Source organism: Sarcophilus harrisii, chromosome 1 (genome assembly GCF_902635505.1).
Source record: "Sarcophilus harrisii chromosome 1, mSarHar1.11, whole genome shotgun sequence".
In the NCBI taxonomy this organism is placed as follows: domain Eukaryota; kingdom Metazoa; phylum Chordata; class Mammalia; order Dasyuromorphia; family Dasyuridae; genus Sarcophilus; species Sarcophilus harrisii.
The window spans coordinates 86,694,828-86,766,916 of record NC_045426.1 but is presented as its reverse complement, the minus strand read 5'-3'; the positions used below and the strand labels follow the sequence as shown (position 1 = coordinate 86,766,916).

The 72,089-nt window shown below is 37.3% G+C and overlaps 2 protein-coding genes across 3 annotated transcripts; one reads left to right on the top strand and one right to left on the bottom strand.

Annotated features, from left to right (window-relative positions):
- Positions 1 to 23,379: 23,379 nt before the first annotated feature.
- Positions 23,380 to 26,444, bottom strand: SS18L2 (SS18 like 2). Its single transcript, XM_003762235.4, has 3 exons — positions 26,211 to 26,444; positions 24,488 to 24,564; positions 23,380 to 23,887 (listed from the first exon to the last, which is right to left on the bottom strand). Exons 1-3 carry the CDS (start codon positions 26,277 to 26,279, stop codon positions 23,800 to 23,802), a joined length of 234 nt encoding a protein of 77 aa, XP_003762283.1. The 5' UTR covers positions 26,280 to 26,444; the 3' UTR covers positions 23,380 to 23,799.
- Positions 26,445 to 39,576: 13,132 nt separating this feature from the next.
- SEC22C (SEC22 homolog C, vesicle trafficking protein) lies at positions 39,577 to 68,756 on the top strand. 2 transcript variants are annotated; one of them, XM_012543495.3, is made up of 7 exons: positions 39,577 to 39,792; positions 44,855 to 45,064; positions 51,403 to 51,566; positions 52,239 to 52,418; positions 54,342 to 54,460; positions 61,449 to 61,523; positions 66,865 to 68,756. In XM_012543495.3, exons 2-7 carry the CDS (start codon positions 44,883 to 44,885, stop codon positions 67,063 to 67,065), a joined length of 921 nt encoding a protein of 306 aa, XP_012398949.1. In that variant the 5' UTR covers positions 39,577 to 39,792; positions 44,855 to 44,882; the 3' UTR covers positions 67,066 to 68,756. The 2 variants fall into 2 exon arrangements, with proteins under 2 accessions (XP_012398949.1, XP_012398948.1); XM_012543494.3 differs by lacking the exon at positions 39,577 to 39,792 and adding an exon at positions 44,338 to 44,376.
- Positions 68,757 to 72,089: the final 3,333 nt, after the last annotated feature.

Sequence of the window (72,089 nt, the reverse complement as noted above, 5' to 3'; positions counted from 1 at the left end):
AGGGTTAAGAGTGCCAGAAGGTGGGAGAAGGTTGCAGGAAGTAAAGTGAGAGAGGGTCAGTGACAAACCTTGTCTACCCTTCAGTTTTGCAGAAGATTGGCCATGTTTCAAACATAGAATCAGATGTCAGGCTTTTACAGCTCGTTAGGACTTTATAGATCCTTAAGTAAGAATTTAGAAGGTTTGGTCACTTTACAAATAGATTTGTTCCTTGACCTCTTTAAATTCATTTTAGATCATGGTGCTTCTGACCTAGAGAATGACAAGACTAACATCACACACACAGAACCGATTGTTCTTGGTAGATCATACTCTCCTCCTATCTTAGCCATGGTGAAGATCCAGTTTGGATAACTGGTAATACAAGTCAACGAGTCAACAGTCACTAATGAAGCATTTACTGTGGGTCAGTGAATGGCCTTGGATGAAGAATAAACCACTGAGCCAATATAATCTCCCTAACATTTCTCTGCGGCCCCTAATTAAATGGAATGAGAAGCTAGCACACCTAACACATTTATTTCTTGACATCTTTATTCAGATTATTCTTTAGACTATGAGTTCCTTCAAGACACAGAGCTTGGCACGTAATTGTATACTGATTATATAATACAGTTAGGTTGCAAAGTAGCTAGTGTTCTGGGATTGGAACCAGGAAGACCTAAATTCAAATCTTGCCTCAGACATTTACTAGCTCTGTGATCATCCTGATAAATCCTCTGCTCAAGTTTTTTTAAATCTGTAAAATTGAATAATAATAGCACCTATCCAACAGTTTTATTGGGAGGATTGAATTAGATAATATAGATAAAGTACTATATAAATGTTAGTTTTATAATTATCATTAACTCTTATATCAAAATGTTCCTCCTGGTAAAGGGCCCAGATACACTTTTGGGAGTCCTCTCACTAATCTGAATTCCCCAAGATAGAAAAAAAAAATTCTGGGGATTGTAGTACCTACCATTTTCCCAAGGGTTGCTCCAGCTTCTCTGTTAAGAATTTAGATTTACAAGATTAAAAAAAAAGAAGAAGAAGAATGGGATTTATTTGCACAGTGAAAGGACAAAGGACTTGCAGGCTAATTTATAAAGTTAGGAAAGCCATTTTCCCCTTTCAGTAGGCCTCCTGTCCTTTTATTCCTATGATTCACTATTCTACTTCCCTATTTGGGCTTCTAGTGAAAGATAGGGAGAACTTGGGATTTGACCTCCACACTGGTGCTCCATTATTATATGGATTCTCATCCTTAAGCCTTTGTACAAACTGGACCCAATGTTTAGAATGAAGTACTTCTGCCTCTTAGAATCTCTAGTTGCCTTCTAAGATCATTTCAAATACCTCCTCCCATGAAATCTTTTCCTAAACCCACCAGCCATAAATGCCTCCTCTAACCCAGATTAAATTGCATTTACTTTGTATTTAGGGCAGGTAGGTGGTGTAGTAGAAAGAGCTCTGGGCCTGGTGAATCAGGAGAATCTGGGTTCAAACCTGGCTTCAGACAGTAATTAGCTATGGAACCCCAGGCAGTCATTTAATTCTGTTTACCTCAGTTTCCTCATCTATAAAATAATCTGGAAAAGGAAATGGCCAAACCATTCCAGTATCTTTGCCAACAAAACCCCAAATAGGGTCATGAAAAATAAGAAACAAGTGACTATTACAAAACACTTTCCACACATATAAAGTAAGATCTAATCAAGTGGAAAATATCAAGTGCTCATGGGTAGGCTGAGCTAATATAATAAAAATGACAGCACTACCTAAATTAATCTATTTACTCAGTGCCATACCAAACTTCTAAGAAATTATTTTACTGACCTAGAAAAAAATAACAACAAAATTCATCTGGAAGAACAAAGGATCAAGAATTTCAAGGGAATGAATAAAAAAAAAAAAAAAGAAAAAGAAAAAGCAAATGAAGGTGTCCTAGCTATGTGAGACCTAAAACTATATTATAAAGCAGCCATTTATCAAAACCATCAAAACCATTTGGTACTGGCTAAGAAATAGAGTAGCTGATTAGTGGAATAGGTTAGCTTCACAAGATACAATAGTCAATGACTATAATAATCTAGTGTTTGATAAACCCAAAGACCCCAGTTTGGGGGATAAGAACTCACTTTATGACAAAAACTACTGGGAAAATTGGAAATTAGTATGGAAGAAACTAAGCATTGACCCATACTTAACACTCTATATCAAGATAAGGTTGAAATGGGTTCATCATTTTTAGACATAAAGACTGATACTATAAGCAAATTAGAAGAACAAAGGATAGTCTGTCTCAGATCTGTGGAGAAGAAAGAAATTTGTGGCCAAAGAAGAACTTTGAGTATATTATGGAATGTAAAATGGATAATTTTGATTATATTAAGTTAAAAAGTTTTTGTACAAACAAAACCAATGCAGACAAGATTAGAAGGGAAGCAAGAAACTCGGGAAAAAATTTACATTCAAAAATTCTGATAAAAGGCCTCATTTCTAAAATATATAGAGAATTGACTCAAATTTACAAGAATTCAAGCCATTCTCGGTTGGAATCTTTACAAATTGTTGAGTCATTAGAGTTGATAGAGACAATAATTATTTAATTTAGCATGGCTCAGTATAAGTGATCTGATCTTAGAAGGAGATGTTATGGGCCAGAAGAAACAAGGTACTAAGTACAACTGATAGAAACAATGCTTGTGTTCACACCTTTAGAGAGCTCATATAAGCAAGAAATATTTAAGTATTATTCATTGGAGTTCACAAGTATGCGAGATTCACAAAAGTTAACTTTGTAACTTTGTGAATTCACACCTCCCTTGATGCTCTTAGGGCCAGAGAGCACTCTGGGAAATATCCCACAATCCCACTCCCAGAGAAGGAGCATAAATAGACCTTTAGGGAGCCAGTCAAAGGAGTTACTTCAAAACATTCCCAGAGGTCGGAGAGGAACACTCTGGGACAGACACAGAGCACTCTGGGAGATTGAAAGCCAGAAGCCCTCTCTCTAAGGCAAGACAGATTCACCTTGGGGCTGGCTGGAGGCTGAAGAAAGTAGAGGCAGAAGCAAGGGACAAAGCTGCAAGAACTCTTAGAATCAAGGAGAGAGAGAGGCCTCTAAGAAAACTAACCGGGCTATATTGGAAACAATAAAAGATCTGAACTTTTAGCACCTGGCTGCATTTGGATGATTATTTACTTGTAACTGAAACTAAGGCTGCCTCCAGAAAACCTCCCCGAGAAACCTGCCCCTAGCGAGAACTATTATTATTTTAAAGAAGAAAAACACCACAATTCTCCAGTTGATAAATGGCCAAAGGATATAAACAGACAATTTTCAGATGAAGAAATTGACATCATTTCTAATCATATGAAAAGGTGCTCTAAATCACTATTGATCAGAGAAATGCAAACGAAAAATTAAGACAACTCTGAGGTACCATTACACACCCCTCAGATTGGCTAAAATGACAGAAAAAGATAATGATGAATGTTGGAGGGGATGTGGGAAAACTGGGACACTAATATATTGTTGGTGGAGTTTTGAACTGATTCAACCATTCTGAAGAGCAATTTAGAACCAAAGGGCTATCAAACTGTGCATACCCTATGATCCAGCAGTGTCTCTGTTGGGTCTGTATTCCAAAGAGATCATATAAAAGGGAAAAGGACCCACATTTGTAAAAAGGTTTGTAGCTGCCCTTTTTTAGTGGTAAGGAATTGGAAATTGCCCATTAGACACTAATACATTGTTGGTGGAATTGTGAACAGATCCAGTCATTCTGGAGAGCACATCAGAACTATGCTCAAAAAGTTATCAAATTAGGGGCAGCTAGGTGGTGTAGTGGATAGAGTACCAGCCCTGCAGTCAGGAGGACCTGAGTTCAAATGTGGTCTCAGACACTTAAGACTTCCTAGCTGTGTGACCCTGGGCAAGTCACTTAACCCCAATTGCCTCAATTAAAAAAAAAAGTTATCAAACTGTCCATACCCTTTGATCCAGTAGTGTTTATACTGGGCTTATATCCCAAAGAGATTTTAAAGGCAGGACAGAGACCCACATGTGCAAAAATGTTTGTGGCAGCCCTTTTTGTAGTGGCAAGAAACTGGATACTGAGTGGATGCCCATCAGTCAGAGAATTGCTGAATAAGTTATGGTATATGAATGTTATGGAATATTATTGTTCTATAAGAAATGATCAGCAGGATGATTTTAGAGAGCTTGAAGAGACTTACATGAACTGAAGTTAAGGGAAATGAGCAGAACCAGGAGATCTTTATATATGGTGACAACAGATTATATGATCCAAGATAATATGATGATCAATTCTGATGGATATGGCTCTTTCCAACAATGAGATGATTGAGGTCAGTTCCAATGATCTTGTGATGAAGAGAGGCATCTATATCCAGAGGGAGAACTGTGGGAACTAAGTAGGGATCAAAACATAGCATTTTCATTCTTTTTGTTGTTGCATTTTATTTTCTTTGTCATTTTTTCCCTTTTTGATCTGATTTTTCTTGTGTAGCAAGATAATTGCATAAATATGCATATATGTTGGATTTAACATGTTAAACATATATTGGATTATTTGCTTTCTAGGGGAGGGAATTGGGGAAGGAGGTGAAAATTTGGAACACAAGATTTTATAGGGTCAGTGTTGAAAAATTATCCATGCATATGTTTTGAAAATAAAAAAGCTTTAGCTCTTTTTGTAGTGGCTAGAAACAGGAAATTGAATGGATGCCCACCAATTGGAGAATGGCTGAGTAAGTTATGGTATATGAATGTTATGGAACATTATTGTTCTGTAAGAAATGACTAGCAGGATGATTTCAGAAAGGTCTGGAGAGACTTAAATGAACTGATGCTGAGTGAAATGAGCAGGACCAGGAGATCATTATATACTTCAACAACAATACTACATGATGATCAATTCTGATGGACGTGGCTCTCTTCAACAATGAGATGAACCAAATCAGTTCCATTTGTTCAATAATGAAGAGAAACAGATATACCCAGCAAAAGAACTATGGAAATGAGTATGAACCACAACATAGCATTTCTACTCCCTCTGCTTTTGAACACTTTTGATTCCCTTCTCAGGTTATTTTTACCTTATTTCTAAGTCTGATTTTTCTTGTGCAGCAAAATAACTATGGATATGTATACATATATTGTATTTAACATATACTTTAACATATTTAACATGTATTGGTCAGCCTGCCATCTGGGGGAGGGGGTAGGGAGAAGAAGGAGAAAAGTTGGAACTGATTTTGCAAGAGTCAATGCTGAAAAATTACCCATGCATATATCTTGTAAATAAAAAGCTGTGATGACCACGTTAGGATCCTGGATACTTTAGAATCAACTGGAGTCAGGATCAGCAAAAGTCCTTGATCTTTATTCTTTGTGGACATGAACAGAATGGTGATAAGAAGTGAGAGCAATGGTGACAGGAATTCAGTCAGGAGTCACTCTCGCTTTTTTACTCCACCCCTCTTTTCCCACCTCCTCATCTCCCTATACACCAACAGATTGAGCCTGCACAAATGATGGGGTGGGCCATTTTCCAAGCAAATGCTAATAGAGTATTGTCCAATTGGTAATTAGCCTTAAGTGCTTGGACCTCAGTGCATCTGCTCAGTTTCAGCCCATTACAAAAAGCTATAATATAAAAAATAAAATAAAAAGCTTTAATAAATAAATAAAAATATAAAATAAAAAAAGGAAATTGCCCATCAATTGGGGAATGGTTGAATAAATTTTGGTATATGAATGTAAAGGATTATTATTGTTCTATAAGAAGTGATGAGAAATCTAGTTTCCGAAAAGTCTGGAAAGACTTAGTTGAACTCATGCTAAGTAAAGTGAATAGAACCAGGAGATCATGGCCACAGCAAGATTATAAGATGATCAATTCTGATGGATGTGGCTCTTTTCAACAGTGAGATGATTCAGGCCAGTTCGAAAATGGTCTTGTGATGGAGAGAGTCATTTGCACCCAAAGAGAGACTGTGGGGACTGAATATAGATCACAACATAGTATTTTCACTCTTTTTATTGTGGTTTGCTTGCATTTTGTTTTCTTTCTCCTTTTTTCCTTTTTGATCTGATCTTTCTTGTGCAGCATGATAATTGTGGAAATATATACAGAAGAATTATACATGTTTAACGTCTATTGGATTACTTGCCATATGGGGGAGAGAATGTTGAGAAGGGACAAAACACAAGGTTTTGCAATGGTAAATGTTAAAAATTATTTATGCATCTATTTTGAAAATAAAAAGCTTTAATAATAAAAAAAAGAAAAGAAAAAGTGACCGAGTGATGAAATATAGGCACTTTTCTTCCCAGGTAGAATATAAACTCCCTAAGAACAAGGACTGTTTCACTTATGTGTTTGTCTTAACAATGCCTGTTATATTATAGGAACTTGATATAGGCTGGTTGCTTAATTGATCTATTCCTACAATATGTCAGTCAAGAGTTTTCAGTGGAGGGATAAGCAAACAGATTCAAAGTTTTTGGAAGAAGTGGCTCTTGTTTCTCCTTATTTTATTTCATCTTTCCTTCTGGTTGCTTGGCACTTCTCCATCCTCGCCTTATGGTGTTTACCGGTTTTAGCATCACAACTGAGAGGATTATCAGCCCAGTTTCCATTCCAATCCAGTATTGCTCGCTGTGTTATTTCTGTAGATGTCTCAGAGAGCTCAGGGGTTGGGTTTTCTGGTGGCTCTTCACTGCTGTTTTAAATTCAACAACCCTATATTAAATGCCTTCTTTGTACAGAGCATGATGCTGGATACTGGAAGAGAAAAAAAGGATGAGATCACTCATCCAAAGAAGATCACAGGGGAGCAGGATAATACTGGAATCCAAAAATTCTCAGGTTTTGCGGGGCAGATTTTGACATACATAAAATTCAAGGGTGATAGGCTGCCTTTGCTGTAGATATGCCCTTCCTTGTGATACCTAGCACTCACTATCTTACCCTACTCTTCACCTCCTTTCTGGAATCTTCTATTTTTGGAATAATCCATCCTAGAAGTTTCTGTGTCCTATGATTAACATGGTGGGGATGTTTGGTTTCCCATATCAGATGAAAAAGGTGGGGAGGTAGCAATCAGTAAAGTGGTACAGGAGATGAATCTCAGTTTCTTCATCTGTAAAATGAGAACAGTACCTGTATAATTTACTCACAGTGTTGATAGGTGGTTCAAATAAAATAATGCATGTGAAGTGCTCAGCAAATTCTGAGGTAAACATCAATCAAAGTGACCCCTCCCCTATCAGTGTTAAAGGAATCCTAGTGACTAAGGAATCTTAGTAAGTCTTGGCCCATTTATTTTGTGCAACTTTTTGCTGAGAACATGAGTATGTGCTTGCAGTTATCTGATGGAATGCCAGGAAATATTGGAATAGAAGCCTCCCTCCCAGTGCATTGATTAGTAACTTTCCTTTATTGCTGACCTGTGTTTGCTTTGGAAATCTGGCCAGGTCCCAGATTAAACACAATCATCCTAAAGGAATGAACAGATATTTTTCTTAGTGGGCCTCTCAAGTTGGAGCATACTGCACTTGGGAGGCTCTTTGTCTCGAGTCACATATGAAATGAGAATACTTAGTGTAATGTCTTCTTTGTTCTCAACCTATAAAAGATTCTTAGTGGGAAAGGGACCTCAGAATCTTTCTCAGGAAAGGATACTTTGCCTGAGGCTCTTCCACTTGTGCACCTTGAAAACTGTGACCAAGATTCCCCAGCTAGGACATTCAGGTGTGGGTGCTTCCTCAGAGTGGTGATGATATATGTTATATGTTGTTTGTTATATTGTCTGTGTTGTTATGGTGATCACTGTATTTGTTAATTGTGTATTACTTTTATGTTATGTTTCCTCTTCCCTTATGTCTTGTTTGAATCAAAATTCTGAGCAGTAATAAGCTTATATCCACCCCCTTTAATTCTGTGCCTGTTGAATATAAATTCCAAACCTAGATTAATCTTTCACAGTGTCAGAATCACTTTCTTATTTTTCTGGGTTGTATAACTGCATTGACACTCTCAAACAGAACTATTATGTATTTTTATTATTCATTATTATGTATTATGTTTTATGGATTATAGAAATGTGAATTATTTTTTATTATTTATGGCTATATTTTTCATAGGTTTATTTTTAAAAAGGTTCTGCAGCATACTGTGTGCACCCCAACATAAGGAAGAATTTATAGAAAGATACAACAAAAATCAGATAGGAAGAAAAATCATGAATAGATTGTAATCTGCTCTAATGGCAAGAGCACCCCCATCAATGAAATGAGAGAACTGTGGAAAAACTAAACTGCTTAAATGACCACTAGTGTGATTAATTTATGGACAAGTGATTTTCAATCAGATTAGAAAATATACATATGAGCATATGTCAAAGTGTATTTCTGTGGGTGTTGCATATGTTTAGGAGGATTTCCATGCCAGTATATCTGGGGAAGTTAAAAGATAGTGTAGTCAGTGTGACAATAGACAGCAATTAAAAGCAGTTAATTCCAGAGCTAGAGGATTTAATGTGGGTCAGATTTGTATTCACATGATGATCAGTTTAAAAATTCAACATTTCATTCCACAAGATAGACTGTATAGACTTTTAGTGTTATAAAAGGTTTTTCTTACAAAAGCTAGGAGGGATGGACAAAGGAAGTATCACTTTCCCTTTTAGATAAGGTAGTTGAGGCTCCAAAAATGTTAGTGTTTATGTCTAGAGTCACTTCCTTAATTAATGACTGACAATGGGATTCTTGGAGAAATTTGGGTACTAACAACAAAAACAAAACAAAATGTAATTTTATAAAATGGTGAGTCACTTTTACATGGTGCTTTAAAGTTTGCACAGTACTTTTTTGCAGGTAGAGGAGTCAATAGGAGTTAAAGGACTCATCTAGGGTCATACAGCTAATAAGTACCTGAGTCACATTTGAATTCAGGTCATCCTGACTCCAGGGCTAGTACTCTACCTATTGCACCACCTAGCTGCCTTCCTGGGTTCTGGACAATGGACAATGTTTATATATATAAATCCTAATCATCAATGGAATGAAACAAGACTGTTGCTTGCTTTTTAGCATGATGTTTTAAGCAATGTTGTCAAATGCTTTCAGTGAGTATGTGTATATAGCATCAAGGTCAGCTACCATACTGATGGTAAATTCTTCAACTTGAAAAAACAAGCCAAAACTAAAGTGGAGGGAGTATTGATGCATGATTTTTTTTTGTCTGCAGATGGTTGTACACTCAATACAGCCTCTAAAGCTGAGATGCAACAAAGAATGGATTGATTCTCTGCTGCTTGTGCTAATTTTGACTTAACAATCAACACCAAGAAAACAGAGGTACTCCATCAGCCAGCATACTATCATCCATATGTGGAACCTCGGTTACAGGAGAAGTTTTGAATGTTGTGGATAAGTTCACTTACCTTGGCAGTAAACTTTCCAGGAATGTTCACACTGATAATGAGGTTGACACACATATTGCCAGGACTAGCTCAGTATTTGGGAGGCTTGGGAACAAAGTGTGAGAGAGAAGACTACCAAACTGAAGATCTATGGGGTTATTGTAGGTCTCTGAAAGCTGGACAGTGTACCAGCACCATGCCAGTAAACTTATTTACTTTCATTTGGATTGTCTTAGGAAGATTCTGAAGATCATATGGCAGGATCAGATACTAGACACTGAGGTCCTTTCTTTATCTAAACTGCCAAGCACTCCAACTCTACTGCAGAGAACATAATTCTGTTGGTTTGGCCACATTATTCAAATGCCAAATATACACTTGCCAAAAAGACTATTTTATGGAGAACTCACACAGGGCAAGCACTCACAAGATGCTCAGAAAAGAGCAATACAAGGGCATTCTCAGGATCTCTCTTGCAGACTTAGAATTGATTGTATGGCATGGGAGACACTGGCACAGGACCACCCAGCATGACGTGCCCTCATCAGAGAAAGTGCTGTGCAATTTGAGCAAAGCAGAATGGAATTAGTTCAGAAGAAACTTGAGATACACTAAGTTAGAGAGTCCACCCTAAATGTTCATGGGGACTATTTGTGCCCAATCTATGGCAAAGCATCCTGAGCTCGTACTGATTTGATCAGCCACAGTTGGACCCACTGTAACTTGATTCCAACATGATGATTTCACTTTGATCCCCTTCAAGAATGAAACCAGATCAGACTAGCTACTCTGCAAAGTGTTTTTCCATACATGCCATCATGTGGTAAGTGGCAGAGTCTGGACCTGATCTTGGCTCTTCCAAAGCATCATTCATGCCATATAATTCTACTTCCAAGGGCTTGATAACTGACTACATGGTAGGCAGATTCTAGGTGCTAGAGTGTCCCCTGCTTTATGGCTGGTGCTGAGAGGAAGCACTAATGGTAGGAGTGTTAGCCTGGAAGCCAGGAAGTCTGTGTTCTACTATTGGAAGCTCTCTAGACTCCCTAGTAAAGGTGAGAGTGGCTGGGGTGTGGAAATGAGGGGAAAAGAAGTGGACTAGATACCTAAAGGCCAGTGGTTCTCAAACTTTTGTTTTCAGTATCTTTATCCTATTAAAAATTATTGAGGATCTCTCCAAAGCGGTTTTGTTTATCTGGGTTATATTTATAGACATTTACCATATTGAAAATAAAAACTATTTTTGAATTTGTAGACCCTCTAAAAGGGTTTTAGAGATCCCCAGGATTTGAGGTCCTCAAACTTTTTAAATAGGGGGCCAGTTCACTGTCCCTCAGACTGTTGGAGGGCCAGACTATAGTAAAAACAAAAACTTTATTTTGTGGGCCTTTAAATAAAGAAAATTCATAGCCCTGGGTGAAGGGGATAATTGTCCTCAGCTGTCACATCTGGCCCGTGGGCCGTAGTTTGAGGACCCCTGCATCTAGACCCATACTTTGAGAACCACTGCCTAAAGGAGTTCTCATCTTTATCATTATATATCCTGTGTTCCAGGTTTCCTTCTAAGTTCTAAATCTCTGCTCTTGCTTCTAAGGTCCCTGCCTTCACTTAACATTCTATGTTATATTGGAAACAAAGCTGATGTCCATTGACTGGGGAAGATTATGCAAGTTGTGTTACATGAACATAAGGGACTATTGTAAGAAACTATAGATTATGATGAAAGCATGGAAAGTTTACAGGAACTAGGATTGAATGAAGTAAGCTGAGCCAAGAAAACAATACACTCAGTGACTAAAATAATGGAAAGAGAAAAAACAATAAACACAAAACAATCAAAAATGAATCTCGGAAAATTATAAGCATGGCTCCAAAGAAGAGATTTGAGAAGACACCCCTGAACTCATTCCTTTGAAGAGGTAGGGAGCTTCACTAGTGTAGCATATCACATATATTTTACAGACTTTTTCAGTGTATTGATCACTTTTACTAATTTTTTTCTCTTCCCGCTCTTAAATTTTTTTGTGTGTTTTACATGATTGTAAATATGTAATCTATCAAATTGTTTACTGTGTTAGGGAAGAAAGAAGTAGGAAAGGGAAGGAGAAAATTTGGAACTTAAAATAAAAAAATTAAACTATGGTTTTATATATAATTGGAAAAATAAAATGCTATTTAAAAAAGCAAAAAAATCTTTGTTTTAATGAATGGTTCTCAGTGAAGAGGGGAAAGAGAAAGATACCAAGAGAAATTTTTGCAATACAAAAACAAATGATGTCAACAAAAATATTTTTGGAAAAGAAAATGAAAAAACAATCTAGATTCTTTTTTTAGATTAGGTCAGAGTAACTTTATTTCCTCCGTGGCTTATACATAGGATAAAAACATCCAAAGAACTAAATTTCAGTATTATATAGGAACACTTGATATGAAAATATCATTATTTAGAGAGGCTTTAGTCATTAACCTTGAAAAAGATGTACCTTCACTGTACTCTGTTAGAGAAAACTCTTGGACCAGTAGTTCTTTTTTGCCAAATTAAGGTATCATATTCAAAATGGCTTGGGGTTTATGCCAGTCCTTCCTGGCTTTGATTTAAATCATGAAACCAATCTGTTCAGGGGTATGGGTCCAACTTTTCCTACTTCTGGAACTGGGATATTCACTGAGAAATACAGATGCATGAAGTAAGAAAAGCTGTCTAGGAGCTGGAAAAAAGCAGACTTTGTGAGATGTTAAATTTCTTTTTTTTAAATCTTATTTTTATTGGTAACTTTTCTTTTTATATCACTTCTTTTCTGAATGTGTCTCTTTCCTGTACCTTCTCCAATGAGTTATCCCTTAAAACAATTTTTAAAATTAAAATTTTAACATTTTTAAAAGATAAGATTTTTTTAAAGTGAGGAAAAAAATGTTCAACCAAATCAATCAATCAATACATCAATTATATCTAATGGCATATGCAATATTGCATATCCATAGGTCTCTACTTTTACAAAGAGATGTAAAAGATACATTTTTTGTAAAAAGGCAATTTCTTCCCCTCCCCCACTTAATAGTATTTTATCTTTATTTTTAAAAATTCATTTATTTATTTAATATTTTTCTCCAGTTGCATTCAAAACAATTTTTTTTACATTTATTTTTAAGATTTTTAAGTTCTGGGTTCTCTCCCTTATCCCCACTACAATTAAGAAACCACATGTGAAGTTACTTTATTTTTCCAATTTCATGTAAAAATAGTTTTAAACATTTACTTCTATAAGATTTTTATTTCCATTTTTTCCTCTCTTCCTTCCTCCCAAAGACAGCAAGCAATCTGCTATAGGTTATACATGTACAATAATATAAAACTTATTTCCATATTATCACGAGAGCAAAGGCATGTCCAGAGTACAAAGAGCATTCCCATTTGGCTGGAGACTATGGAAAACCATATGAAAGTGGAAGACCTTGAATACCAGGTACAGGAGATTGAATTTTCCTTGAGAAATATCTTCAACTCCATTAAAACATGATTAAGTCCCCATTATGACCAGACCTCTGTCCTCTGCACTGGGGAAGATTTGAAGCTCAGACAAAGCAGTCTCCTCATCCTTCTGGAGCTCCCAAAGGGGTAAGAGACAAAGAGTGAATAAGGAATGTACAAAGTGACCTTTTAGGCATTACCAAGTGGTGGGATCAGGGCAGTTTGCTAGAGAAGGTGACATTAAAAATAGACTGAAGAGAGGAGAGAATATTCAGAAAGAGGCAAAGACAAGCAGGGCATCTTGGATACTATTTTGTTAAATTGAATATCTGCTAAAAAAAAAAAAACAACTATACAATAGTTCGCTATTTCATATGCAATCCTCTTTTTCTGTTCTTCATATTTAAATTTGTTCAATTCATAATAAAAACACAAAAACTTAAAATAAAAATAAAAAAGATACCAGAAGAACCAGAGAACATGTATCACAATTACACAATGTGTAGGGACTTAACCCTTTTTGTGTCACGGATCCCTTTGATGATCTGATGAAGCTTATGGATCCCTTCTCAGAATAATGATGATAATAGTAATAACAATAACAACTAGCATTTTATACAGTGCTCTAAGTTTTGCAAGGTCCTTTACAAAGGGCCTATATTAAATGCATAAATAAGAATTAAAGGATGACAAAGGAAGCCAATTACATTGAAATAGCTTTCAAAATAGTAAAAGGCAAACAAATACATAGAGCTCTGGTTAAGAACCTCTGAAATGAAGGAAAATATTGTTGAAATATCAAGTTGATTCAGGCCAATGGTCTTGTGATGGAGGGAGCCACCTGCACTCAGAGAGAGGGCTGGGGGACTGAGTGTGGATCACAACATAGTATTTTCCCTTTTGAAAAAAAAAAAAAGAAAATATTTTTGAAAGACTTAAGAATTCTGATTGATGCAAGGTTAATCATGATTTCAGGAGAATAGTTGCAAAGCAAGTTCAGCAGGGAAATGAAGGATCAGAAGAGTGGAATGAGGAATAATTTTTTCAGATATGGCCAAAGTATTGGTTTTAAGAGATGATTCTGCTTGGTAGGGATAGGGGAAAGGGAAGGGAAGACCCAATGGGAAGTAATAATGATAAGGAAAAAAGGGAAAACAATAAAATATTGAAAAGAAAATTTGCTAAAGAGAGTGGAAAGAATTTGGAACTGAAAGGAAATTTTTTTTTTTTTTTTTAAAGGAAAGGAGGTTTGCCTGATTTTATTTGATCCTCACAACAACCCTGGGAGGTGGAACTAAGGGTGTTAATCTGCTTTAGTTTTCACTCTCTTACTTTTCTGCCTTTGCACATGTACTGCCCCTGCAACATCCTCCCTTCTGAGCACTTTTGGGATAACCTCTGTCAGGTGAAGAGTGGCCCCTCTGGGGCACCAGATGGCTGGCTTGGCACAGCCTTGGCCTTAGAACTTCCAACAGATGCTTCCGCTGCTAGGGCTTGATTTGAGAATGGCTGGCATATCACGGAATCACAAAATTTCAGAGTTGGAAGGGAACCAGGAAGCTATCCTGGTTCAACCTGTATATGAGCAGGAATTTTTCTTTGCCTTATTTCTGACAGGTAGCCATGCCATTTGGCTTTCGCTTGAAAATTCTTGTTCCATCATTATAGTCGTGTACAACTCTTGGTGATCCCACTTGGGGTTTTCTTAACAGGTACTGGAGTGGTTTACATTTCCTTATCCAGCTCACTTGAAAGATGATTTAATTGAGGCAAACAGGGTTAAGTGACTTACCTAGGGTCACACGGCTTAGGCATTTGAGGTCCCAACTTCAGGGCCAATACTATGGTACCCCCGAACTGCCTCTTAGAAAGTGGAGGATGTGAATTATGGGAAACTCATTATTTATGAGGTGATCCATTCTATTTTTGTTAGTTTTCATCATAAGGAAGCTTTAAGCTGAAATCTGCCTTGCAGTAAAGCTCATCTCACTGTTCCTATTTCAGTTCCTCTGGGAAACCTTGTTTTTTCTGGGACCAAGCAGAACAAGTCTGATCTTTCCTTCCTGTAAAAACCAGTCAAATACTTGAAGGAACTTCCCAGGATAACCAGATCAACGCTGCAAATCAAAGGGCAATGATGAGATGTTGGCAGGTAAACCTGGCACAGTCTCTCAAAAAGCCTGAGCAAAGAGGCAGGGAACTAATGATTCAGACATCAAACACTGACCAGCTGGGCTCCCCACAAACCAACATCTTAACAATGAGGGGAAAATCAAAGGTGAAGGTACATAACAGGCTGGAGGAAGGCATGACAAAGGGGAAGATAACATTCCCCAAAAGACACTATTAAAATTTTTTAAAAGATAATATTTTTACTGTTACCAAAAAATCATATCCATATAAAATGATAAGGCTTTGAACTTGAAAGAAGTCTAGTAATAATTTTGTTGTCATTGCATTGTTTTTGTCGTGTTTAATTCTGTGACACCATTTGGAGTTTTCTTGGCAAGACACTGGAGTGGACTGCCATTTCATTTTCAAGCTCATTTTACAGATGAGGAAACTGAGGCAGACAGGGTTAAGTGACATGCTCAGAATCACACAGCTAATAGTGTCTGAGGCCAGATTTGACCTCTGGAAGATAAGTCCTCCTGACTCCAGTCCTGGTGATCTGTCCACATGCCACCTAGCTATCTTAGTAATAATAATAGAAGGCATTAATATGATATTTCATGATTTTTATCTCATTTAATCCTCACAACTACTCTGTGAAGTAGGTACTGAACGTGTTATCCTCAATTTTATAGATGAGGAGACTGAAGCTCTCAGTTAAAGTAGATTAAAGTAAGGTTAAATCAGGACAGTTAGCACAGTGGATGAAGCACCAGCCCTGAAGTCAGGAGGACCTGAGTTCAAATCTGGCCTCAGACACTTAACACTTTCTAGCTGTATGATCCTGGGCAAGTTACTTAATTCTAACTGCCTTGCTAAAAAAAAAGTTAAGTCTTTGACCAAGTGACTAATAAGTGAAAGAAATGGGATTTGAAGTCAGATTTTCTTCCTTCCAAGTTTAGCATTCAATCTACTATGCCATGTAAGGAAACTGAGGCTCAGAGAAGCTAAGGTTATATAGTTAGTGATACATGGGACTGACCTTAAGCCTTTGGCTCCAAGTCTATTTCTTTTTCTACTATTCCACAGCTGATCAGAAATGGAGGTGGCTTGGTCATTTAGTGAGGGCTAAGTAGAATAGATTGACAGCCTGGGCATCTGTGATGTATGGTCTCTATGATATGTTTAAAAGAATCAAAGGAAAATCTTCATGGTGTTGGGTAGGCCCCCCAAGAAGGATTGGAGAAAAGGCATGGATGAGAATTATACAGTTGGAGAAAATATGAAAGGCTTCACCAGGGACAAATGGAGGGAGCCAGCATGCTGGTAGCATCAGGCAACTATAATATAAATACCTTGAGTGGCATTTTTTAAAAAGGGGGTAGCCATCTGTACAGAGATAATTATAACAGCATTATTTATTACCGCAAAAAATTGGAAACAACCCAGATGCTGAAGAACACAGGAATAATTGAATAAACTGTGGTAGGTACATCTGTGCAATGGAATTATATTCAAAGCAGTTAGAATGTTTAATTTGAGGAATAAAAATAAATATGGAAAGGTCTACATGAAATAAAGTGAAATAAAGAAAGCAGAAACAAAGTAATCTATCAACATGCTGCCAACAATGATGCAAAAGAGATAATGTAGACAAATAGGGAAAACCCTAGCAGACTCAGAGGGAATTGTTGATAAGTTGGTTGGACTTTTTGTATGCTGAAATAACTTTTTCCAAATGTAAATAATTTATCATTGTTTTCAGATGGCTGATGATAATGTTCCTCATTTCTTCATAAAGAGGTGATGGAACAATATGCAGCATGAGACACACATCTTTGGATATAACCACTGTGGGACTGTTTTACTGACTGTACAAGGCTTTGTTTTTCTTTCTTTTTCTTTATTAGGGGGCAAGGAAGGTAAAGAGAAAAGAAAATGCTTCTAAGTTACAAAATCAAAATTTAATTTAAAATGTAGCTTGTTAAGTGTATGCTTGTTTGCCTCTCTTGGTATTTAAAGGTAAGTTTTAAAATACTTCAAAAAGAAAGAAAGAACATCAACAAAACATTAAAAAAATGCAGGCAAAAAATGAAGGAAGTTTACAAGGGGATATGAACTAGTAAGGAACTGTTGGAACTATTATTTTAAGCTTATTATGTCCTTAAGCAAAAACCCATGCTTGACTTCATAGAAATTTATAGTTTCTTGATTTTTTTTCTGTTCTTTGAATATGAAAATGTCCAAGTTTATAGCATTTTAAAAGTTTATATTAAAAAAGAATGTTTTAAAAGAAAAATATTGATTTTAGTTATTCAAGGACCACTGACATTAGTACTTTTTCCACAGACATGAATTATTGTCTCCTCATGCCTGAACAGATATTTTTTCCCTAAATTGCTCTAGTCAAAGCAATTCATCTGCTGATGGCTGACTACGTGGTGATGAGCCAGGTCTGGTTTTCAAACACTGGCAGAGTCCAGTCAAATCCTTTTCTAATTTGGTAAAAGATCCTAGATTTGGCACTCTACTTATATACACTTTGGGAGTCAATATCACAGAGAGGAATTAGAAGAGAACATTAGTGGAAGAAAATGATGTAAAATGAAAGTTCTTTTTTGCTGAGTCAATTGGGGTTGTGACTTGCTCAGGCTAGGAAGATGTTAAATATTGAGGTCCCATTTGAATTTAGATCCTCCTGACTTCTGGGCTGGAACTCTATACACTACACCAACTAGTAACCCTGTGTGCTTGTTTTCAAAGCTCATTTACGTCCATTTTGTCCTCCTGATAGCCCTGTGAGTAGGGAAGGACAATGTTAGCACCATGGCCAGGGATGAAAGGAAATGCAGGAACAGTGAATTTGGCTACAACAATAAAATAGCACTGAGAAGATAGCAGCTGATCTGATCTGCTTTTATGGATTTAAAGATGAAGAATGAAGGAGAGAGATGTGAGGAGGAACAAGACTGGGGATTATTGCTGAAAGTAATTAACTAATAGAGGCATCTATGTGGATGAGTGGATAGAGCTAGTACTGGAGTGAGGAAAATCCAGATTTAAATCTAGGTTAAAGACAGGTTTTTTCTGGCTTCAGACACTTAACTATTTGCCACCCTAGGCAAGTAATGTAATCTTGTTTGCCTCAGTTTTCTCAACTATAACATGGAGATAATAAGAGCATGTAACTCCCAGAATTGTGGTGAGGATGAGATGAGCTGATATTTGTAAAGTGCTTTTCACAGTAGCCTGGCACATAATAGACACAGAAATAATTGTTTTATAATCTTGTGAGAGATCCTTTAAAGGCATTTTATTTTTAAATTATATTTTAATTAAAAACAAACTATTTTCTCTCTTCCCACTTTCACATAGAAAAAGAAAATTCCTGTAGCAAAGATAGTTAATCAGAGGGCCATCTGCAGTCATTTTGATCTATATCTTGCCACTGGACCCAACTGGATCTGGAGGAGGAAATGAGGGTGATGGTTTTGTACAACTCTCACTTAAATTCAATTCACTTGCATGTCATGCACCTCCCTGATGTCATGGTCCTCTTTAAGAAGGAAGGACAAACAACAGCAACAATAGCCAATCAAAACAAATTCATGCATTAACCAGTTCCAAAAAATGAATGCTTGCATATTATTCTGTACTCAAAGTCCATCACCTGTCAGGAGGTGAGTAGCATGTTTCATCATGAGCCCTCTTAAATTATGCTTACATTGCTTATAATTCTTAAGTCTTTAATGGTGTTTGTCTTTATGTTATTGGATAAATTCTTCTGGTTTTATTCATTTCATTCTTCATCAATTCTTTTAAGTTTTCTCAGGCATTCTCTGAAATTCTCAAAGGGATTTCAAGGCTAATCATTACAATAATTACTACTTGATGAACTAAGGAAACAAACACTGAGAAGTTTGTTCAGTTATTCAATTAAAGTTAGCTTGTTGCAGGAGCAGGATTAGACCATCAGCTTGCTAACTACTGATTCACAGTGCTCTTCACTACTCTCACTACTACAGAGCAGGAATCTGAGGGGGAGGAAACTGTAGGGTTTAGATATCCTTACTGCTATGGCAAAGGGCCCCAACTGTGGCACTAAAAATACTCATAATTCTTCCATGATTTTTCCAAGTTTCACGTTTTACACTTTAAAGTAAGCACGAAACAAAAAATGTCACTAAGACTAGGATATTATTGATGCTAAGTGGTGCAATTCTGGAAATCAATTTGGAATCATGCTTTTAAAGAAAAATCATACACTTGCCTATACCTTTTGACTCAATGAAACTATTAACCTCAAGCAAGACAAAGACAGAGGAAAAGGTCCCCTATATATAAAAATATTTACAACAGCACTTTTTGTCATAGTAAAGAACTTGGAAGGAATGTGAAGGGGATGAAGCAGTGTTCTTACTTTCAGTATCAATAAGGGGACCCTACACCCCCCATACCCAGGATGAGGGGAGTATCAGGTTACTCAGGGGAAAAACTAGCTCAGGTAAAATACAGAGCAGGTCAAAACTTTTGTGCTGATCAATAATAGGTTCAGGCTAATTAGTAGCTCCAAACCCAGACTTAAAAAAAAAAAAATTATGATTTGGAAAATGCTGTTTATAACAGACACACAAAGGCAGCATAAATAGGACTGGATTATAGGATCACACATTTATAGTTGGAAGGGACCTTTGAATTAATCTAGCCTGATCCTTTGGGAAGGAAGTTGAAGCCCAGATGGTTATCTATAATCTCTCTCCCCACCCTCTCCACTCTGTGCCAAACTAATCTTCTTATGCAGGAATGTCCCTCTTCTTACTCAGAAACATCAGTAGCTCCTTTATGATGCCAGAGTGACAGAAAGATCAAGTCTGAATAACCTGAGTGTTTTTTTTCCTCAATCATGGAAGCCTGAGGGTTGATATGCAATATCTGTAATCAAAACATATTCAACAAATAACCTTGTAATGTCCAATAGTAGGGAGGCTGAGGTTAATGGATCACTTGAGCTCAAAGTTCTGAGTTGTAATAGAGATAAAATTTGACATTAATATGGGTGGGGGATGGAAGTGGAAGGTTGCCTAGGTAGGGATGAATCAGAGATGAATTTGGAATTGGCAGAGGAATCTGGCCTGTGAATAGCCAGTGAACTTCCAGTCTAGGAGAGCCACTCTCAAAAACGTCCAAACCAAACCAAAAAAAAAAAAATATTCAATACTACCAGGTTAAAGCAATACATAAAACCAAAAAGCAGTCACCAATATTTATCTAATTATAGATATCTGATAGCTATCCATTCTGTTTCTCTCCTCTGTCTGTCTGTCTCTCCCTCCTGTTTCTCTGTAATGCTCTCCCTCTTCTCTGTCTCTCTAGATATGTAATAATTCCTAAGGAAGTTCTTCTTAGGAACTCCCTTCCAGAGTCTTAAGAGCTAGCATTTAATGTTTAGACCTACATCTGGATCCCAGATCAATCTACTTGTGTTATGTTCAATTCTTCAAACTATGGCCTACATAGCAGGCCAATATTATGGGTTTGGGGTTTTTTTGGCATTGGAGTGGTTTGCCATTTCTGTTTCCAGTGGGTTAAAGCAAACAGGGTTAAGTGACTTGCCCAAGATCACACAACTAATTTCTAAGCCCCAATTTGAGCTCACTGCCTCGCTAATCCATCTATGGGCAAAGCTAAAATTACTTCAGGTCTGCTCTAATCGTGGCTCCCATAGCCCTTTTAGTGTTATGGGAGTGTGCAGATTAACTCGTTACTGGTTACATTAGTGCTCCACTCTATTTCTTTTTTAACTTTTCCTCCAGAAAATGAGTAGATCAAATTATCTCTAGGACCCCTTCCTCCTCTAAACTTCTTTGCTTGACTTTCAAAGCCTTCTAACATTCAGTTACTCACAGCTTTTACTCACAATACCTCCCCCTACACGCTCTGTGCTCTAGACACATTGGAAATGTGCTGTCTCACCTGTTTTCTGACTGTTCCCCAATCTTCCAATATCTCCCCTCTCCTTACTTTGTAGAACTCCTACTAATCTTTGAAAACTTCGTTCAAATGTAAATTTCTCTATGAGTTTCCCTGATACTACATAACTTTCTCCCTCAAATTTTCCTTTCTAAAAAGTAAGGTCACAAGAACAGTTTATAATTGAAGGGCTCTTAGAGATCTAGTCCCCAGCTTCTCATAAATTCTCATGAATCAAACTGTGATTCATGACCCCATATAGGGAACTGTAACTGAATGTGGTGGTTATGAAATTATGATTATCAGTAAATGTTAGCTTTGTGTACCTATGAATGGCTAGCTTCCTATAGTTCAGTCTTTGTAATGTTTGTTCTGCTACAAAGCCCATTTGGTTAATTTATTGTTGCCTTTCCTTGGTTTTCTCTCATTTCTTTATTTTTGCCCTATAAGGAGGTTGCTGGCCAAATACTGTCTTTTACCACAATAGTACCTTAGATTTATGAATACAAGTCAGCTTCCCAGGCTAGTTCAAAGCATTTCAATGATAGCATTGCATTCATCCCCACAGTGAAACATAAATAGAAAAGCCAGGCAGCTTTCCATCCATATTTAGTGCCTTGGTCAGAGTTTGGAAATATGTGTTGTTCACCAGAAAGGAATAATCTATAGGACCGTGGACAAATGGTTCTCAGCATTAAAAAATGCAAAGAGCTTAGAATATGGAGAGGGTCATGGCAGCTGGGAAGGAGTAAGGGGGATCTTCCCTGCATACTTGGAACATAAAATATTAAGAGTGTAACATAGGAATACTGAACCAGGAGCCAAGGGACATGAGCCCTGATCCTAGCTCTGCCATAGGTTGGTTGTGAGGCCTCAGACAATTATCTCTGGGCTTCTGTTCTCTCCTCTGCAAAGCTCTTTTTGGTTAATATCCAGCTTTTTTTCCCACAAGGTCATATTGTGAGGCATCATCTGCAAGACAAGGGTGTTAATGTAAGTGATCTAACATTTCTTTCACTACTAGATGCCTGATTCTCTCTTTAGATTATAAAATCATAGAACAATCCATTCATGTAACAAAGGAATCATCTTTTTATCTATTATAAAATTATAGAACCCCTTTATATGATAAAGGAATCATCATTTTTTCTATCATACTTTTTTTTTCCCCAGGGTAAGAGATAGATGGGAATATAAAATGTAAAGCTCGGAGAGGGTTTGAATGAGAGCAAGATGGGGGAAATGTCAGGAGGGAAAAGGAAAGGCTTTAAAAAAAAAATCTTTAAGTAGCTTACTGGTAAATATAAAATCATTCTTGAAAATGCTTAAAGGCTTTTATTAAAAAATTAATCCACTGATGTCCTTGAACTGACCTTGGAACCTCTATTCTAATATGGTTTGTAATAGAAAATCAGCTCTTGAAAATTCATTCTCTTGAGCAGAGAACCCTGAAGTCACCCAAGTAGTCCTCCTGCTCCAGAAAGCCTTTAAGTTTACACTGTTTTAATGCAGTAATGGCCTCTTGGGACCTAGAATGCTTTCACTGTTACTTCCACTTATTTGACAACACAGATACTTTTATGTCAAAAAGTTATGATTTCATCAGCATAAGTCCTTTCTGCTGATGCAGACAATTTCCTCTGCTTTATTTAGAAGAGGACTTTCTGAGCAGCTGTTATTAAAAAAAATCCTACCATTCCTTCATCTCTGGGGGGTTGACATTCTCTAAACCCAGGTTGATCCCTGAACCACATAGTTAAGACATTCCAACTGGTGGAATTAGCCAGATCTTGGGTTCTTCTTACTGAGTCTTTGAGAAGGCAGGGTCCCCTTTTCTCCAGAGAAGAGATTAGAAGACTTCAATAAACATGTACCATATTCAGGATATATGGCTATTTGAGCTTAAAAATGCCCTAAAAATTTTGGGACATCCTGTCTAGTGTTTGAAATAAGAAAACTACATTTCCTTAAAACAAAAACCAATCATTCAGAATGCTACTCAGATTGGGCTCTTCTAGCCAACTCGTTTTTCACAGATTTTCCTGTGACCACAAGTACCCAGAAAGGATCACTAAATGGATGTCTGGGGACTATCAATGAATATGGCAGTAAGACAGATATCACTGCCAACACTAATTTTTGTAATGCAGCTAAGACTCAACCTCTTGCAGCTAAACCGCCTCATTTCAGTGTGGGAAAAGAGATAATGATCACACTTGTTTCATCCCAGGTTGGGAGAAATAGACTTTTCACCCTTAATAAGCTAGGATATACATGTTTTAGGTAGCTGAATGAAATACTTATTTAAAGTTCCATACTTCCCAACAGACTTCAATCTTAGACATGCTATTTCACTGAGATTTTAAGAAGACAAAGACACTTTCCACTTTCAGAGAACCATAACTTTAATAAACAATTGCTGGGAACAATTACATTTGTATGTATATACATAACAGGGTACTGCCAGAAGTGTCATGCCTGCTGTTCCCACTCAGCCTCTTTTATGCTAACAGCACAAGAAGTAAGTTCTGAAAAGGTATTCTGGAGGGTTTTCCCCTCTAAGGTTGGTGATTCACAAAAATGATGTGTTGGATGACAAAATACTTAGAGAGATGCGCTGAGTAATGAAAAGTGACATTGATATCCAGCTGCTCTTAATATTTTGCTCGAACCTTTCGCCCTTGAAAATGGGCCTGAAGTACTGTTTCCCAGGTGTGACTTCAACAATGGTACTGGCAAAGGTCATGGCTCCATTTATTTGAAGGGGATAAATACTCACAATATGGCAAAAAGCAAGAACTAATCAATCAATCCACTGTTTTAGGAGCATTTGCTGGGCTGGCATCTGCAATGGTAGCCAAATAAATGAGATTTCTGTGCAATACATGTTGGTACCTACAACAGAAAAATCCATAAACTACACCAACAGACAGAAAGTACTGGTATAATCACAAAATAAACAGTTCCTAAGACTGAAGAAAAGGCACATTGGGGTTAATCCAATACATAGAGGAGCTTAGTAGGAACTATGATCTTTAAAGGGAAGATGTAGGAAGGAATGGAGGGAGGCTTAGAAATCATTAAATTCAAGTCCCTCATTTTACAAAGCAAACAAGCCCACAGAGGGGAGGTGATTGAGTCAACATCACACAACTTCTAAGTAACTAAATGTCTCTGCCTGGAGCATGTTCTGAGTTCAGGTTTTTGTCTAAGAAATGCAACCGGTAAAGACATTTCATTTAGGTCACTTACACAAACTAGGCTGGACCCACTAAGGTGGTTGGTCCAGCACATTAATAATTTATTCACTGAAGGGACAATGAATTTAGAATTGGAGGAATGGAATCCTGGATGAGGCTGGGCATGTGATGATGTTCCACAGCCTCAGTTTCCTCAACTGTAAAAGGAGGTTTTAAATCTATGATGCTATGAGATCTATGGCCCCCACTTCCCTGACTTCCTAGGTGTGGTTAATGAGATTTAAAGGCAACTTACTGCGTACACTCTGCAGCCCGCCCCTTATTCTGGTACTCCACAATGCACCGGATCAGCTGGTCATTTTCCTCCAGCAACTGAAAGACATCAGAAACGCTCCATTTATCTAGGAAAAGCTTGATTTCACTCAACAGTGTTTAATTACTTACTGTGTATAGGTACTGAGAGAGAAAAAAAAAATTTATATATGAGGACTGACATATAAACATGATGTTTATGAGATAACTAATATGTTACAAAATGATTAAATGCCCAGGAAAGGTCAAAAGAGTGGTTGGAGAAAGAAGCACAGGACACCGTAAGGAGCACTGGAATTGAATTTGGAGAATCTAGGTTCATATTCTAGGCTTGCTCCTTAAGACCTCTAAGACCTCGGGCAAAGTCAGGGACTTGCCTGACCCTGTTTCCAGCCATCTGATGTGAAGCTGGACTGGCTATCTCCACACTCCTGCCCAGCTCTAAATCCTACGATCCTCTAAAAGACAAGTTACGTGGAATGAATTTAGCAAAGGAAGGAGTTCCTGCAGGCTCATTTTCCAAAACTGCTGGTTCTGGAAGTGATGTCTGCCCGCTGAGGCCCAGGGCCTTCTAAGTCTCACAGTCACGCTCCAATCAGGACACTGACCTGACTGACAGTCTTTTAACAAAGTAGGTTTCTATGGACTCTAAGACCTCAGAACTTCTACCCTTGGACTCCAGCAAGTCAGCTTTGCAGCCATTAGGGTCACAGGGCCAAAGGGGCTCATTTCCAATCTTTGTTAGGGCTTGACTACAGCAGGGGTATCCAGGCTGCTCTCTCCCCAAGGCTCTCCACACTTATCTAAGTTCTGATCCTTGGAAGTTAGTGAATGTCTGTGGGCTAGGATCTCGATTCAGGGCACCAAAGCCCTTCCCAGGCCATTTATCCCAGCCCCTTCTCATTAAAGATGAGGACGCTGAACCTCCCAAAGGTGGAAAAGGTGGTGGGAATGAGGCCTGAAGTAACTCTAGCATCCCTCAAACACCCACTCTGTTCAGCCTTGGGGATCCCTAATGGCCCTGCTCCCTCTCCAAGGAAGCTCCAGCCTACGGATGTGCAAACACGAACAGAGGCTATTAAACCTGGCTCCCCGGGCCGTCTCCAGGCCGGGCCGTCTCCAGGCCGGGCCGTCTCCAGGCCGGGCCGTCTCCAGGCCGGGCCGTCTCCAGGCCGGGCCGTCTCCAGGCCGGGCCGTCTCCAGGCCGCCAGGACCCCTCGGTCTCCAAGCACGCCCACGCCTGCCCGGAACCCTCGTTCCTTTCGAGGCTCAGCCCAAGCTCCCAAGACGCTAGGCGTTTCCCCTAGAGCAGCGCTCCTTTACCGAGACCTTCGGGCCTCGCCCTCCGCACGACAGGGAGCTCCCCGCGGGCAGGGGCGCCGATTTACTTATTTGGGGCCTTTTTGCCAGACGCACTTTACAGCAAGTGCCAAATAAAGGCCGCGTCGGGGCCCAGGCTGGATCTCCAAAGCCTACGGGGCCCCGACGTTTCCAAAATGGCAGAAAGGTAATTATGGTAGTTGGGGCGGCAGAGAGCAGGAGAGGGGAGACGGGCCAGGGGGCTGCACGCCCAGCGGCCCCGACCCAGATCCGAGGCCCCGAGCTCCAGCTTAGGGGGGGGGAGGGGGGGGAGGAGGGGCGCGCCTAGCGAGGGAAGGAGCGGGCCAATGCTCGGCTCCTCCAGCAGGCGCATGCGCAGGCCTTACCCGCTGGATCGTCTCCTGGTTAACTTCCGCCTTCCCCCTCAGCCGCTCTGGCACAAACGCTACCGACATCCCGGGATCCCAGCGGCGGTCCTCAGGAACTGTCGCGCACGCGCGCGCACGCCTGCACGTAAACACGGACGGGCACGCGGATCCCCTTTTCCCGCCCACCTACGGGGCTACGTCAAGCTCGGCTCCAATCAACCGATGCTTACGGGCGAGGAAGAGATGGGCGGCTCCGACGCTCACGGTGCTTGCTACTGGCGTCACTAAAGCGCTGATTGGCTTCTGAGTTCCGGAGTGAGAAGGGGAGGAGTTGAGAGGCTTGAGACAGGATGGTTACGGAGGGGCAAGTGCGCCCTCCTCTGGTGGGGGTCTGTCGCGCTCTTTCCCATCTCCCCCTAGTCTTTTCAAGCTAAACGTTCCGAATTCCTTTTACCTTCTCCCTGTCTTGAGCACCTGATTGGTTGCGTCCCTGATGATATTTGGCCACATACATCCATTTAAAGTTTGCAAAGTACTTAACATAACTATCTCTAGATACCAGTGTTTTCCCCCACACGCCACGTCAGATGATGCCCGTCAATGGACGTGAGCACAGTGTGGACCCCTAACAGGTGCACACTGATGTGATTCGCTAATTCACTAAGCACCATTCCCAGAACAGGAGGCAATGCCCTGGGTGTGTCTGGCCAGGGTGGACTGGAGCGCCGACATCCGGGGTCTCTTCCGCCCCGAGCATCCCTGTTAGCAGAGGGGGTTTCCAGGGTCCTGGCCGGGATCCTCTTTTTTTTTTTTTTTTTTTTTTACGTGACCAAACCGTTATTTTGCTGTACAAAAAGAATCAGACTCTGAAATATTGTACAATTAGCTTGTGAAGGAAATAAAAAATGCAGGTGGGCATAAATATAGGGATTGGGAATTCAATGTAATGGTTTTTAGTCATCTCCCAGAGTTCTTTTTCTGGGCGTAGCTGGTTCAGTTCATCACTGCTCCATTGGAAATAATCTGGTTGATCTCCTTGCTGAGGATGGCCAGGTCCATCAGAACTGGTCATCATATAGTCTTGTTGTTGACGTATCTAATGGGGATCCCCTTCTTCAGCACCTTTTGCTTGGTTAGACTCCACTATTATCTCTATACTTGTGATTTTCAGATCTATTTGTCCAGCCCTGACTTCTCACCTCCAGGTACTCATCTCCAACTTCGAACTGGGTATAAACTCAGCATGTCCCAAATGCACATTCAGTGTGTTCCCTACACCTCTCCTTAACTTACCTGTCACTTCTTGAGGAGTCTTTTCTCAGCTCCTTATACTCACCCCCCCACACCCTGCCATGTCATCCCGCGCCTCTTTCTGATGCGGGTGATGGAGACACCGGATGATGGTAGGCACCTAAAGTTAGGGTTTGGTCATAATGTTGGGGTTCAAAGGAGACCCCCAGAAGGTTGGAGTTCCAGACTGGTGTCGCCTGGTGTCTCAACAGAATTCGCAGGTTCCGACCCATTTCCAAGTCAAGAGACAAAGCTTATTATAATTGTAACCCCAATTAAAGCGGGCTAAATTCTGAAAGAATTTAGCAAAGAACTAGAAGCAAGAAGATAAATTTATAGGGAAAAGTTAGGGAGATTAAGCGCTTCATGTCATCGATACGCTAATTTAATGGCTTAGACATAGCCTTGAGAAGTGGTCTGATATGCACTTCATTATTGTCTCAAACTTGGTTATCCCTGACCAACAGGTTGTTATCTGACAGCCAGCAATGTTTGTGGAACTACGGTCCCCTGGGCCAGGGGACCTTAGAATTATCGCTACATCTCCCCTAGGAGCAGCACCCGTCAAGGTGAAAATTTCATAATGACCATTCTCTTTGGCAAAAGAGAATTTTTTAGAGGAAGAGGTTATAGACAAAATGAAGGGATACCCAGTTACACCAGGAATGGTAAAGATGGAATAGAATTGTGAAAGCACAGAAAAACAAGAAAACCATAAAAATGTTGGCCAGTCTGTTGGTCAGCAAGCTGTAGGACTCAATGTTGGGAACTGCCCCACCCTTACCACTTCTCAATTATACCTGGAAGCTATCATATTAACATATTAACCTAATCTTTGCTTCTCTTTCCATAAAAATTATCTCCTTGCTTTCTGACTCTTTGCTAAATTTCCCTGGAATTAGCTGGATGTTAAACATCATAATAAATCATTGCTCTTTAACTTGGAGACAAACTGAGTATGAAAATCCTTTTGCCAAAGTCAAGACACTGATCTGGGGACCCTAATCTTGTTGGGGTGTCTTTCTCCTTGACAGGGGCATGCCCTTAGCTGGCAGACTAAATCTTTTAAAAAAATTTTTTTAATTAAAGCTTTTTATTTACAAAACATATGCATGGGTAATTTTTCAACATTGACCCTTGCAAAACCTTCTGTTCCAAATTTTCCCCTCCTTCCCTCTACCCCCTCCCCTAGATGGCAGGTAGTCCAATACATGTTAAATATGTTAAAATATATGTTAAATCCAATATATGTATACATATTTGTATAGTTATCTTTCTGCACAAGAAAAATCAGATGAAGAAGGAAGGAAAAAACTGAGAAAGAAAACAAAATGCAAGCAAATAACAGAAAGAGTGAGAATGCTATGTTGTGGACCACACTCAGTTCCTACAGTTCCCTCTCTAGATGTAGATGGCTCTCTTCATCACTGAATAAGTGGAATTGGTTTGAATCCTTTCATTGTTGAAGAGAGCCATGATCATTGAATAATCTTGTTGCCATGTACCAATGATCTCCTGGTTCTGCTCATTTCATTTAGCAGCAGGTCATGTAACTCTCTCCAGGCCGTTCTGAAATCCTCCTGCTGGTCATTTCTTACAGAACAATAATATTCCATAATATTCATATAATATAATTTATTTAGCCATTCTTCAATTGATGGGCATTCATTCAGTATCCAGTTTCTTGCCACTACAAAGAGGGCTACTGCAAACATTTTTGCACATGTGGGTCCATTCCCCTCCTTTAAGATCTCTTTGGGATATAAGCCCAGTAGCAGCACTGCTGGATCAAAGGGTATGCACAGTTTGATAACTCTTTGGGCATTGTTTCAAATTGCTCTCCAGAATGGCTAGATGTGTTCACAATTCCACCAACAATGTATCAGTGTCCCAGTTTTCCCACATTCCCTCCAACTTTTGTAATTATCTTTTCCTGTCATCTTAGCCAATCTGAGAGTTGTGGCAGACTAAATCTTGAAAGGGATTCAAGCACCCCAAAAGAGTTAGCTGGCTATAAGGAGAATTTGGAGCTGAAAAACATAGTGGAAGTAGTAGATACCATGTGGCATAGGGGAGGAGGTAAGAAGAAAGGTACCCCTAGAGTGTTCATCTCAGGGACATGACTGGGATTTCTGGCAGGGAATGGCAAGGTGAGACTTCTCCAGACCCCTATAGAGGGTAGCTCTCAGGAGTTTGACATAACTTGGATTTCAAACTGGACAGTCTCCTCAGAGAGTGAGACTATGGAGCTAAAGTGAGCTCTATCAGTGCCTTCTCCTTGCCTTTAGTTTCTCTCTGTTCAAAACACCACTCAAATCTGCTCTTCAGTTTTGTCATATTAAATGCTATCTTCTCAACTTTGACACTTCCACTATCCTGAGCAAGCCCTCATCATTTTATCCCTGGCAATAGACTGATGGTTGATCTCCCTGCCTCAAGCATCTCCTTTATTTAGCTGACAGTGATCTTCCTAAGCACAGGTCGGTCCTATTTGATAAATTCAGAGGGTTCCTTATTTCCTTCAGAATCAAATGCGAAATCCTCTATTTAGATTTTAAAGCCTTTCATAATATGGCCCCTTCCTAACTTCTGGATACATTTATTATACTTTATTCCCTTCCACGCATTCTAAGATCCTGTGACTTCCTCTCCTTCCCATAAGACACTCTGTGGCTTTTTGTTGGCTGTTGACTTGCTTGACGTTCTTTTCCTCCTTACTTTTCTTCAAATCTCAACCAACAGTCTTCATTCTGACATTGCCTTGATTATGCCTTCATTATGTATTTATCTTGTAATATTGTGGCAGCCCTTTTTTGTGGTGGCAAAAAACTGGAAACTGAATGGATGCCCATCAATTGGAGAATGATTGAATAAATTATGGAACATGAATGTTATGGAATATTGTTGTTCTATAAGAAATGACCAGCAGGATGATTTCAGAGAGGCCTGGAGAGACTTACATGAACTGATGCTGAGTGAAATGAGCAGGACCAGGAGATCATTGTACATGGCAACAAGATTATGCCATGATCAATTCTGACGGATGTAGTTCTCTTTAACAATGAGATGTTTCAGACCAGTTCCATTGATCTTGTGATGAAGAGAGCCATCTACACCCAGAGAAAGGACTGTGGGAACTGAGTGTGGTTCACAACATAGTATTTTCACCCTTTTTGTTGTTGTTTCCTTGCATTTTGTTTTCTTTCTCATTTTTTTCCCTTTTTGACCTGATTTTTCTTGTGCAGCATGATAATTATGGAAATATGTATAGAAGAATTGCACATGTTTAACATATATTAGATTACTTGCCTTCTGGGAGAGGGGTGGAGGGAAGAGAGGGAAAAAAATTTGGAACATAAGGTTTTGCAAGGATGATAGTGGAAAATTATCTATGCATTTTTTTATTATAGCTTTTTATTGACAAAACATATGTATGAGTAATTTTTCAACATTGGCTCTTGCAAAAAACTTCTGTTCCAACTTTTCCCTTCCTTCCCTCTATCCCCTCCCCTAGATGGTAGGTAGTTCCATACATGTTAAATATATTAAAGTATATGTTAAATACAATATATGTATATATATTTATACAGTTATCTTGGTGCACAAGAAAAATCAGATTTAGAAAAAAGGTAAAAATAATCTGGGAAGAAAAACAAAAATGCAAGCAAACGATAACAGAAAGAGTGTAAATTATGCATATGTTTTGAAAATAAAAAACTTTAATAAAAAAGTGTGTCCTATATTGAGAATAGGTAAAATATCTGTTATCTTATTTTCACTTTTAAACTTTTGGAGGCCCCCATCTTTGGTACTCTAGGGGTTTTTAAAAAGGGCTTTCTTATTTTTTGTGTGTGTGTCATGGATTTTTTAGACAGTCTAGTAAAGCCTATGGACCCCTTCTCAGAATGAGAATAAAAGACAAAATTTAATATGTAGGATTAAACAAAATAAAACCCCTCCCAAAGATTAATGAAAATAAAATTTAATCCCCTCTCCAAGTTCACAGAATCCTTGAAAACTATCTCTTGGGGCAGCACCTAGGTGGAGCAGTGGATAGAGCACTGTCTCTAGAATTAGAAAGACCTGAATTGAAATTCGGCCTCAGACACTTGACACTTGACAGCTGTGTGATCCTGGACAAGTAACTTAATCCTGGTTGCCTTGCCAAAAAAAAAAAGAAAAGAAAGAAAGAAAGAAAAAGAAAGGAAGGAAGGAAGGAAGGAAGGAAGGAAGGAAGGAAGGAAGGAAGGAAGGAAGGAAGGAAGGAAGGAAGGAAGGAAAGAAGGAAGGAAGGAAGAAAGAAAGAAAGAAAACTATACATAAACTCCTCAGGCATTCATGGATACCAAGCAAGACCTCATAAAATGGATAGGAAAGTCAGGAAGACTGTGTTCAAGTCCAGCTTCTTACATATACAGACTGTGTAGTACTGGGCAATTGCCAATCTACCATCAGTTTTGGTACAGGAAGTTCCTCCTTTGGGTGTTCCTGTCCCCAGTGAAATCACAGGTCTGGGCCCCCAAATCAAAAACAAACAAATAAGTTCAAAGTTCCATCCATGAAGGGAAGAGGGAGGGAGCTTCATCATCACATTTATTTTGCATTACTGACTGCTTAATCTTCTCTGCTCACTAGTGCCATCTACTGCTTATAAGAGTAATTCATTTCTCTGTTCATGTGAAAAAGTGGACAACAAGCAGTCGCAGAAAAGGAAATTTCAATTACAGCAGAGATAGTTTATTCTCTTATACCACTTTTTTGCAGCTCGTCTCCTCCCCACTTCCTTTGATTGCACTCGTCAGGCATTATGAGACAGTAAAAGCACAGATGTAGCCACTATTTGGCTAGAATCATTGGACAAAATGTGTGGTTTGATGTCTCCTGGATTTACAGCAGAAGATATAGGATGCACCTAGCCCCATTTCATTATTTTGTAGGTAAGGAAATAGAAACCTACGACAGAATATTGATATGAATATCATCAGGACTTTTCTTTTGGTCTTTTTTCTGATGTTGAATCATCCATTTTTATCCTTGGTATAAGCTAGCTAGGCCCCAGTTTGTTGGTAATTTAGGTTAAATATTGGAACATATGAGACATTCATAAGTCGTTCAATAATTAATGAAAGGACATTTATCTAGCCACAGCAGAAAGACATTTAACAGAAAGAGTCATTGAGAACTTCTTTTATTGATTCAGCTGAATACAGCTCCCATGGAAATCCACCAGTCAAGTTCCTGAGAGTCCTTCCAGCTGCTTTTTTCTTCATTTTTCTTGACCTTTCTTCAGTCTTTGATATTTTCCATCACCCCTTTCTCTTTAATACTTATATCTTTCTAGGTTTTTGTGATACTGTTTTTCCTGATTGTCTTCTTATTTGTCTGACAACTTTTTCCTCTGTTTCCTTTGCTAGATCTTTATTTATGCTGTCTCCATTAACATTAGGGTCTTTCTCCAAGGTCTGTCCCAGCATTCTTTTTTTCCTCCTTCTTTATTATTTCATATGGTGATTGCATCAGCTCCCATGGTTTCAATGAACACTTCTATGCAGATTACTCTCAGTCTACTTATTCTACTCTAACTTTTCTCTTGACCTCCACCTTCTTATCACCAATTGTCTGTTGGACATTTTGAACTAGATATCTGATTAGTATCTTAAATTCAACATGTCTCAGACTTTCTCATTATCTTTCCCCCTAAATGTTCCTCTTTTCCTAATTTCCTTATTAATTATTTTGAGAGTACCACCATCTTGCCCGTAATTCAAGTTGGCATGCTGGGATGATTCTTAATTCATCAGCTGTCAAATGTTATTGTAAGATTTCTACCATCATAACTTTTTTTTTTTTGGTATATGTCCCCTTCTCTCTGACATTGTCACTATTGGTAGAGACTAACATCTTCTTATATCTTGACTGCTGTAGTAGACTAATGGTTAGTCTCCCTATCTTAATTCTCTTCCCACTTCAATCCATCCTTTATTTAACTATGAACTTTATCCTCCTTATGCACAAGTTTGATTGCATCACTCTTCTATTCAAAAAAATCCAGAATTAAATAGAAAAATCTTTTGTTTGTCTTCTAAAGTTTTTCATAACTTGGCCTTTTCCCAGATTTTCAGTCTTCTTATTCCTTATGTTCCTCTTAACACATATCCTGCAATCTAATGACATTGGCCTCTTTTTTTGTTCCTCAAACACAGCACTACAACTCCTAAATCTGAGCATTTTCAATACTTTTTCCCAATGTATGAAACTCTTTCTCCCCTTATCTCCACTTCCTAGTTTCCCAGCTAGTCTCATGTATTGCAAGAAATCTTTCCTAGATTTTATTTTGCTATCTTCCATCTAAACTACTCCTAAATGATCATGTTTATATCTTGTTTGTACACAGTTGTTTCTAGTTTGTCCCATTAGAATGAGTTCCTTGGTATCAGGAAATGCTTTTTTTTTGCCTTAGGTATGTACTTTGTGGCAATGTAGTAGATGTGTAATAAATGCTGGTTGATCTACTGACAATTCATAACTCTGCCAATAATAGATTAATATTTTCCCATAAACACTTAGACACACAAACACTCCATAAATACTACAAATTGGCTATTTCTATTTCTCTCATCTCTGCCAATTTGATGAGAGTAAAAAAATTAGAGTTAGTTAAACATACCTATCTCTTATATACAAGTGATTTGAAGCAAAATTTTTATATATTTGCTGATAATTTACATTTTATCTTTTGAAAACAATTTGTTAATATTCCCTGATCACTTGAATATTGAGGAAAGGCTCTTGATGTTATGTGTATCAATTTCAACATATATCTTATAAAGTAGACTGAAAATCTTGGAAAAGGCCAAGTTATGAAAGACTTTAGAAGACAAACAAAAGATTTTTCTATTTAATTCTGAAAGTGATAGGGAGTCACTGGATTTTATAGAGTAGACTTTTATTAGAATTTTTCATACAAATTCTTTCCTATTAGAAGTTTCTTATTCTTTTTTAAACTGCATTGATTTCATTCCCACAATTTTATGTAACCAAAATAATCTGTTTTATCATTTATGATATGCTTTGCCTCTTTTTTGCTTAGTCTATGATGTAGAAATGACAAATCATAAGAGATAGGATAGGATAATAACTCTTCCTCACCTCAGACATATCTGAAAAGTATTTTCTTCCATTCTCTTTTAACTTTTGAATGATGTAGTCTTTCATTTATAAGTCATATGACGATTTGGAACTTATTATAGCATATAAAATAATATTCTGGTCTAAACTTATTTTCTGCCAAACTACTTTTTAGTTTTCTTAACAGTTTTTATCAAAGTTTTTTCTCATGGTCTCATGAAACCAGTGTTCATGGTTTATTGCACACTATCTTGCTATGTTCAGTTGCTTCTTGCTTATTTAGCTTATTCTATTGTTCTGTTTTTCTCTTTTCTATAATCTAGCACCAAATATTTTTTGAAAATTCTTGCTTCATAATCTCTTGTAAGGTTTTCCTTCTTATTTAAAAAAAAAAAGATTATTTCCCTTGAGATACTTATGTTCCTCTAAATGAATTTTGTAATTTCATAAAAATTCTGTTTGTAGTCTTCTTCAAGTAACACTTGATTTCTGAATTAATTTATGTTCCAATATTCTGTCCACTATATTATTATGGTTTATCACAGTGTGCTCCCAAAGATTTTTTTGATGATATAATGGTAGATGAGGAGGAAGAGGATGGGAAGAAGGATTATTCCTTTTAATCTTTCTGTGATTTACCAGCTTCACTATTCCCACTTACTCACCATTCAGTAACTTCAGTACCAAGCATTTACTGATCTCCATTATCAGCAACTCACAAGGTCTAAATCCTCATCTCACTTGACTCCAATATAGCATTTGGCAGAAAAACCAGTTAGGAGGCTCTGTTTTGTTTTGTTTTGTTTTCAATTCCAATATATTGAAAACTTCTTTGGGCCAGGTTGTTATAAGAAAGATTTTGGATTGAATTGGTGGAACTAGAAAATGCTTAGAACTTAAAAGGAAATTAAACCAGATATTATTTGAAAGTTAGTCCATTTCTCTGCATGGAAGGAATGTAAAATAGGGAGGATAAAAGAAAGAACTGTTGTCCTTTAGGTCTGATGAATTCAGGAGCTAGAGCTGCTGAACTACAGTACCTGTTAGTTTGTACTACATGTACTCTTCCAAGATCGGCAACGTCACTCTTATGGCACTGAGCCAGTGTTTTCCAGGAGCCCTGAGGCTTTGTCATCCACCTGCCAACTCAGGGGAAAGTGCCAAAGTACAACCAACTCTCTATTCTATGGACAAGAAATTGGATGTATACTTTTTTTTTTCTCAATCTAACAAAATTACCATGCCATACAGCATAGTCCCAGTTTGGGTTTTGATTCTATGAGGACAACAGTCTTGTTTGGAGCACCTTACTCTGATTATCTGAACTGGTACATGCCTACACCAGTTGAAAGCTTACAAAGTGCTTTAAGGTCAGCAAAGCAGTTTCTTCACAACCACTCCACAAGGTAGGTGTAGCATACGGGAAAAATCACTGATTTTAACATCAAAAGACCTATATTCTAATCCTTATTCTACTTACTATGTATGTGACCTTTTATAAGTCACTTCTCTTTTATGGGGTCTAGATTCTTCATTGTAAAACTAGGGAATTGAATGAAAGTACCGAAAGGTAGTTATTTATAGATTCATGTTTGATTGGGTCAGAGATCTTTAATGAATTGGTCTAAGGACCTTTCCTTGGCTTGTGATATTCAACATTTTACTTGTATTTGGATTAAGCCATAGGAGAGGTGGTTATAAAATTTGCAATGCCTCAAAGCTGGGAAGGATAACTAAATCTTTGGATAATAGAATAAGTAATCAAAAGCATCTTGACAGGCTAGAATAATGGGCTAAATCTGAAAAAGAGAAACTTATGTGAAGTCCTATGCTTAAATGAAAAAAAAAAAAAAAGCTGTATGAGCACAGAATGGGTGATGCTTGGCTAAACAAATTTGTTTGAAAAGAGTTTGGGGGATTTTAGTGGAAGGCAAAGTTTAATATGAATCAATAGTAGCTGACATTTATGTTGTGCTTTGTATACATGATCTCATTTGATCCTTACGAAAACTTGATGAAATTATTGTTGTTGTTTGTCCTTTGTACTCCAAGATGACAATGACATAAGGAAGGTGATCCTATGTCATGCAAGTGAATTGGATTTAAATGAGGGAAGGCTGTGGAAAGTCATTAGCCTCACTTTCTCCTCCAGAGCCATCTTGGTCCAGTGGCCAAATATAGACCAGGGTCACTGGAGTTGGCCCTGGATACAGTGGGAGACCTTGGCCTTTTTAAGCTAAAATCATTAATAGGTTTCTCTTTCTTTAATAGTTTAATGAGTCAACTGCTCCATTCCATCTGGTGAAGTAGACATTACTGGTATGTACATTGACATTTATGGATGAGGAATCTGATATTTAAAAAAATTATTTATTCATGACCACATCTATCATCAAAGGTGACATTTGAATTCAGAACTCCTCTGATGTCTTCCTGACTGTAAGTCAACTCTATAGTGCCTTGAATGTGGTTTGAGTGAAGCATATGTTCTAAACACTCTTTTTATAGCAACATACTGAAAATTGTGATATCAGTCAAAAAAGCTTAATGTGATCTCAGATGGAATTAATAAGGGCATTGTGTCTAGAATGCATAGGAGGGTCATGATTCTGCTTTTTTTTTTTTGCCCTGGGCAGACTAGTTTGGAGCCTTGTATTTAGTTTTGGGTACCACAATTGGGAAGGACATTGTCAAGATGATGTAGGACTAGAGATCTTAACATATAGTCATGTAGAAAGAACTGAAAAGGTTTAGCTTGGGGGAAGACAACACTTAAGGACACTTGATAGTTGTCTTCAAGTGTCTGAAAGGCTTTCAGATGAAAAATTAGATTTATTATGCTTTGCCGTTGGGGTCAGAAATAGGAAAAAAAGGAGGGAGGGAGGAAAGGAAGGAGAGAGATTTTGGCTCAGTAAAAAACAAAACAAAACAAAAACTAATAGTCTGAGCTATTCAGAACTGAAAAGGGATGACTTCCCTGGAGATCCTCAAACCGGAATTAGATGACCACTTTTCAGGAATACTATAAAGGCCATTTTTGGATATAGGATTTGATTTCAGCCTCCTTTGTAAAATGATAAACCTACCACCTTCAGAAGGAGGCGTTCACTTCTGGATAGTTCTAGTTGTTAGATTTTTCTTATATCAAGATGTTTTCCTTCATACTTATTTCCCTTATAGTCTTATATGCCTCTACCATTTCTATACATTTTTTCCTAGTTCTGCCCTATTTGTCCAAAGAAAACAAATCTAAATCCTCTTCCATGGTCGTCTTCTGAGTACTTTAAAAGAGAATCTCCTTTTCCTCTGAGTCTTCTCTTCTTCCGTCTGAACACCCCTTGTTCATTTAAGAAATTTTGACATGGCTTAAACTTAAGGCTCTGTACTACCTTATTTGCCTACATCTGAATGGTTTAATTTTTTGAAGTTTCTCCAAAAACACAGAACTCTGAATCAGACACAATGCTCTGTACATAATTTGATCAGGGAAAAGTAGAGCACAATTGTCACTTCTCTAGTCCTGGACCGTATATTTCTCACCACTGCAAAAGATTGCACTGAGTTTCTTGGATGCCAAATTAAATTCTTGACATATTAAACCTGTAGTCCACATGGAAGGGTGTGTTTTGGGGAAAGATCACAGAAACATAATGTTAAAGTTGGAGAGGGACCTTAAAGGTCATCAATTTCAAGTCCTTAATTTCATAGATGAAACTGAGGGCAAGAGAAATGTTAAGTAACTCGCCAAGTTTATAAGGCCAGTCATTATCTGAAGCAGGGTTTGAACCCAGATCTAAGTCACTTCTATAGAACCTTAAGTAGTCCATTTTGGTTTGAGTAAAAAATGCATTCTAAGTCCCTTCCATGAGATTCTGTGCTCTAAGATCCTTCCCAAATGACATTTTGTGTCCCGCTTCTCAGTTACCTTCTGTGACAAATTTTAAGATCTTTCCCAGCTCTGATATTCTATCTCCTAAGCATCCTTCTAGCTTTTACAATCTTATGTTCTAGAGTCCTTTCCTGCTCTAACATTCTTCTCATCCTGTATCCTGCATTCTAAGTCTCCTCTCATTTCTAGTTCATTCTATGGTCCCATCTGACAAAACAGGACGCAGATCTTGCATTCCGTGGCCTTTCCCAGCTGATTTTTCTGTGTTCTACGTCCCAAGGGTCCCCCCACCTCTGACATTCTATGAGCCTACAAGTCTTACGGAGTTTTTCCCAAGAATAGTATCTTCTTCAGATTTTAAACCACTTTAAATAGAAAGAGTGGTGGACAACCTGGGATCGGTGTGTTGGTGTTTGGGTGAGGAAGCACTTCCACTGGAAGCGGCCTGCCTTCTGCCAAAGCCTCTCACACCCCCGGGGGGGTTACAGCCTTAGGCGAGGGTTGCCCTGACAAGCTTTGAGCCCAGCTGCTGCTGGGAGAAGGCTGGAGACGGAGCTGCGAGCCCGCCTTTATCTGGCCTTGCCACACTTCCTGTTCAGCAGGTGGAGGAAGGAGCCCGGGAAGTGGGAGTTTTCTCGCCAGAGACTTTTAGACGGGTCCTTGGAAATCCTCAGTTCCAGCCCCATATTTTATGATTTGGGAAACTGAGGACGAGGAGGTAACGGAACTTCTCCGTCTCCACTTAGTTCTTGAGTACCAGATTCGGCACATTGTAGGCGCTTAATATCCACTTGTTGACTGACACCTAACATCTCTTTGCCTCGCAAGGAGATAGTTCTGTAGGTTCCCAACCCTGTGACATTATTTACAGCCTCTGCCAGCACTTCCTTAATCTCTACATGTAAAAATTCTCGCCTCTCCGGGAACGCCCTGCTTCCCGCCAGCCTCGCCTTCTGCCCCGCCTGGGAGGCGGGGCTGAGTGCCTAAGGGTTGGGGTAATCCCCCCTCTAGCCTCGCGCCGACGCTGGGGTCTGTGTGTGGGCGGGGCAAATAGCGGCTACGCCAGATGACACATGCGCACATGAGCCGCCGGCCCTCGAGGTGTAGGCGGCTAAACATGCCCCGCCCCCTTATCTTCCCTCTCCTCCCCTCCCCCGCAGGCCCAGGCGCTACCAGACACTAAGCTATGGGCAGGCGGGTAGGGGAGGGCAAGAAAGCCAGGGCTTCAGAGGGACCGATTGATTAGGGGTCTCGCTGACCCTGAGGCGGTTGCGGCGGGAGTTCAGAGACGAAGTAAGACGCGGGGTCGTCGGGAGGCATGGAGCCCTAGCCTCCGAGTGTCAAGCGGGTCCCACCGCCCCGGCAGGGAGGGCTGGCGGGAGAGGGCGCTTGCGCAGAAGGGGGCGGCTGCGGGAGGGCGAGGTCTCGGCGTGCGGGCGTGTGTTGATGAGGCGGGGCTTGGGAGGAGAGAACCCACCTGGGCCCGCCCTGGGAGGCAGTGGCGCGCGTCCGCGTCCGCGTCCGCGCATGCGCGGGAGGGCGTTGTTCACTGTGGGGAATGCTTGGTCCCCCTGAAACGGTGAGATGGAGGGGCCCGAGAGAGAGCCCTCTGTGAGCGTTCCTCTGTTCGTTCTCTTAAAGAATTCAAGCATGATCTCTCGGGGAAGGAGAGATGCCAAGTACATTCATAGGAGTAGAGAGTAACGAGCGCGTCTGCCCCCGGGGACGTCGGCCTGTGTCCGGGAAGGCTGAGCCTGGAGGAGAGCTGGAAGGGCGCATTCCGGGCCCAGGGAATGGCCCGGGCAAAGGGGCGTGTCCGAGGGTTAGGGTTTTTTGTTTTTTTTTTTTTTAAGGAACGTAGATATTGTCATATCTCTATGCCCAGTTAGCGGTTACTTTCAAGGTGACTGAGGTTATATGGTTGCTGTGGCCCCTGAAATTCATCAGCCTCCAAAGGAGCCGTTCTGAATTCGCTGAAGTTGCGAAGACATATGGTCAAGGATTTTTGTGGAGGATTGGGGCTAATACGGATAAATAGAATGTATTACAGCAGTGATCGCACATCCCAGTTGTTGGTTCATTTACCTTACACTAACTCTAAATGTCTAAAAGCAAAGCAAAAAGTGAGTGCTTTTTCCAGGCTGTCCCCTGATGGGGGCACTAGAAATCAAAGGTGAAGGAAGTAGGATTGAGGGGAGAAAGAAGAGATGAACAAGGCTAGCCCTCTGCCGAGGAGAATCAGAAAACCACAGAATGTCGGAGCTGAGAGGGACTTTGGATAGGAATTACAGGCAGGTACACTTCAGTTTGATAGAACAAACTTCCTAACAATTAGAGCTATGGGGAAAATGGGAGGGGCCACCTCTGAAGATACAGAATCCACCAATATTAGAGTTCTTTAAGACAGCTGACCACTTGTTGGAAAGACTGTAAGGGCGATTCCTCTGCGAGGATAGACTTGAAAATGATTCTTTAAGTCTTGTTATTCCAGGATGTTGATTCCATGATCCGTGTTGGTACTTTAAAAACTTCTTTTGGCCCAATCCAACCTATGCCTAAGATGGGTGTTTGCTATTTTTTTTTTAGGTAATAGAATGAGGTTTACTTATATAAGTTTATAATATTTTAGTTTAAAATTTTTTTCTTATTTCTGTTGATGCTTTTAGTACTATTTTTATTAAATATCTAGATTTTTTGAATTCCATATGAAATTATATTTTAAGGGGAGTTATCCAAATTTGTTTTATACCTCTATACTAAATTTAGTTCTTTGCAGCATTAACTGGTTAAGAAATTAAATTATTGTAAAAGGATGTCTTGTGTTTTCAGTGCCAATTAATATGAATATATATATATATATATCCTGATATCTTTGAGTTTTGTATTGATTAAACATGTTAATTAGTTGTGAAAAGTTCCTAGAGATTATTGAATCAAAGTTCCTAGAGATAATTGAATCTATAAACTAGATATATAGTGAAAGCAGATGATTCTGTACTCAAAATATCTTGTGGATGCTTGAAGAGGATAAGTCGTACCCTGGATAAAATAGAAAGGCAGTTCAGAGTCCAGGCTAATGGTAGAGTATCTACCAACAAACCTGAAAGAGGGAATCTCCGTCTTCTCTCTCTCTTCACTTTCCTTCCCATTATCTTCTTCCACAAGGCTTCTTAAAACTTTTTCTACTTATGACCCCCTTTTGCATGAGAAATTTTTACATCACCCCACATATATAATTTCACAATCCCCACATTCAGTTAATGAGACCCCCATATGGGATCATGAACCACAGTTTAAGAAGCAGGAGCTAGAGGGTAACCATTTGAACTTAAGTTGGATCATTTCAACTTCCATTGGTTCATTGTATCATTGGGAGCTAAGAACAAATTAGAAACATGAAGGAAAAGCAGCCTAAAAGATATTTCTATAAAGTCATCTATACCCCGCAGGCCTACTTCTTGCCCCAAAAGTTGGGGTCCAGTAGAGAATTACATACACTAAGGAAGAATTTCATGAGGATTTCATAAAGGGAGAGAAGAATTTCTAAGGAACTAGGAAGCTTACTTTAGCCATAGGAACTCTCTTAAGTTTGAGCCAACTATCTCCAGGGACTTTGTATATATATACAAAGCGGAAAATATATGCCATTCTAATGGAGTAATATTTTGTTTTGTCTGTTATTATTTTTTTATTTTAGTATTTTATTTCCCCCTACTTATATGTAAAGACATTTTTTAAATATTTGCTTTTAAAACTTAGAATTTTGGCGTCTGTCCCTTCTTCTCTCTCCTCTCCATTGAGAATTCAAGCAATTTGATATAGGTTATAAATATGTAGTCATGCAAAACATTTCCATAATAATGTTGTAAAAGAAAATGTAAACTAAAGAAAATCCCTAAAGAAAAAAATAATGCTTCATTCTGTATTCAGATAACCATCCGTTCTTTCTCTGAGTATGGATAGCATTTTTCCTCATAAGTCCCTCAGAGTTATCTTGGATTATTGTATTGCTAAGAATGGTTATACTATTCACAGCTAATCATTTTCCAATGTTGCTGTTACTTTGTACACAGTACATTTCACTTTGTATTGGCCCATGGATGTCTTTCCAGGTTCTTCTGAGAGCATACTGGTTATCATTTCTTATAGCACATTAGTATCCCATAATAAACACAGAGACAGTTTATTTAGCCAATCCCTAATTGATGGGCATCCTTTCGCTCGCCAATTCTTTGCTCCTAGAAAAGAGTTACTGTAAATATTTTTTGGTGAATATAGGTCTTTTTCCTTATTGTTTTTTCTCTCTTTGGGGATGTAGACCTAGTAGTTGTATTGCTAGGTCAAAGGGCATCCATGGTTTTATCATCCCTTGGGCATTGATCCAAATTACTCAACAGAATGATTGAACTGAATCAGTTTATAACTCTACTAACAGTGGATTAATATCTCATTTTCTCCAACATTTGTCATTTTCCTTTTTTTGTCCTATTTCTGTCCAATCTCTAGGATACATAATAGTATTTCAGAATTGTTTTAATTTGCATTTTTTCCAATTAGTAGTGAGTTAGAGCATTTTTTTCCCCATATGGCTACAGATAGCTATGATTACTTCATCTGAAAACTGTTCCTATCTTTTACTCATTTATCAATTGGGGAATGGCTCTTATTTTTATAAATTTGACTCAGTTCTCTATGTTTGAGAAATGAGATCTTTATCAAAGAAACTTGCTTCAAATTTTTATTTCACAATTATTCTTCCTAATTGTATTTCCCTTCTGTTTATTTCACTCTCTCATCTTTCACCTTGCCCCTCCTCAAAAATGTTTTGCTTCTGACTACCCTCTCCTTCAATATGACTTCCCTTCTTTGACATAACACACACACTTTTCTCTTAAACCTCTCCCCTGCTACTTTCTCCTTGGGTGAGACAGATTTCTATACCTAATTGAGTGTGTATGTTATTCCCTTTTTGAACGGATTCTGTTGAGTATAAGGTTCACTCACTCTCCCTCACCTTTCCTCTTTACACCTCCACTGTAAAAGCTTTTTCTTACCTCTTTTATGTGTGATAATTTACCCCATTCTATCTTTTCCTTTTCCCTTTTCACCGTACTGTCTTTTCTCCTAAATTTTACCTTTTTAGATATTGTTCTTTAACACCTTTGTGTGTGGATCTGCTCATGGGAGAGCAATGGGAGCCAGCATTCATGGACAAGAAGTGAAGAGGTCGGATTCAGGAGGGTGGTGAAATAGGATTTATTCAGGATTACCCCAGGGTTAATATGCCTAAGATTTACATAATCGGTTACAAAAGCCTAAGTGTTCAGTTAGATGACTACTACATCTGTAATCTAACAATAGTCAATAAATCAGATAATATATAATAGGATGTCTGGCAGATGTTCTTGAGATACGTTTCTTAGAAGTCAGTAAACATGCCTTCCTCCAAAGATTCTTGGTATTTGTAATCAGCAAGGTTAGATATGTCTCCTCACTTCTTAGAAGACCTGCCATCTTCAGGAGGGATGGAGAAGCCAAGCAGAGTTCTCTGAAAACAAAAAGGTCTTATACCTTTTCCAGGAATCTCTCTAGTATCTATGACCCTCATTACCTGTGCCCTCTGTCTATATATGCATTCTCTTAACTGCCTTAATAATGAGAAAGTTCTTAGGAGTCACAAGCATCATTTTTCCATGTAGGAATACAAAATAGTCCAGCTTCTTTAAGCCCCTTATGATTTCCCTTTCTTTCTTACCTTTTTATGTTTCTGTAGAGTCTTGTATTTGAAAGTCAACATTTCATCAAGAATGCTTGAAAGTCCTCTATTTCATTGAATGCCCATTTTTTCTTCTGAAGGATTATGCTCAGTTTTGCTGGGTAGGTAATTCTTAGTTGTAATCCTAATTCCTTTGCCCTCCAAAAGAAGATATTCTGCTTGTTCCTGCTATCTTAGTAAATACCTGTTGCTAAAAGATTATTTTCACTGGCTAATTGATGATCTGTGGAGAGCACATTGTGGGAGCTCATGAGGCAGCGTATTAGAAATCAACTCCTATCCCTAAAAATTGAAAATCCCTGGAGAAACAAGTAGTTAATCTTCCGAGGAACTGGCTTTCCTGGGGAAGTTGGGGAAGTGAGTTCAGAGGGTGTATTACACGACAATTAATCCTCAAATTTTATATTGCTTTCCATAACTGAAAAAGTTAATCGATATTTAAAGTTTATACATCCAATATGACTTTCATGAGTCATCATTGCCACACACAATTAAAATTACAAGCAACTTGAAGGGAAGTGGAAGATTCATAGCATTTCTAAATTTTTTGTCAATAAGATGTCTTTTTTTTTTCCCCAGGGAGTCCTCATGAATTCCTTTTTGGACCATGTCCATGATCCTTTTTGCCTGTGTGGTACGGGTGAGAGATGGGTTGCCCCTCTCTGCCTCCACCGATTTTCACCATAACCAGGACTTTTTGGAATGCAGAAAGCGGCTAAAAATGTTGTCCTTAATTTTAACACAGTTTCCAGGTCGAGGGACTGCAGAAGGACATGACCTCAGTATACAGTAAGTTAATAATATTCTTCTTTTTCTGTTATAGTCATTAGCTTGATATGTCACATTAAAACTTGCTTTTAGCCATATTCATATTAATTAAACATTTTAAGCTACCATATCTTAATCAAGTCATGTCAAAAGTGTTGACCTAGTATTTTAATACTGATTTGATAATAATAGTAGCTGGCATTTACATAATTTTTAATACTTGCAAAGCTCTTTATATGTGTCAGCTTGTTTGATCCTCAACAACAACCCTGTGATGTTAGTGGTATTATCCTCTTTTTAGAAACTGAGGAATATGAAGTTTAAGTGGTTTGACCAGGTCACATAACTACACATGTCTGAGGCAGGACTTAGTTTTTCTGACTCCAACCTTGAGTCCTGACCTCTATGCTTAATCAAACAAAACTCTTTGATTGAGAGTACTTTATATGAAATTCAGGTTGTTCATTTAACAAGTTTGCCTAATGGTGTTTCCCCCTTTTACCTTAAACTTTCACTTCTGCCTAGTTTAAGACAGGTAATATATTGGACAGAAGGGGTTATTTCTTGAAGCAGAACCTAGTAACAGTTTACAGAATGTAAAGAGAAAGAAAATAATTTTTTTCTAATAAATTTATTTGTTTTTAATACACATTATTTTATGAATTATGTTGGGAGATAAAAATCAGAGCAAAAGAGAAAAACCATGGGAGAGATTAAAAAAACAAACAGAAAAAAGAAGTGCACATAGCATGTGTTGATTTACATTCAGTCTCTTTGGTTCTTTTTCTGGATGCTGATGTCATTTTCTGAGCAAAGACTATTGGGATTGGTTTGGATCACTGAACCATTGCGAAGAACCAAGCCTTTCATAATTGATCATCACACATTCTTGCTGTTATTGTGTATAACATATTCCTGGTTGTACTTGTTTTGCTCAGCATCAATTCATGTAAATCTTTCTAGATCTTTCTAAAATCAGCTTGTTCAGCATTTTTTATAGAACAGCAATATTTTATAACATTTGTATACCACAGCTTGTTCAGCCATTCCCCAATTGATGGACATTTACTCCTTTTCCAATTCTTTGCTACCACAAAAAGAGCTGCTACAAATATTTTTGCAAATGGGGGACCTTTTCCCTCCTTTAAGATTTTCTTGGAATACATACCTAGTAATGGCATTGCTGGATCAAAGGATATGCACAGTTTTATAGCCCTCTGGGCATAGTTCCAGATTGCTGTCCAGAACGGTTGGGTTATTTCACAACTCCACCAACAATGCATTAGTGTCCCAGTGTTCCCACATCCCCTCCAGCATTCATCATTATCTTTTCCTCTCATTTTAGCTAATCTGAGAAGTGTGAAGTAGTACTGCAGAGTTGTTTTAATTTGCATTTCTCTAATCAGTAGTGATTTAGAATATTTTTTCATATAATTATAGATGGCTTTAATCATCTGAAAACTGTCTGTTTATATCCTTTGACCATTTAACAATTGGGGAATGACTTGTATTCTAATAAATTTGACAGAGGTCTTTATATATTTTAGAAATGAGACCTTTATCAGAAACACTGGCTGTAAAGATTTTTTCCCAGCTTTGTACTTCCCCTTTAATTTTGCTGTTGGTTTTGTTTATGCAAAACCTTTTTAATTTATTATAATCAAAGTTGTCCATTTTGCCTTTCATAATGTTCTCCAGTTCTTCTTTGGTTATAAATTCCTCCCTTCTCCATAGGTCTGATAGGTAAATTATCCCTTGCTGTCCTAATTTGTTTATAGTATCATCCTTTATACCCAAAATCATGTACCCATTTTGACCTTATTTTGGTATGGGGTATGAAAAGTAGGTCTATGCCAAATTTGACGTGTTATTTTCCAGTTTTCCCAGCAATTTTTGTCAAATAATGAGTTCTTATTCCTGAGGCTGGGGTTTGGGGGTTTATCAAATACTAGATTACTATAGAGCTTGATTATTGTGTTGTGTGTATCTAATCTATTCCACTGATCCACTACCCTATTTCTTAACCAGTACCAAATGGTTTTGATGACTGCTGCTTTATAATAGTTTTTAAGTTTGGTACTACTAAGCCATCATCCTTTGTATTTTTTTTCATTAATTCTCTTGATATTTTTGGCCTTTTGTTCTTCCACATGAATTTTATTATTAATTTTTTTAATTCTAGAAAATAATTTTTGGCAGTTTTATTGGTATGACACTGAAAAAGTAGATCAATTTAGGCTGAATTGTCATTTTTACTATATTACCTCAACTATATTACTCATGTGTAATTGATATTTTTTCAATTGTTTAGATATGACTTTTTTGTGTGAGAAATGTTTTGTAATGTGTTCATATAGTATTTAGGTTTGTGTTGGCACTAGATCCCCAAGTATTTTATTTTGTCTGTAGTAATTTTAAATGGAATTTCTCTTTCTTTCTCTTGCTGATGGGCTTTCTCAGTAATATATAGAAACACTGATGATTTGTACAGGAGAAAAATCTTAGCCTAGAAAAGCACAACAGTCTGGTGTCATTTGGTAGACAACTCAACAAACCTCATCAACCCTAAAAACTTTATTAGCCCAGTAATTATTATACCATCATACAATCAAGGATATTCAGAATGTTGCCCAGGGTCATCTGGGAAATTTTAAAGCATGTTCAATACCTTTTGTTTGCAAAGATAATTGATAATCTGTTTTAGAGTTCCATAAAAGATGACTTAAAAATAAATTTTGGTGCTATCAGCATCCAGAGAGAACTGTGGAAACAATGTAAATGAACGCATTATATTTACTTTTTCTGTTCTTTTTCTCCTGTTTTTTTTCTCTCTTTTGATTTTTCTTTTTTGCCCTGATATTTCTCTCCCAACATGATTCATAAGGAAATGTGGGAGAAAATTAATGTAAAATATATTACAAAAAATGTTGTTTTTATATTTAACTTGGAAAAATAAAAAGTAAAAAAAAAATCTTAAATAGATAAAAAAATAAACTTTTGTCCCTAAATTGTAGAGAAAGTTCTCTTATTAGCATTGTCTCATCCCTCATGGATATCATGTAAATGATGTGTTATAGCAATATGTTTCATTGTTACCTTTATTTGAAGTTTTTTCTCATAGTCTAATCATGACTATTAATTGCTAATCAATCAATATTCACATTCTATTTCCATACACAACTAAAGTTCCTCTAACTGTTACTCCTAGGCTCCAGCACTGAATATTTGAACTCCTCAAATTACTGTTGCCTTTAAGCAAGGGTATAGTCAAAGAGAAGTGTTGTTAAGCAGATATTTAATTTGTAAACAGAAGTGTCTCTAGACTTGTAAGGTATTTTGTTTAGAGCATCTTCCTTAAAGGATCCTTTTGATTTGCTTCTGAATGGAGGTGACTCTAGCTCCAGCCTCTTTCCCTAATTGGATAGGGGGTAAGTATTATTAGTCAGTCATTTCTAAAGTCCCTACCCAGTGCCTGGCAAGCAGACCATGATAAGGGAACAGCAAGACTCTTCAGCCACTGCTTTTCAGGCTATATTTAAATAATATTTTTTTTTCGTTTTCATAATTGTTGGAACTCTCTGTGCTTCAATATTTCAGACAATTCTTTTCACTCTGAAGTTTTCAACCTAATTTAGTCTGCTGAGAGTTAATTTGGTTATGTGACACTTTCTTTTACGGAAACCAAGTCTCAGAATACTCATTAAGCACAGATTGGAGACTCTGATGTCTGATATTATATTGTCTTTTAAACCTACTAAATGCAGAGCCAGAGAAACTTGTACTAGGGACTTGATCTGTGATTTCACTGATGTGAGAATGCTTCCTCCACTAAGACAGGTGTGTACAGATTCCACATCTTAAGAGTTACCCAGAGCATTGAGAGATGAGGTGGCTAAGAACTGACCAGGTTGGGCCTGGGCAGAAAATTAACCCATGTCTTCCTTCTGACTGCAGTAATTACTGTCTGTCTTCTGAGAAGCTTTGTTTTTTGTAAGGTGAACTTTTTGGTATAAGAGAAGAAGAGCTTAGTTTTACTTTTCCAGGTCTGTAATGACTTATCTTAGTATGTTTTTTGGTATGCCAGAGGATACTGGAAGTTGCCATGCTTCTATTGAGGATTACACAAATGAAAAAACACAAGCTAAATTTTAGTTAAAAATACATATGCACACACAATCTACTTATCTGTCTTTAAAATTAACTCCATTTCCTCATTTTTACAGAAAAATTATTATAACTTTCAAGTTTGTAAGGTCAGAAGTACTATATCTCATTTTATGGACCAAAAGAAAGGTTCTTTCTCATGAAATAACACCTCCATCTTCTGGAAGTTTAGTATATTTTTTTGAAAGATTTTTAAAGCCATGTTTGTCATCTCACGAATAGGGCAAAAAGGTCATACCACCTTGCCATGCTTGCCATAAGAGTAAAAGCTCTATCATGGAAGCTTGTGTCAATTGTGTCAACTATTTTCAACACTTTTCTCTGGTTGAGGTTGTATTTAATTTCTTTGCTTCTTTCTTCTCCTGCTCTTCTAAATGGAGTAGAAATCCCCTAATCCCATATGGAGAGTAATAGGTCCTTGGGTTTCTTAGTTGATGAATTTCAAATTATCTGTCTAAGAGGTATTCTTATTTTGGTGTATAACATCATTATGGTTTTTATCTTAAGAACATTTGAAATTTTTTTAACTTGTGGAACAACTAATTAAATCAGCTATACCTTGGGTTTTATGTTAATTAATTAATTAATTTTTTTTGGCTGAGACAGTTGGAATTCAGTGACTTGCCCACCAGGGTCACACAGCTAGGAAGTGTCTGAAGTCAAATTTGAACTCAGATCTTCCTTACTCTATCCACTGCACTCCCTAGCTGCCTCATTTTATGTTAATTTTAATGCAAACAAAATAAAGACAGTGTAAAAACATTTAAAACGAAGAGTCTAGTGACTGAGCAGCTGTTTATTGACTAAGAGGAAGAGGTTAACTCCAATTTTCTCTATGTGGTTGTTGTTGATATTATTTGTTCTTACTTCTTGAAGGGGATATGACATCAGGGGGTGACACCATGGCATGGTGTTCTTATTTCATTACAAGCAAGTGAATTGGATTTAAGCGAGGGAGGGCTGTGCAAGGTCACCTGGCTTACTTTCCCATCCAGAGCCATCTGGGTCCAGTCGCCAGATAGAGATCAGGATGACTGAAGATAGCTCTGGATGCAATGGGAGACCTTGGCCTTTTAAAATTAAAGTCTTTAACAGGTCTCAGTTTGACTGAGGCTGTACCCATTCAGTGATTAAAGGTAGATACCAAAGAATGGCCTCTTTTACCTAGTGAAAAAAATCCAAATAAATAAAGCTGGGAGGGTAACACTCTCAGAGTTTTTGACCCAAACCAGAAATGATTGGTATTTACATTCACTATGAGTTAGTCAGAATCCAAACAATCTCTCTCACATACACATACACACACTTATGTACACATATACACACTAAGAAGCCAGGAAGAGTTGGGAATTATTCTGAAGTAGAGAAGGAGTATTAATTTTCTTTCTTAGTGAAGAAATTTGGGCAAAGATATATCTAGATAAGATTTTTAATTATGATTAGTAGTCATTAAAAATGGCTAATATTAAAAATTTTTAATGTAGCAATTGTAATTAAAAACTTATTCTAAGAAATAAGCCTGAAATAACAAATTCTCTTAAGAGCCTGTTTTAGTAAGCCTTTTTGGATGTATCCACACAACATTTATTAATTAATTGTCTGCTTATGTGCATTGTACTGTTTGTGTATTATGTTGTAATTATTTTAACATTGTTGGGAAAGTGAAAAACTGGGCCTTTGCCCATAAGGTATTCATAGCCTGTTTGCCAGCTTCTTCATGACCTGGAGGTGCTGACTCTCTGTCTCTTCCAGGCTCTGCACAGGTGCTGCCTTTTTGTTTGCACATAAATATTTTCCTAAATTCTCAAGCTCTCCTTCCTTCAGTTTTCCTAGAGTATTTTGGATCTTTCTTTTGCCCCAACCATATTCGACTTTATTTCTTATTTAATTGTGACAATGCCAATCTTCCTTATTAGATTACAAGCTCCTTGAAGTCAGGGATTGTATCATTTTTCTTTTTTATTCCTAGTGTTGCTCACGGGACCTTGCACATAGCAAGGGACTTAATATATCTTCGAATTGGTTAGACATGATTCCATTGTAGAATGATTCAAGGCAAAGGAAATGCATCTGTTGGAGGAGAGACATTGTAGGATTCATAGTAAAGTCACTATTGTATGCTGATTGTCAGTAAGATAAGTGGGAGCTTATCTGTATGTCTTTTATTTAATTCACTTTTGGTGTTCTTGTTTCAGTTTTGATTCTTCTGGAGTCATAGCTTGCATGGGGATCTGCTCCCGCAGTTATCCTGTGGCAATGGCCTTCTGCTTTCTGGAGGCTCTTCGGTGGGAGTTCACAGCTTCCTATGACAACACCAGCATAGGCTTGGCTTCCAGACCATATGCCTTTCTCAAATTTGGTTTGTAACTTCCTTATTTATTTATTATAAGGGCTACCTTATATTTATGTTTCACAAGTTGCATCTTTTGTTAAACCCATTCTACATTTAATAAATATAAAGATAGAAATATAGTTTATGATTCTCTTATTAAGGTCTCTCCTGTGAGACCTTAAATTACTCTTCTTTCCTTCTTAAAACAATGTGCCTTAATATCATTGCCTTGGTTGATATGACCAAGTGTTTCCTTCCTCCCTTGACATTGCATGTGTTCTTCCCATAGTTTCATACTTAGCTGAAGATGACATTGTTTCTCACATTATGTTTTTGGGGTTTTTTGGCTAGTTCTTGAGGGTAAGCAGTACTACTTGCAAAAAGAAGGATGAATGCTAACAAGACTGCTTTGGTTTACTCAATTCACCTAATGGACATAATGCTCTGGCACTTTGTCCATGAGTTTGGTATTCATATATTAATAAAGTAGGTTAATAGTGACAAATGCAAATTCTTTGATTCTCTTATACAATATGTATTCAGAATATGGGTTGTTAGCTTCTTTGGAAATGTGAGCCTCATTTTGTAAATTCTAATAAAAAATTCTAAATCTATATAAAGTTCTATTCCATATTCTGCTAAAGTTGGTTGGGTTTTTGTGTGTGTGTGTGTGTGTGTGTATGTTTTTTTTTTTCACAGATAGTGTCATTCAGAAAGTGAAATGGCATTTTAATTATGCAAGCGCTTCTCAGCTGAAGAACCACTTGGAAAAGATTCAGGAAGAGCTGATGCTTCAGCCTCCACTGATCCTGAGACTAGAGGATACAGAAATGATGAATGGACTGAGCAATAATCACTTACCGATGCAGGTTGAATATGGTAAGTGAACTGAATGTTGTACTTTATGATGGAGTTTGGTAATAATAGAGGAATGATACTTTTGTGCATTGCTTTTTCCTCAAATGGCTTTATTTATGTGTAAAATGAATAGACTGACCTTGTCCCTAGATTGTAATTGAAAAATAATTCTATTGCCATTTAAATTTTCATGTGAACAAATTGTGTGGGTAGAGATCATTGGTCCCTGGGAAAATGTGAACAGTTAATGTGCTTAGAATGGATTTTAGGAATGGAATAAAAGAGAATTAAAGAGAGGAAGCATTAAGTACTGTAGAAAACATTGGATTTTAAATCAAGAGACCAAGATTCAAGTCCCACAGCTGGCACTAACAAGCTAATCAGTGGTTTCTCCAAGACCTTCTTATACAGTAGAAGTGAAGCTCTGATAGAGTCTCTTAAACTGGAAAACTTCAAGTATTTTTTCTAATGCTAGATTGTCTGTTGTCCAATGACCAGCCTCATTAAAGATGATCAAGATCCTTATTAGTAGGTTGGCTTCTGGCTAAAGAATTATCTGTCCATAGCCATTTATGAAACATTTCCTTATTATTTGCCCAACACATAATTATTTGTAATTTCATAATTTCCTCTTTTTAAAAGAAAATATTCAGCTTCTGAGAATTTTGGTTTCTCCATCTTGATAAGATGCATGACAGTTATCTGTGTTTCTACTGTTTTCATTTTCTTATTCTAAATTTATGGCTCAGATTTTTTCATTTTTCATCAAAAAATCTTAGGTTATCTTAGGTTTAACTGCAAGTACAAATAAAATCCATATTTCTTTTAAACTCTTGGATGAATCATTATGCCTGATCCCTTTATTGACAGAGCTCTTTTGCTGCTTGAAGTCACAAATGAAGGCACTTGAGTTTGTGGAGCAATACAAAAATTTGATCCTCAAGTCATGTTCTCACACTGTGAAAAATAGGTATTTAAGAAAAGGATGCTCTGGTAGTTATGACTTTGTGTGAAACACAATTACAATCAAATTCCAGAAAGTTTAAACTTAGCCCTTCTTTTTAGGACATTTTACTGTGCTTTGGCTCAGCCTCTTGTCTCTCAAGGCTAGAATCCTAAAAAGGTAGCATGTTCAATTCTAATGGGGGAAACCTTGAATTGCTCAGTGGGAACTCTAACATACTAACAATAGTGATGGATTTGATTTTTATTTTGTGGTAAATGTGAGGACAAGAAAGGACGATAAGAAAAGGAAAAGGAGATGATGGCATACCATATTATGGGAAACATCAATTCATAGAGTTTCTAAAAGAGCAAAATAAAACGACCGTTTGTTCTAACCGTTCTAGGAACAGCTTATATACTGAATGTTTTCTCTTGCAAAAAACGAAAACAGCAACAACAAAAAATCCTTAAACATATTAAAAATAAAAAGATCCTTAATTGTGGGGGCAGAGGGTGGAGAGAAAATTGAAAGAGAAAGGCCATCCAGCAGATAAAGAAGAAAATTAGAATGTTTTATGAGTTGAGTGTTAAATTATGCAACTAAATTGCTTGTATGACTCCACAACCAATATAAAAATAAAACTGTAGCACTTTTTATTATCACAAGGGGTTGCTTTCAGCAGAAACCTGGGAAAATAACTCCAAGGTGAGCTTTGGGTGAAGTGGGGATATCCAGTGTTGCAACAAAGGCTAGAAGAAATGCTGCCTGAGGACTAGATCCTTTCTGTCCCTCACTTTTTTTTTTTTTTTTGCTTCCTAACCATTGCTTCATTTTTTATTAATACACCTGTAATTATGCCTGCAACATAATTTAAATTGTGTCTGAAAAGTAATTTAAATTATGTCTGTAAGTTTATTTAGCTTTTTCTTAATGTAGACACTGTATAACCAGAAATGCTTTTCATTAGGAACTTAATATTGTTACTTTAAATTATGAAGCTCCAAATTACCGGATGAAGCCAGTGACAGCTCTGGGGATTCTCTCTCTTATTCTTAACATCATGTGTGCTGCTTTGAATCTTATTCGAGGAATTCATCTAGCAGAGCATTCCTTTCAGGTAACTTTTCCCTTCATATTTGGGATGATAAGATAGTCAGCAGTAGAAGAAATTCATCAGGATGTGGTCTGTTTATTAAGCTGTATATAGCTGTGAACTATAATATTTATGAAGATTTTAAAATGAAAACTCTCAAAGGGAAGTAGTATTTATTTTAATAACTTGGTATAGCTTAGAAAAATGAAAGTGATTTTGGACAATCTGTTGAGATCCTATGGAGACTTTTTGAGTTGATGGCTGAAGGCAGAACTAGCAATAATCAGTAGAAGATGCAAAAAGTCATGCTTATATTTGACTATGCAAGAATTTCCTAAAAATTAGCATGGAATGAGCTACCTCCAGAATTAGTGGATCCCCTTCATTGGAACTCTTCATAATAAAGCTAAATATCCAGTTATCATATGTGTTGTAGAATAAGTATTGAACTGTTTCCAGAGGTCCCTTTCATCTCTTAGATTCTCTCCTTTTTATTGATTTCCTTGCTGCATGGAACAAATTTGGCAATACTTTCTATGACTTTTGGATCCTTGGGTTGTCAGGGTTGGGACTGCCAAATGGAATTTGCTCTTTTGCTATTCTACCTTCTGCCCCTACTCCACCTTTGTACTTATATTGAGGTACTTTTCTCCTTCCAGCCACCTAAGTTCTCAATTCCAGTCATTCTCAATTTTTGATTTGCTTCTTTCCTTATATTCACACAACTTCTAGTCTTGTCACTTCTGCTAACATCACTTCTGCTAACATCTCTTGCATCATCACCTTTTTACTTAATGTAGGTGCCAACCTATTTTTGGGCCTTTGTTGGAGGTAGACAGGGAATATTTAATATATTTTTGTCAACTGACTAAAAAGAAAATGAAAATAGCTTTGTTCTATTCAGACTCCATCAGTTCTTTTTCTGGATGTGGATAACATTTTCTACCATGGGTCTTTTGGAATTGTTTTTGATCATTGTATTGTATTGCTAAAAAGAGCTAAGTCAGTCATAGTTGATCATCATACAGTGTTGTTGTTATTGTGTAAAGTGTTCTCTTGGTTCTGCTCACTTCACTCCACATCAGTTCATGTAAGTCTTTTCAGGTTTTTCTGAAATCTGCCTGCTTATCATTTCTTACAGTACAATAATATACTATTACATTCATATACCACAATTTGCTCAGCCATTCCCCAATTGAGGAACATCCTCTCAATTTCCAATTCTTTGATATTACTAAAATAGATACTCTAAATATTTTTGTATATGTGGATCCTTTTACCTTTTTTTATGATTTCTTTAAGATGTGTGTGTGTGTGTGTGTGTGTGTGTACATATACATATATATATATATATGTATATATACATACAATATAGTGGTATTGCTGGATCAGAGGGTATGAATAGTTTAAATTGCTTTGAGCATAATTCTAAATTGCTCTCCAGAATAGTTGGATCAGTTTACAACTACCACCAGTGCATTAGGGTCCCAATTTTTGCATATTTTCTTTAACATTTATCTTTTTTTCCCTTTTCTGTCATATTAGCCAATCAGATGAGTGTAAAGTGGTAATTCAGAGTTCTTTTTAATTCTTATTTCTCTAATCAGTAGTGATTTAGAGTGTTTTTTCATATGGCTATACATAGCTTTGATCTCTTTATCTAAAAATTACCTGTTCCCTTTCTCAATAATGCTATTAAAAACCTAAAGTAAAATATATAGCATTACAAGGAAAAATAATTATAGTGAAATACAGTAAACAAAATGTTTAAAAAAACAAATTTTGGGATCCTAGACTTACTGCTCTTTCTGCCATACTAAATTACATTATGTTTCATATCCTCTGTTTTAAAAGTGTTCTTATTACATTATAGATTTCTATTGTATGGGTTTAAAAAAATCCCCCAAAACTTCCATGGTGATACCAGTTTTAAAAGTGTTAACTATATTTGAAAACATAGCTAGAGACTTCTAAGTCATTTGAACAACAACATGATAGACTAAACATGTTTCCCAATTTTCACAACTTCTTATACCTTATTGAAACAGAAATTATGCACCAAAGATAAAGCAATTTCATCTGTCTCAATGGTCTTGCTCACCCAGAATACAAAAGAAAGTTAAAAAAAACTAAACAAATCCAAGAGCCATGAATTTATGCTTCCTGATCCTGAGCTCATCCAGAGCAACCCTCTTGTACTGCCATGCTACTGACTGCAAGGCTGCACTAGCAGACCTGACACAGGTTTGCAATAGTTTCCTACACCATCTCCCCACACTTTGATTCCCTTTTCCCTTTCTAGTACCATGGACACCCCAGCTTCAGGTTGCAGAAGTTTTCCTGGGCTGTACTATTCAGGAGTAGAAGCCTTTCTAGCTCCTATAGCACCAGTCTTCATAGACCAGACCTGCCAGGGCTGGGCCAGAGAATTGAGGGAATGAAGCAGAATATCAGGACAGAATACCATGTGTATGTTGGGATGGAAGGCAAGGAGGGATGGGCACATAGCACTGTAGTAAGCTTGAGGGAATATACATGGCATTAATCTAGACTAGTTCTAACCTCTGAATAGACTCAGGTCAGAAACTGAGGCAGGGGAACTTGCATTGTCCATCATAAAAGGAGGCTGAGATGCTTTAAGATCTGACCCCTAAAGGAAACCACAGTTAGAAGGAAAGAAGTCAGAAGTGAGTGTTGGGGGGGAGGCGGGGAAAGAAGGAAGGAAGGAAGGAAGGAAGGAAGGAAGGAAGGAAGGAAGGAAGGAAGGAAGGAAGGAAGGAAGGAAGGAAGGAAGGAAAGAAGGAAGGAAAGAAGGACTGAAAGAGTCAAGGATCAGGAAGAAGAAAATTCAAAGATCTTGAACATAGGCAGATAAATTTACAGGGAAAATGCCATCAGAAGGACATATGGCCTCCAGATCTAGTAAGCAAACTCAAGCATCAGTGAATAAATATTGCAAAATAAAGGAAAATGATTCAATACTTAATGAAAGAGAATTCTGTGAAATGTTTGAAGAGCAATATGCTGTTCTTTTAATGGTTTAAAAGAGAAATAAGAATTATGAGAGCAGAACAAACAGCAAAAATAATGGACAAAATAGAAAAACTGGCATCTGTAATTGCACATTTGACTTAAGAAATGAAAGAGAATAATAGAGTGGGAATGCACATATACAGAAATAAAAGACAATCCAAAAGATAAGTAAAACAATTACATTAAAAAGATATGGTCACTATGCAAACAAAGCATATTGATCTTGAAGATAAGATATATAGAGATAACCTAAGTATCATAGATCTCCCAAAAGAACATAAAAGAACAAAAATGCATTATACCATGGTGCAGGAAATGATAGAAGAGAAATGCCCAGAACTTCAGAACAAAGAAAAAAATTCATTGATCACTTCCAAGGTAAAAAAAAATCCAAGGCTGCAATCTCCAGACACATAGAGGTTCAATTTGACAATTCGGTTTAGAAATAAGTTCTGTAATCGATCAAGAGAAAGACCTTCCATTACAAAGGAAAGGAAATTCTAATAATGTAGGACCACATTGTATCCACCAGAAAATGTAAGAGAGAATAGAATATATGTGTTCTGAAAAGCATTGGAACTCAAAGTGACTCATTCTGCAATAACCATTCATGGAAAAAAGATGATTGATCAATATTAAACAATTAAAAAAATTGATGGGGGGAACAGAATTGAAAAGATTATTTGCTTCTTGACCCCAAACAACATAAATGCAGAAGGAGCCAAGGAATGCAGCCTCTAAGGACAACAGCATCATAGTGACAACAGAGAGACCAATAAGAAATATATTTCTAAATACACACAAGGAGACAGGGATGTTAGGGTGAAAGTCTGGTGAAAGGAACAGTAAAGAGGCAAATATGGGGTATTATGAACAGAATCTGGCAGTATCTTGCCTAAAGGGGAATCAGTGTTATTTTGTAGGAATATAATACAACATAGAAAGGTACAAGAAAAGGTCTGAGAAAAGTCAAAGGTTAGAGAGGAATGCATGATGTATGTGGGTCAAGTCAAGGATCAACAATGATGGGAAGGTGACCCTTCTGGTCACTGGAAGGGGTTTCTGTTGATGAATGTTTCCATGGGTGAAGAGAGGGAAGAGAGAGGGGACTTTGTGATGGATGTGGCCTGGGAAATTTGGTGTTTGAAAACTATATTTATCCTGCTTTGGCAGGGATAAGAAGTTCAGATGTCTGGGCCAACTAGGGATGTAGGAGAGCATGGATCCAGGGAGAAGATTTTGTGACAAATAGGGAAAAAAAAAAAAAAAAAAGATAACTGGAGGAGATTATAGCTCAATGGTGGGCCAGATAGATAAACAAGATTATATTGGGGTAAAGATCCTACCTTGAGGCAGTGTCCTCCTGACATCTGAAATACTTGATATTGTTCTGAGAATGAGATATAATATAAAATGGTATCTACTTGCTAATGATATGGTAGTTTCATTAGAAAGTTACAGAGCTGATGTTTTAGGGTACTAATTGGGACAATGTCTTCTGTAAAATTTCAGCTATAAAATAGACCCTCAAAAATTAGCAGTCTTTTCTGCATAGTCATAACAAAACTCAAGAAGCAATAATGGAAAGGGATATTCCTTTCCAAGTGACTTCAAAGTGCGTAAAATATCTGGAGATTGAAGTACCAAAGCAAACAAGAGACATGTATAAATTCAATTACAAAGTGTTTCTTAAAGAAACAGAATAACTTAAATAGCTGGAGAAATATTCAGTCCTCATGGACTGGTTTGGCCATAACAATGTAATAAAAATGAGAATACTACCAAAATTAATTTATACTTTTAATTCTATGCCAAACCAGGGAGATATTTTATAGAACTTAATAAAAATAATAATAGAGTTCTTTTGGAAACACAGAGAGCCATTCGCTAGAATGTGAAAGAAAATAATAAAAAGAAACAAAAATGAAGGGATAATAGTACTTCTGAATCTCAAATTACATTATATATAGAAGTCATCAAAACCATGTAGTATTGGTTAAAAAATAGCTCAGTGAAACAGAGTAGACAAAGGAGCATCGAAAACAAAAGAACTCAATAACTTAAAATCGCAAATTACTTAGGAAAAAATCTCATTTGATGATATAAAAAGAAAACTGGGAAAAATTGGAAAGCAGTTTGGTAGAAATACCTTACCACATAATCCATAATACATTCTAAATGGATATGTGGCCTTCATTCTAAAGATCATACTATAAAGAAATTAGAAGAGAAACTCTATCCCTCTCACAGCTGTGGTTAGAAGTATTCTTAATCAAATAAGAGAAAGACGCAATTACAAAAGATATAATAGATAACCTTTGACTACTTAAAACTAAAAAGCTTCTACTGAGACAAAAATTAATGCACCTAAGATATGAAGGAAAGGGGTTTGAATGGCAAAAATATTGTATCAAATATCTCTGATAAGGGTTTGGTTTCCAAGATTTATAAACAATTTTTATATAATTATTCCCCACTAGATAAATGTTCAAAAGACATAAATAAACAGTTCTCAAAAAAAGAATTGTGGAGTATCCACAATAACATGAAAGAATGCTTCATAACGCTAATAATAAGAGAAATGCAAATCAAAAAGTGAAACAAAAAATAATTAGTCAATGTTGGAAGGGATGTGGAGTACTAGGCACATTAATATATTGTTGGTGGAGCTATGAAATAAAGAATCATTTTGCAAAGTAATTTGAAATTGTGCAAATGAAGTGACAAAAAAATGTTCATATCTTTTGAACTTAGAGACTTCATTACTGGGTTTATACCCCGAAGAAGCCATCTATAAGAAGAAAGTTTCCATGTCCTCCAAAATACTTATAACAACTTCTTTTATGATAACAAAGAATTGGAAACAAAAGCATATAATAATTGGGGAATGGCTGAACAAATTGTGGTACATAGATGTAGTAGAATATTACTGTGCTATAAAAAATGGTGTGTATATGAGTGCAGAGAAACAGAGAGATCCAGTGCAGAGCAAAGCAAGCAGAACCAAGAAAACACGTTAGACGCCTTATGACTCTGTGGACCACTCTGGTCGTGGGGTTTTCTTGGTCAAGATTTCGGAGAAGATTGCCATTTCCTTCTCTAGGGAATTAAGGCAAACAGAGGTGAAGTAATTTGCTCAAGGTCACCCAGCTACTAAGTGTCTGAGGTCAGATTTGACCTCAGGTCTTCCTGACTCCAGGGCCGAACTATCTAGCTGCCTCTACATGATAACTACAACTACAAACCCAAAGGGAAGGAACAAAAACACACAAAAAATCAAAAGTAAAAATAATGAGTTTAAGTAAGCTCAGTACCTGAGAGGTGGATACAAAGCCTATTTTGGCATACAAATTAGAACTTAAACAACACACTTTATTGTATTCAGCTAAGTATAATGCTCTGTTGCTTTTAACTATGGATATTTGCTTCTAGTTGTTTTTTAAAATAATTTTTTATAGAAATTTTCCACTTTTTACATTGTCACATTGTCTCACATATCTCTCTTGCTACATCTCCCAGAGAGCCATTCTATAGAGCAAACAGTATTTTTAGAAAGAAAAAAAAAGCTGCACAATTGAGTAATATTTTGAAAAAGTCAAAAAATAACATGTAATGTGTAAAACCTGTGGACCTCCCACTTCCACGAAGGCATAGGTTGGGGATGTTTTCTCATCTCTCTTCATCTGAGTCCCACTTGATCTTTGTAATCATTGGAGTGGAAGGAATTAAAGTACTACATTTATAATACGGAGGAATGGTACTGATGCCAGGAGGAGAGAGTCCAGAGGGAGAGTTGAGAAGGCCAGTTTACTGACAATGGTCCAGGGAGCTTGCTGGGAAGGAAATAAAAGTTGGGTGGTTGGTGGCAGCTGATCCACATTTTTGATCCATATCTGGCCTAATCAGGAGACCAGTCTTTTACTTGAGTTCTCTTTTTCTTTATGTCTCATTATTATTATTATTTTTTTTTCTGTTATAGCTTATTCAGGATGATCCTGAGACTATTGGGAACATAATGGCGTTTCTTATCCCTTTTGTAGCCTGCATTTTTCAGGTGGGTTCTTGTTCAACTTTGATTAGCGACTTAAACTTGTATATTTTGTTGGTTTTGTTTGAAGTTTCAACAAACTATTAGGTACTTGTTTTATGTCATAATATTTTCACTGGAATTTTAAACCATAGAATATCAGAGCCAGAAGGAATCTTAAATATCATATAGCCTAGTCCCCTTATTTTACACATGAGGAAATAGGCCCATCCTAGAGAGATTGCCTCTCCCCTAAATGGGACAGTTAGCAAGCAGAGCCAAAGCTAGATAATTATTAATCAGGCAGGAATCTTAGAGTTGAGGAAACATTCTTACCTGGCCTATCCTGTGTGATATTTTGCTTTATACTCAATGTTGAGATACATAATTATACTTAATTTGAGTCTCAGAAAATAAAAATTTTGATATACTGTTTAGAAACCATGATACTGAATTAGGTAGATTGGTAGGGAAATTAACCATAGAAATTGCTGTTTTAATTTTAGGTAAATTTTGACTCTTTTTAGAGAATAGAAACATGGCAGGAACTTTGAGTTCTTTTAATTCATCCTTCAGATAAGCCAACTACTTACAACCAGTAGGGATCTTAAGGGCTAATACTATTAGCTTTAAATTTAAATTTAAAGTAAATATTATTACTTTAAAGTGCTTTTGACACCTGTTGACCATTTTCTGCACATGCAAAAAAAATTATGAATCATTTTTAGTGATTTTGTCACTGAATAGTTGAGTGGCTTTAAGTAAATCAATTACTTAACTGCTAAAGGCCTGAAAGGTTTTCTTAGATGACTTCCAAGAGCTCTTCTAACCTTGAAATCAAAGACTGGATTTGAGCAGCTTTCAGGTTCCAGCTTTGCTGGAATTACCTTGAAGTAATGATTTGGAATAAGTCATATTTCTTTGAGCCTTAGTTTCTTTATCAGCATAATGATGGAATGCATCAGATGACTTCGAAGTTCCCATTTACCTCTAAATGTATGTGTCTCCAACAATCTGTGATAGCTATGAGAGCAGAGGACCATATATTTAGACTTCCTAGAGGTTGTAAAGATCATCTCATTTTACTCCTGTAAGTTCTACAAGGAAACTAAGTCCTCTGAGTCCTATGAATTTATTCCATGTATGAAATGAAGTACTACCCTTATAATATAGAGGGAAACTGCAAGTGGATTTATGCAAATTCTAATGCTTGTCAAGGGTTTACCTAGCTTTTTGGGACCAAATAGCCAATAAGGTTTAGTTTTTACATTTTTACCAAGATGTGTCTGGCCAATTTCTTAATTAGAATTTCTCTTGCTGAATGTAGATAAAATAGCCATTTTACTTTGGTATATATGGATTAGAGATATAATTTTTAATAATATTATAAACTCATTCAGATTATTATATATTATGTATGATATGACTAATAATCTCTTTTGAAATATGAACCACATATTTCTTCCTTTTCCTCTGTTGTTTACCTCCCCCCCCAAAAAATCTGATTTGTACAAAATGTATTATCTTGTCATAGTAAGAATATGACCAAGTGACCAAGAAGTTGAAAACATTAATGAAAAAAATTAATACAACATATTTATTGGCATTAAAAACTTTTTACAACAAAATTATACATATATACATATTAACTATATAATTTTTTTCAGGGCATACATGTATATGTTTATATAATTTCAAAGTTATCTCACTTGAAGGATGATAATTGGTTTTTTTTTGGGGGGGGGCTATTTTGGACCAATAAAGTAGTAATACTAGTTTTCTTATGTAATTAATTAAAATCAGCTCATTACTTTAGCTATACAGATATTTGCAGTATAAACTTCCTGATTCAGCATCCTGTATTTGCAATGATATTTCCCCTTCAGAATTTGTTTACATAGAGCAATGCTGGGACACTGTCCTACTTTTAATGAATTCTATAGCTATGGATTGAGGCAAACAGCTACCTGTGGCTTCTTTCTTTCTTTCTTTCTTTCTTTCTTTCTTTCTTTCTTTCTTTCTTTCTTTCTTTCTTTCTTTCTTTCTTTCTTTCTTTCTTTCTTTCTTTCTTTCTTTCTTTCTTTCTTTTTTTTTAAATTATAGCTTTTTATTGACAATGTATGCATGGGTAATTTTTCAACATTGACCCTTGCAAATACTTCTGTTCCAACTTTTCCCTTCCTTCCCTCCACCCTCTCCTCCTAGATGGCAGGTAGTCCCATACATGTTAAACTTTTTAAAGTATTTCTTAAATACAATATATGTATATATATTTATATGGTTCTCTTGTTGCACAAGGAAAATCAGATTTAGAAAGTTAAAAATAACCTGGAAAGAAAAACAAAAATGCAAGCAGGCCGCATTCATTTTCCAGTGCTCTTTCTCTGAGTGTAGCTGGTTCTGTTCATCACTGATCAATTAGAACTGATTTGGATCCTCTCATTGTTGAAGAGAGCCACGTTCATGAGAATTGATCCTCATATAGTATTGCTGTTGAGGTGTATAATGATCTCCTGGTTCTGCTCATTTCACTTAGCATCAGTTCATGTAAGTCTCTCTGAGCCTCTCTGTATTCATCCTGCTGGTCATTTCTTACAGAACAATAATATTCCATAACATTCATATACCATTGCTTATTCAGTCATTCTCCAACTGATGGGCATCCATTCATTTTCCAGTTTCTAGCCGCTATAAACAGGGCTGCCACAAATATTTTTTGCACATACAGGTCCCTTTCCCTTCTTTAAGATCTCTTTGGGATATAAGCCCAGTAGTAACACTGCTGGATCAAAGGGTATGCACAGTTTGATAACTTTTTAAGCATAGTTCCAAACTGCTTTCCAGAATGGCTGGAGTTCCAAATTGCTTTCCAGAATGGCTGGATGCATTCACAACTCCACCAACAATGCATCAGTGTCCCAGTTTCTCCACATCTCCTCCAAAATTTGTCATTATCTTTTCCTGTCATCCTAGCCAATCTGAGAGGTGTGGTGTAGTGGTATCTCAGAGTTATCTTAATTTGCATTTCTCTGATCAATAATGATTTGGAACATCTTTTCATATGAGTAGAAATAGTTTCAATTTCATCATCTGAAAATTGTCTGTTTATATCCTTTGACCATTTATCAGTTGGCTGTGGCTTCTTTCTTAAGAGAATTTAATCGATTATGACTGACTTTGAATTGTATAACTAATTAATTTTTAGTATTTCAATGATAAAGCATATGGAATTGGGACTTCTCTTTATTCCACTATTCATTTTGGTGTATTATCCAAATTCTCCCTCCATTAAAAAATCCTTGCTTAAATAATCATCCAAATGAAAATTGTGTGTATATGTATGTGTTAGTGGGGGTAGGGATGGAGAATAGAGTACTAGATTGGAAAACCCAGGAGATTTAGGTTTGAGTCTCAGCTCTACCACCAGCTAGCTCTGTGTAAACTTAAAAGAGTTTCTTCTTCTTTCTGATCTTCAGTTTTCTTCTATTATAATTTGAAGAATTTTTGTTTACATATTTTCAAGATTCCATATAACTTTGATAACCTAAGTTTCCTTTGGATCACTTTTTTACATCTTGAATCATAAGATGTAAATATGTTAACAAAAAAAAATAGAGGTGTCTGTAGCCACGTCTGTCTGATACCAAACTAAATTCTCAGCATGGAAGGAAATTAAGCTTAAATTTTCTTTGCTTCTAGTGTATACTGTCTTTTGAGAGAAAGAAGTGCTGATCTATTCCCATTTCAAACCATCTTATCAACTCTTAGATAATGTCAATTGAGGCCAGGCAGGGTCACTCCTTATTTGTAAAAATGGATGACTCAGAAACATGTTCTCTTTCTCAACATTAAAGAAAAAAATTAGGCTCAAGGATACCACAATTGTGAGAGGTTTGGTTTTAGAGTGACAGGAAACATAAACTCAGGATACAACTTTCAAGAAATCAGCAGCTTCTTAATTATTTACAAAAGTAGATCATGAAAATTTGTGATGTGACAGTGAAAATTCAGACTTCTGGAATTTGAGTTGGAAAGGATTTTTAAGAGCTTCTCCTCTGACCTCCCACACTAGTCAGGAAACACAAGGTTGTTGTGTGGAAGGCACTTAGTAAATCTTAAAGTAGTTCAGGTGCAGACATGTGTCCATCCCCTGTGATCATTATCCCATGAGAAGTGATCAGCATCTCTGCTGGACACTTTCAGTGGTGGAGAGTTTACCCAGCAGCCCAATGTCAGTGCAACTCAGAAAGCCAGTAAGTGCCTCTTTCATAATGCATTGTGCTAGGTGCTAGGAATATAAAAACAAAGTTCAAAGCAGTTCCTATCTTCATGTTTTTTTTTATCTTGAGTTACAGCCTACCATCCTGTGTCTTTTCCTTGCTGACAGCTTTGCAGATCACTGAAGGTAGTGCTCTTGTCTTATAACAAGATAGATCCATGGTTTCCAGTAATGGGCTATCTAATCAGCAAGCCATGTGTGTAGGACTGAGGAATAAAATTGTTATTAGGATCATAGGATGATAGATGTAGATCTAGAAGGCATCTTAGGACCCATCTAGTCCAATCCTTTATAATTAAAGACATTTAGTTTCAATTAAAGTTTCTAATTATCTCATCAATTGGTGTGATTCCTGGTGTCCTATCCATTCCGGGTCATAGGGCCCAGGCCAGAGAGGTCAGAGGCTCAGCCTTCTGCTGCTTGGTGCCTAGGAGATGATCCCCTTCTTGTTGAATTGATAGTTATGTTCTTAGTTATGATGGCTGGCACAGGCGTAAGCCCTCTGGATGGACCAGTTCACATGTGTTAGCTGTTAGGGAAGGTTTCTTTTTGGCCAGAAGGTGTGGCAGGAGCACACTGGAGAAGGGGGATGTCTAGGTGTTTGATCTATAGTTGTCATGTTTACCACTGGAGACCCATCCTGTGTGTGTGGATGTGCATTCATTTGTAATTTTCTCAGCTTTTGGATGAATTCATTTTCTTAAATGAGTTTTATTCCTTTGTGTAGCTTGTAAATTGTAAAATGCCATAGCAACATTTGAGGATGTTGCTGTGTGGTGGAGCTGTTTCAGCTGTGTCTGGCTCTCCTTTTCAGGGTTTTCTTGGCAGAAGTATTAGAGAGTTTGCCATCTCCTCCAGCTCATTTGACAGATGATGAAATGGTGGCAAACCAGGTCAAGTGACTTGCCCAGTGTTGACTTGAATTCAGGTCCTCCTGACTCTTAGCCCCCCTATAGTATCTCAACCTAAGATGGATCCATGGTTTTATTTTTTTATTTTTCAAAAGGGAATCTGTGAGCATTGAACTTTACCTTTTCATTTGACCATTGCATTTTTGCTCATAGGACTTCTTTGCTTCTGTTGTTGCAGTGTTACCTGTACCTGGTCTACAGTTCCACAAGGCTGCTGAAGGTGACCATCATCCTGGTCTTTATCTGTCTATGCAACATTTATCTGCATGGACTAAGGAACCTCTGGCAAATCCTCTTCCACATAGGAGTGGCTTTTCTGTCTTCCCATCAAATACTGACAAGACAGCTGCGAGACAAGGCGCAGGAAGATGGCGTCTGAAACCCTGGGACCCTAAGGCTGAGACGTCCTGGAGCTCCTCTGGCCATCCTGGGTGAGGGCAAGGGCACTTGGCTGGTCTGGCCTCCTCATTTGCAGATTGAGTTTTGTGGACAAAAGAACTGAAGGTCCAGCCTTCCTCCTCACCCATGGAGCAGAAGGGAAGCAGAGAGTACCCGTGTGTCCCGCACAGCCCATCCAGGTGGATGCGGAGCAGAAGTATGGCTCTCCCATTCCCTGCCACCTTATTTGTAAAAGCAACAATGACTTCCATTTCTATAGAGCTTCGAAGTTTACAAAGCCCTTTCAGAAACCCAATTGAGGGGGTACTGCAAGAATTGTTATCCTGATTTACAAATCATAGGATTTTAAATGGAAATGGAGTGCCATCATGTCCAACTTCTTCATTTCACAGGAAACTGTGACCTGGAGGTGAAGTGATTTGTAAAGTCACCCAGCTTGGAAATGTTGGAGCCTGTTTCTGAACCCAGGCCTTCAGACTCCAAGTCTTGCCTCTTGAGCAGAAACATATTTGCAAAATATTGTCCAGTAACAAAAATGGGGCTATTTTGCACTGGAATAATCAAATCAAGAACTGAAAGAATGTTTTCGTGGTGTTGCTGTGCTATGCAATTATTTGGTAGAGGTAGAGATATTACTTTTGGAGATTGGGTATTTGCCTCAGAAGAACTACTTATTTGTTATTTATTCATATTAATTTCTTAATTCTCTTGAATTAGCCAAAATATGGTGATTGACATTTTTAAAAGGACCTGTAGATAGTTCTTAAAAGTATTTCCTTTCTAATAATCACCAGAATAAATTATGAAATTGAGTTCTAATTACAGTCCAAAAAACATAAGCTAATTAGATTTCTGGAAATATAATTTTAAAGTTTCCAGTGCTAATTAGTAATAGTATATCCCAAATTTACTTTTAATAATCATCTGACATGAGGGAAAATATGAGCTTTCCTCGTGTTTAGGGCTATTGATTTTAATTTTTTTTTTTAACATCTTCATTAAATGTTGGTGAAAGTTAAGAAGTTTTGGGTAAACTAATACTTATTTGCAGCTATTTGTACTAACATGCAAGGCTAATCTGTGACCTACTCATTTTAAGCACTTTGAGATGGATAGGTCTGAATGAATGGAAAAGCATTTATCAAGCCCTAATTAATATGTCAGACACTGTTCTAAGCATGAGGGTATAATAGTTCAGGTATTGCTTACTAGACATGATCTCTAGTTAGCCAGTAACTGAATTAGATTAATTATTTTGACTCAGGAGCATAGTATAATGTCAATTAAGAAGAGATGCAATAGAAAAAAAATGAAGAGAGATTTTTAAGTTAAAATCACATGGGCATAGTTTAATTAATAAAACTTTATCTGTCTAAAATCTACTTGTCACAACAAATCAAAATGGTCGGAGCCAATATATTTGGTTATACCAATGGGGCAGCATTCTTACTGTTGACCCCACAATCCATTGTTGAGCTCTACAGGCTTAGGAATTTAACATCATCTCTTTCCTGTCATTTCCTCGTTCCCCCCATTCATCCAACTTGATCAGGCAATAACTCCAATTAATCAAACTCACAAGAGATGATTGAATTATTAACCAGAATATAAATTTGTTAATTTACCACAGGAAGCTACTAGGTGATTGAAGTGATTAGTAGCATCTACTAAGAAAACCAAGTTAATAATAGAACTTGAGTAATTAGAGCCAGAGACATTAGAAACTGTTAAAGGGTATATCGTCTTCAAATGCTAATAGCTGGAAACATGCTTTTTGTAGAGTTCTACTGCATTGTAGACTGGTTGGTAGGATACCTTCTCCCCTGGAGAGTTCTGGATCAGAACTGAGAGAACGTTTTGGTTTTCCTCTTTTCTAGATTCTGTGTAGATCTTGCCTTTCTCTTCTGACATCATTGTCCTGAATATTACAATAAGTTTGACTAAGTCCTAATTTATTTTTCCTTATTTATCCTTCAGATAGGTATCTCACAAAGGTAATTTGGGGGATCTTATTAGCCTCATCGACAAATACCATCTGTATAAGTTAGTTTAGTGGGTGGCTAATAAATTTATCCATTTTGTACTTATTCCACTGTTTAACTCATGTTTTCTCAAATGGAAATTTCTTGATGTTTTATATGTATTTTCTGATGCTGAATTCAAAAATAACAGTAGTATGCTCACTGTTATCAAGGAGTTATCAAGCAAAATGAATTTTTATGGAAATGTGCAATATCAGGAATAATAAAATATGGTTTGATTCAGAGGGAAGTGAAAGTGTGTAGGGTAGTTGAGTTTCTCATATATGTTTAGTTATACAGTGAAACTCAACATATAGAAGACTGTTCAGTGAGTTGGGAGTTCACTGTCAGTTGGTAAACAAAACTATTGTTTCTGATTGTTTTCTCAAATATATTTGTAGGGATTGGTGTGCATTCAAAAAATTCCAATTTGTCAGTCATCTGAATGTTTTTTAAGTATGTGGTAAGCTAACTTTTAAATGCTAGAGATAAGACTTTATTTCTCTGGTCAGGAAAACATGAATAGACGTTATTGGTTGGTGATATGAACAAGACTTGACCTCATTACCTGTGCTCTTGTCATTTGTGTGAGATCACTAAGTGACTAGATACATAGATCTTGTTATGGCTCATTTGAAATTCCTATAATTTGGGGAGAACAAAAAATCATCAGATTGCTGGTTTTTTGCTTAAAAAATAAATCAGAGATGACCCCCAAATCTAAACTTGTGTAATATCCAAACCTACCATTAGCTCTCAAGACTTGATTTACACAGTGAAAATTTGCCTATACCTATATCACCAAATAGTTGGAATTTGGATGAAGATAGTGGACCAGATAGTGATAATGAGGCTCAGCCTGCTAAGGTATAGGAAAACAGCAAGGAGGTGATTCCCATCTTGGAAGTAACTTTTCCATCCTTGGTTCCTCCTTTAGTAACTCAAAAAGTCTGAAATGTCTTTCCTTATTGGTGATCTTAACTCATCCAAAATTGAAGCTAAACTTTGAGGCAAAAAGACTGGACTCTCCTGCAAGAGGGCACTAGAACATGTTCAAAACAGGGCATTTCTCTTGAGAAGGATTACATAAGGAAATAATGACATATTTCGAAGGATCTAGAGGGAAATTCTCTTCTACTAGGATTATAACTTGAGCCTACTAGATACTGCTTTGTAATTTATGATGAAGAGACAGAAACAGAGACAGACATAGAAAAGAGAATTCCAACCAGCATATTAAAAAACACTGTCTTCAAAAAACTGATTTCAGGAAAGAAAAAATGTGGACACTAGTCAGTCATAAAAATTTCTTTTACCCCTGCTGCATATTAAGTTTAGTTTAATGAGATTTGTCAAGACAGTGGATTAAAATGGTGCTTGTTTTACCTGAAAAAAAAATTTCTAAGAGTCCTTGAGGCTAAAATCAAAAAGACATTTGTTGGGCTCTCAAATAAAAGAAGTGATGAAAGGTGAACATTTCAAAGGACAGATGAATGAAGTTAAAGGAGATATGGGAAATCCTTCTAAAAAGTAACCAAAGACTTTCTGGCAAAAATGCTAAGGCATAAAATTTCTGAGGAGTTTGGATGAAGAAGATGAACCTTATTAGTATGAGAAGGTAGGAGACCAACAAGGGTCAAAAACCCCTTTTTGAAGTAACCTTCCTGTCTGTTGTCAGTGACTTTTTAGAAGTTTATAAGGCTGTGGAATGGCGTGTCACTTGAGAGCCTTGGATTCATATTTGGACTTTTCCCTGGAAAATCTGGGTGCTATACTAGTAGTGATCACAGAACTCTCTAAGTGGAAAGACAATACATTGGCAAGCAGAGTCCAAACATGTTAGCTAACTACTGTTGGGAGCTAAGAACAAATGTTACACAGCTGAAATGTTTTTCAATCATGTCTGATTCTTACTAACTCCACTTGATTTTTTTTTTTTTTTTTGGACAAAGATACTGGAGTGTTTGCCATTTCCTTCTCTAGCTCATTTTACAGATGAGGAAACTGAAGCAAACAGGGTGAAGTAACTTGTGCAGGGTGAAGTGAGGTCACATAGCTAGAAAGTCTGATGCCCAGTTTGAATTCAGGAAAATGAGTCTTCCTGACTCTAGACTCATTGCTATATCTATTGTACTGTTTAGCTGCCAATTGAAATACAACCGTAAATGATCCATAACTATATTTTAGGTGAGTTAAATTAGCACAATTTTATTTAGTAAAAAGTTATCTTTAAAAAATATAAAACTAATTCTTGTGAAAATGGTAGATATTCAAAAATGCATATTTGAAATCAGCCTAAAAATGCTATGAGATTCATCTATTTTTACAAATGTAATGGAAAAGAAGCTTGTTTTCTTGTCTGATGGTTTTTCTGTTGTTTGTTCATTTTATTTTATTTAGTCTTTAAATTCTGGGAGTGGATTCTATAAGTACCCTAGGCAGTAATCACATGAAATAACTGGTGCTCTTAATTAACTGAACTGTTTTCTGTGCCTCAGAATTTTAAAGAGTTTGATTCAGGGTGCTCTTAGTTTAAAACTTCTCTCTACCTTCCCCCCCCCCCCCCCCAAAAGAGAGAGAACAGAATAAGGAAGGATTAGTGTGGAGTGCTAGATTTGGACCAGAGAACCTAGTTTCAAAATTCATTCCTGGAAGACACTCTTAAATCATAGGATGTCTTTGAGACTGGAAAGGGCCTTAAAAATATCTAAATCAATGTCCTCATTTGACAGATGAAGAAACTGAATCTCTTATTAAGGAACTGGAAATGATGATACTTGTATAGGGCTATCATATATGTGAAAGTGTTTTGCAAAATATATAAAGTGTTATAGAGCTTCTTAGAGTAAATCCTGTGTAGGGGTGTGGCACCAAGGAGAATGGACTTAGATTTTAGTAAGATTTTTCAATAAAGATTAAAACAGAATTGTGTTCCCATTCCTTAAGCATCAAGTAAACTTTTATGGAAATTTGGACATATTGC

Bases quoted from the DNA above. Each gene is read 5' to 3' on its own strand.
- SS18L2 (XM_003762235.4), bottom strand. From the start codon at position 26,279: ATGTCGGTAGCGTTTGTGCCAGAGCGGCTGAGGGGGAAGGCGGAAGTT. The intron at 24,565-26,210 runs GTAAGGCCTGCG...GATGTCTTTCAG, and splicing joins ACCAGGAGACGATCCAGCGG to TTGCTGGAGGAAAATGACCA. The intron at 23,888-24,487 runs GTAAGTTGCCTT...TTTCTGTTGTAG, and splicing joins CGGGCTGCAGAGTGTACGCA to GTACCAACATGTATTGCACA.
- SEC22C (XM_012543495.3), top strand. From the start codon at position 44,883: ATGTCCATGATCCTTTTTGCCTGTGTGGTACGGGTGAGAGATGGGTTG. The intron at 45,065-51,402 runs GTAAGTTAATAA...TTCTTGTTTCAG, and splicing joins GGACATGACCTCAGTATACA to TTTTGATTCTTCTGGAGTCA. The intron at 61,524-66,864 runs GTGGGTTCTTGT...CTGTTGTTGCAG, and splicing joins TTGTAGCCTGCATTTTTCAG to TGTTACCTGTACCTGGTCTA.